Genomic DNA, 71,753 nt, shown 5'->3' with positions numbered 1-71,753 from the left:
CCAGGTAATGGGTGGAGCTTGCAGAGACAACAGAGCCAGAAGAGGTCCTGGTGAGAGCAGCGGGGCCGTCACAGAGTCTGTGTGTGTGTGTGTGTGTGTGTGTGTTGGCTGGTGTGCTTATCTCCAGGCACTTTAATTTAGATGGTAGATAAAGATGTTTTCCCCACAGAGTTTTTATCTCTGGTTTGACCAGCGTAGAGCGGCTTTTTGTCTTGTGATCCTTGGAAACCTGTGTGTGTGTGTGTGTGTGTGTGTGTGTGTGTGTGTGTGTGTGTGTGTGTGTGTGTGTGTGTGTGTGTGAGAGAGAGAGAGAAAGTGTGTGTGTGTGTGTGAGAGAGAGAGAGAGAGAGAGTGTGTGTGTGTGAGAGAGAGAGAGTGTGTGTGTGTGTGTGTGTGTGAGAGAAAGAGTGTGTGTGTGTGTGTGAGAGAGAGAGAGTGTGTGTGTGTGTGTGTGAGAGAGAGAGAAAGAGTGTGTGTGTGTGAGAGTGTGTGTGTGTGTGTGTGTGTGTGTGTGAGAGAGAGAGAGAAAGAGTGTGTGTGTGTGTGTCACAGTCATGAAGTCCAGCATTTACAGTTATCACTAACCGTTATCAGTAATCAGTAACAGCTATCAGTAACAGCTATCAGTAACAGTAATCAGTAACAGTAATCAGTAACAGTTACCGGTAACAGTTATCGGTAACAGTTATCGGTAACAGACAGAACTAAACGCATCTATACATTTGACTTGTGAATGGGTTTTTCTGGCCGTGGTGTCATTGCAGTTGTCTTGTATTCTACACAGAGGCAGGCCTAGCTCCAGTTGTGTTGATGGAAGCTGAGTTTCTCCGATGTCCTCCATGAAATACGTCCAGAACGACCGTTTGCGAGCCGGGCCCGATGGACATGTTTTGGCTGCATGTCTCTGGTTTTGTGGTGTTGGCGGTGGTGACCACATGTTTGTCATGAGTCACGCGGTCTGCGTGAACGTTAGCAGCTCCAGAATTAAACTGTGGAAGGCTGCCGTCAGCATCTCTGTGACCTCACCGTCCCGTGGACGAGGAAGTGAGACCAAACTTCTGTGTCTGCTCTCCACGGAGGCAGGAAATATGAGGACAGGAGGATAAATAGAAAGAAAAAAAATAGAAAAATGGGGGGGGGGGGGACAGGAGAGGGAACGGGAAAGTGAATGAAGAGAAGTATATGTTGATGTATTGATGAACGTCTAGTCTCTGCTCTGATACAGGAGAGCTATTTAAAGGGAATGTTTTCAGCCGTGCCTCTTGTCCGTCTGGAGCAGCACAGGAAAACAGCTGCCGTTGTTCATAAGCAGGTCAGGAATTGGCAGCAGCTTTGTGATGTAACCCCAGAGTACTCCTGATTCTGATTGGCTGGAGGGAGTACATTAATTTGTTACCATCACGTTGTGTAACCGGACACCGGCTGACATGACAGTTGGACCATGAATCTGAAATAACTGCAGCTGTAAAGAGTTTAACCATCGAGGATGAGAAAATATTAGTTTATGTCTTGGCAGTCATCCAGTGAAGAAGCGACAGCCAAATCAGCCTCCACATCTCCGAGACCGGCAGTCTGCAGCCCTGCTGCCAATCCTCGGTCTGCTGCTGTGTTTCTGGCGAGGTCTCTGAACGTCTACCTGCTGCAGGGGACCATGGTCAATGCTACTGTCTGATCATCCACTTAGCTCGGACCACCACATGTTGCAGGGGGTCTGGGATGGCAGAACTGACTGTCCTCTGTATCTACACCCCCCCCCCTTTTTTTTTTGCCCTTCCCTTTTATACATATCAGGAGACGCGGATTGGGTTAAAAACGAGTGCATACTTGTTCTTTAATGTGCAAAACACATTCTCTACACTGGATGGAACAAAAACACTGTAAAATATTCAAAGGACAGAAAAAAATTAGAATAATGTGTGTGTGAGTGTGTGTTTGAGTGCGCGTGCGTGTTTTTTGTTGCTTTTTGGAGACCTTTTCCGGTATAAACACTAACCTTGTTGGGACCAGCAGTCCTCATGGGGACCAAAGCCCGGTCCTAATGAGGCAAAACTTCATTTCTGACGTCCTGGTGAAGGTTTGGGTTAGGCTGTCCACAATGAATGGACGTCAATACAATGTCCTAATAAGGATAGCTACGCAAACGTGTCTGTGCGCGTGCGCGCGTGTGACAGCGAGAGAGAGAGACGCGTATACGTTGGTACTGTTGTAAAGAAAGTGGTTTGTCGTCTCCCTCTAGTGGCTCTAAAAGGACATACACTGCTGATCAGTTAAAATAGTAAAAGTGAATAAGTAGTAGTAGTAGTAGTTGTTGTTGTTGCAATTGTTGCTATTTTTCTACCATTTCTGTAATTCTCTGTGAGATGGTGCAGATGGGAAACCTCAGATTTGCTAGAACTTAGATAAACTACAAACAAGCTCTCCCATGAATATGTGACCTCGTTTGTCCACATGATGGCGATGTCACGAATGACAACTTTGCTTTGTAAAGTCATATTTTTCCCCCTGTGGTTTTGGTCCACATGTGCAACTGGTGGGGCATACTTTTGTACTTTGTATAGTACTTCATGTACTTTCATGTTCAAAGTCCAGTTGGATACGTCGCATGGCCGCTGGTCATCGTAATACTGACAATAGCATAACAACATGACCCGATCTATTCAGGGAAGTTGATGTGACCATAAATTGGGCATGCGCTAGTACGGAGATGGTCAAAACCCATCAAAAACTCGCACAGTTGTCACTAAATGTGGTCCTTGTGTTCATTAATGAGAAGACTAGGAATACGTGAGGGGCAAAAAGATGTACTGGCCACCAAATTTAATAAAAAGTTGTTTTATCTTCACAGTTAATCTCTCCTGCTCTTGTATTAAATAGGTAAAAGGTGACTTTGACTTACTTTGTGAAGCGTTTTGGGGCTTTCTGATAAAAGACTTCAAATAATCAGTGGCAGAAATTTGAGACATAGTAAGAATACACTTTCAGGCCAAAGTATGTGGACACCCAGCGGCACGGTGGCGCAGTGCACAGTCGCCTCACAGCAAGAAGGTCTTGGGTTCAAGCCCCGGGGTAGTCCAACCTTGGAGGTCGTCCCGGGGCGTCCTCTGTGTGGAGTTTGCATGTTCTCCCCGTTTCTGCGTGGGTTTCCTCCGGGTGCTCCAGTTTCCTCCCACAGCCCAAAGACATTCGGGTCAGGTAAATTGGCCGTACTAAATTGTCCCGAGGTGTGTGTGTGTGTGGGCCCTGTGTGATGGCCTGGCGGCCTGTCCAGGGTGTCTCCCCACCTGCCGCCCAATGACTGCTGGGATAGGCTCCAGCATCCCTGTGACCCTCAGAGCAGGATAAGCGGTTCAGGTGATGGATGGATGGATGTGGACACTCCATATAAAAAGTGGGTTCTGCTATTTCAGCCACATCCATTGCCAGGGGTGGACAGTAACGAAGAACATTTGCTTGAGTACTGTACTTAAGTACATTTTTCGAGTATCTGTACTTGAGGGTTTTTGGGTTTTTTTTTTTAAACATTACTTTTACTCCACTACATTTTAAAGACAAATATCGTACTTTTGACTCCACTACATTCCTATGAAGGTCCCCGTTACCCTGCGCTCGCACCGGAAGCGGCTTTATCACTGTATGTCACCAAGCCGCTGTGTGTCGCTGGCTGCAGCCAACAACCTCGGAGATCTGCCTCTATGCATCTTTTTTTTTAAAAATTATTATTATCATCCCTGTAAATGGACAGGGAAGCATTGTACAGGACAGGAAAGCTCCAGCTTCTCCTGGGGCCCAGGCCAGATTGGACATGTGGTCCCTCCAGTGAGTTCTGGGCCTACCCCGGTGTCTCCTACCAGTTGGACGTGCCAAGAAAACCTCCAAAGAAGGCCGAACCACCTCAGCTGGCTCCTTTCAACGCGAAGGAGCAGCAGCTCTACTCCGAGCTTCCTCCGGATGTCTGAGCTCCTCAGCCCCAGATAGCATCTGGATGTGGGCTACTTCAGGCTATGATGCGGCACTGATGGCCTTCTTCTGCCCCTGAAAAAATGGATGTGAGCCTGAAGTGGACCACATGTATAATAGCAAACATGGCCCAAATATGCCAAATCAAATGTGGGCCTTTTTTTGGTAAAGATGCTGTGCTCTCGGCAACATGTAATCTGTAGGTGACCCTGAAGTGGCCTCTGTGGTAAATGGTGACTATGGCTCGAATATATATATATATATATATATATATATATATATATATATATATATATATATATATATATATATATGGGCCACCTTTGTCAAATATGTGGCACATGCGGCATTGTTATGGCTTGGTTCTGGCCCAGATCTGGCAAACAGGAGCGGACCGCCCAAGTGCCATCATTCCACGCGGTATGTGGGCCGGATGAAAGTGTCTGTGTGGGACGGGTCCGGGCCACAGCAATTTTGCTGTCTGGGCCCTATCTCTAAGGCTGAGCCCAGACGCCCTACGGAGGAAACTCATTTCAGCCCCTTGTATCCGCGATCTCACCCTTTCAGTCACTACCCAAAGCTCATGAACATAGGTGAGGGTTGGAACGAGTATTGAATGGTAAATTGAGAGCTTTGCCTTCTGGCTCAGCCCCCTCTTCACCACAACGGTCCGGTACAACGTCTGCATTACTGCTGATGCTGCACCAATCCACCTGTCAAGCTCCCGCTCTCGCTCCAAGATATACTTGAACTCCTTCACTTGAGGCAACAAGTCATCCCCAACCCGGAGTGAGCAATCCACCATTTTGCGGTAGAGAACCATGGCCTCAGACTTGGAGGTGCTGACTCTCATCCCGGCCATTTCAAATTCAGCTGCAAACCTCCCCAGTGCGCGCTGGAGGTCGCGTTCTGATGAAGCCAACAAAACCACATCATCTGCGAAGAGCAGAGATGCAATTCTGAGGTTCCCAAAACGGACACACTCCTCACTTTGGCTGCACCTTGAGATCCTGTCCATGAATATCACAAACTGAATCAGAGACAAGGGACAACCTTGGCGGAGTCCGACACCCACCATAAACGTGTTTGAGATTGTGCCAAGAATATGGACACAGCTCTCACTTTGGTTATACGAGGACCGGATGGCTTGTATAATTTTGAATACCTAAGTATTTTTAAAACCAAGTTCTGCAGTACTGTAACTCAAATAAGAAATTGACTAAACAACGTTCCCTTGTATTGGAGTAATATTTGACCAGGAGTATACCTTGACTCAAGTAATCGAGTTGCGGACTTTGTCCACCTCTGTCCTTTACTGGTAGATACAAAATAACAAGCACACAGCCGTGCAGTCTCAATAGACAAACATTTGCAGTAGATTGGGTCATAGTACTGAAGAGCTCAGCGACTTTCAACCTGGCTCATAAGGTGCCACCTTTCCAACGAGTCAGTTGGTCAAATCAACAACTTCCTCATTCGCCCCTCCCTACCAACCAATCAGAGTCCGACCCCAGATCTTGCTCTTAAAGCGGTAACCCCTTATTTACCAACAACGGCCTGTGCAGGGACGTAACTGATTTTGCAGACATGTTCTCCTGATCTGGAATCATTTAACATCGAATGAAACCCCTTCTGTTCCGCCCGTGAGTTCGCAGCATCCATTCTGGTCGGTGTTTACAATTACCGCAAGCTACCGTGCAGGACGCGCAGCGGCTGCTCGCTGATCAGATACTGGATGGGGAGTGAAACAACCCGGACACCCTTGTTATTGTCCTCAGGGACTTTAATAAAGGGAACTTAAGTCATGAACTCCCAAAATAAAGGCAGTTTATTAACTGTCCGAACAGAGAGGAGAACACCGGATCGTTGCTACACCACCACCCATCACTCCCTTCCCCACGCTGCGCTGGGAACCTCCGACCACTTCGTGGGTCATCTGATCCCCGCGCACAGGCAGGAAGTTGAAGTGGCGCGGCAAAGCAGCAGATGATCTGCGTTTGTGTCTGGACAGCATGGGCTGGCAGATGTTTAATGCCTCATTTATTCTCAACGTTAAATACGAATACGGACAGAGCCTTTTGTCTGTACTCTGCTTTCATTTTGTCTACTTGTGCACGGTTTTCCGAAAGCTTACGGATAGGGACGAAACGGTGCAGTACCACCGGAAATCGTGGGGGGGCAGTGCAGCCAATAGTTCAAAGAGAGACCAGCGGGACACGACGAAGACATTTCAAAATGGTGGAACTGTTTGAGGAGAGGTTGTACGAGTTGGTGAGAAATTTTAAACATTTATATGGTGATAATGGCCTCACAGACCACCACCGTCTACAACGCTGCCTCCGTTTTTGGCTCTTCCTTAACAGGTATATTATAATGATTTCCTCCACTATTGCCATGTTTGTTGTTGTCGGAAACTTTTGACTCTGGACTGCCCTCTACTGGATGTATTGCTTAACTTCCACGCCAACGTAAAGGACGCATGGAAGTATGTGGGCAGTGAAGGTTTGAAGTAGACGTCTTTATTTTCCTACATAAAGGATGCATAAGTGAGACTTAAGACGGCTACCGACGGCTGTGACATCGTACATCGGCGTCTGTGAAGATAGCTGTATACCAATACACACCAGGGTGTATTATAACAATGATAAGCCCTGGTTAACGGCTAAATTCAGACGGCTTTGTTTGGAAAAGGATGAGGCATTTAGGAGCGGGGATACGGAAGGTTTTAAACATGTGTGGAAGTTTGTCTCCCCCTTTGGCAGTGAGAGTAATTACATCTCTTCTTTCAGCGCTCTCCAGCGAGGAAAAGCTCCACCAATGGTTATCCATGTTTGTCCTCGCCGTCGATCGCTTTCTTTTTTTGTCTTTAATCCTTCCTCTGAACACCGAGTTTTGTTTTTGTTTTTTTTTCTGGAACATCGGTAACCTTTCTTGGACGCTTCTTAGGTATTTCTGCCATAGCTTCCAAGCCCGGAAGCTTTCTAGCAGAAAGCCCTGAAGACAAGACAATCGGAGGCATGCAAACACTTGCGTCACACGGAACTTCAGCTCTGGCAAATCAGTCATTGCTGGAGGGGCGTCCGGGTGGCGTGGCGGTCTATTCTGTTGCCTACCAACACGAGGATCGTAGGTTCGAATCCCCGTGTTACCTCCGGCTTGAACGGGCGTCCCTACAGACACAATTGGCCGTGTCTGCCGGTGGGAAGCCTGATGTGGGTATGTGTCCTGGTCACTTCACTAGCGCCTCCTCTGGTCGGTCGGGCGCCTGTTCAGGGGGGAACTAGAACAGGGGGAAATAGCGTGATCCTCCCACACGCTGCGTCCCCCTGGCGAAACTCCTCACTGTCAGGTGAAAAGAAGCGGCTGGCAACTCCACATGTACCGGAGGAGGCATGTGGTAGTCTGCAGCCCACCCCGGATAGGCAGATGGGGTAGAGCAGCGACCAGGAAGAAAGGCTCGGAAGGGTGGAGTAATTGGCCAAGTACACCGCCTCACCTCCTCCTCACCTAGGTTGTCCGTGAGGGCGACCCATAGGGTTTCAGTTGTGTATGTTTGTTTAAAGCATGTGACACTACTCTACATGAAGTTCTATGGTTCTCCGCTAACTGGAGATTTTGTGCCTTTCCATTGTCAAGATACATTGATCCTCTGCGAAGCCAAGATATCTCCCGGTCCATAACTTCAGTTTATCGATGAATGCGCCTAGGTCTACTGCTACCCATAGGAATAGCAGGATTTATTATCGAGGTTTACTCCTTTAGATCCGCTGTGTTCTGCTCTGTTGTCTCCTGATAATGTTAACAGGATTACCACGAGGGGGGCGTGGCTCTTCACCACGGAACGGACCATCATTCATCATGGAGAGGCTGTATTTTGCTTTTTTTTATCAGGATAATTTCAGTAAACAGCCTTCTGTCTTTCTAAAAATATCTCCATGCTGGAAAGAGGAAGTAGCTCCATTTAAACTGTGTGTCTCTGCCTGCATCTCTGTCTGTCTGTCAGACAGGAACCCACGGTACCAAGAATGCCCTCAGCCTGGATCTACACCTTCACTGCTGTCTACGCCCTGATAGGTGAGTTGTGAGGTGAATTTAAGGTTTTTCTATGGTAAAAGTGAAAAGCAGCAGGCACAGAGGAAATATGTGATTCACTACTGTTGACACACAAGACGGTTTCATAACATGACCGACTGAGTGAGACAATATGTAAAATGACCCTCACACAGAGAGCAGACCAGATGTGACTATATGACAGCAGAATAAATCTACTACAATATGAGAATATACAGAATGACCGAAGACTTAAGCATGCTTTAATCATCAGCATATATTTTTTTCTGGCCAGTCATTTTGATTACAAAGTTGCCAATATTTATGAATTAATTCAATGACAGGTTCACTTTCTTTCCACTCAGAACTCATTAAAGTGATGTCTTCAGTGGATTTTAAGATAGTCCAATGGGGCCAATCTTTTAGAAAAGAAAAAATATTGAGATTTTCTTTCCTCCGGGTTGAAGCTCAGAGAGGTTTCAGCAAAGCGCTATATAAATGTAATGATTTGTTATACGTTTCTCATTAATAAGCGGCCAAACCAGGTTTTTGTCTGTGAGATTTCAAACAACACATGACAATGTTTTAATGATGTTTGGGTGCAAAATAAGTACACTTGTTCTATAAACCTATAAATAAGAGTCCATGTTAGGCTGGCGAGAGTCAATTCATTTTGCGCATACAGAATGACAGGTGTGGGTGTGTGTGTGGGTGGTTACGTTGTGTGTGTGAGTCAGAGAAGTTATGTATAAATTTCCATTACATCTAAATCTTGTTGTGTTGTGTAATCTGAGCTGTATGTTGAATTGAAGTGGGCGTTGCGTTATCCTCCAGGCTGCGTCTTGGCCCACATGGAGACGGTGGTGGGCGTGGCAGGCAGGACGGTGACGTTGCCCTGCCACTCCACGGCGATGAGCCAGGACGGCGTGGGGGTGTGCTGGGGCAGGGGCCAACCCACAGTGTTCACCTGCCAACGAGCCGTGATAGACACTTCTGGAACTACAGTTCTCTACAGGAAGTCATCCAGGTATGGATGGATACATACATAGATAGATAGATAGATAGACATGTAGGTTCATTGGGACCCCATAATCATGTAGTCTATATTTTTTTTTCTTTGTTTAGCCAACTGTACAGCTGATGAGTGCGTGACGCACCAAACAGCCTTGTACTACTATGTATTAAAGTTTTTCCTACATCTGTCTTAATAAACACACACATATATATATTTAAACTCGCTGGAGGCACTACATGTCCAACCTGGCCTGGGAACGCCTTGGGATCCCCCAAGAGGCGCTGGAGGGCATTGCTGGGGGAGAGGGACATCTGGAGTGCCCAACTTGGCTTGCTGCCACCGCGACCCTACCCCGGAGAAGTGGCTGAAGATAAATGAATGAATATATATATATACTACTAGAAGAACCCCGCTACAATGTAGCGGTTTGGTTTTCCACCCGTCTAAATCTCCCTCCTCTTCATCCTGTCAGCTAACCGCCTTCCCCCTGCCCCTAAACCCCCCCCACTCCAACTCCCTCCCCCCAAATGCCAAGAAAAGTGGTTTTTAGCCATTTTTAGAAAAATGCATATTTTAATTTTCTGCTATTTTTCTGGTCCTCTCTGGAACAATACCTACCACCTCCAAAAAAAATTAGGATCATAAGTGCATTTTTGCAAAAATGCATATATAACTGGGATCTTCTTTGTGCCATGGCCAATCTGGCCACATCATTAGCTTCAGCCAATTCTTTCTCAGTATAATTAGCCCACCTCTCTACCATGGCTACCCTATTAGCCTCATTTATTTGAGCCCTGGACCTCCTACCCCTCCCCCGAACTGGTGGGGCCCTTGGCATTCAACCCAAAGTTTATTAAACTTATCAAAAGTTAATGCACTCAATGACAATATTTGTAAAACAACTCTTTAAAGTACTATGTACTCACCACCCGGAACACAATATTCAAAAACTTTACAAACGCTATTAAACATGTGCTAACAAAATGTACATTGAACACTGAGCCCAAAACACCCTACACTGTGCAGTGTAAACATCACATGACGTTCACAGCAACCAATAGCAGGCCACATAACATATCACCTGACATGTCCAGAGCCAATCACAGCAGAGCATTTTAATTGCTTGCTACCTGTCACTAACTGTGCCCTAACTGCCCCTTTGAGGCCAATAGTTGTTCCAACCAAGCATATTTCACATACATGACATTGCATACACAACAACATTAAAGGGGGAGAGGGTCACATTTTCCAGGTTAAATTTTCTGGGATCTCTCTCCAGCGGCTGCAGACGCGCTGTTTTGGCCACTGAATTTCTCCGTGGTCACATTCCAACTCGGAACGTAGCCTATCAATAGGAATTTTCAGATTTTGATGTCAGTATCACTTTAATAGATGGCCAGAGAAGAAGAAGCATCACATGTCCTCTTCTGGTCTCTTTTCTTCTCCCCAGGTACACTTTATCCTCCAGGGTGTCGCAGGGTGATGTGTCTCTGTCCATCCATCAGACCAGACTGTCAGACTCTGGTTTCTACCACTGCAGGATCCAGTTGCCCGGCCTCTTCAATGACCAGACATCCTCCATTCACCTCATTATCGTAAACGGTAAGACAACACCTTTTCACTAGAGAAGCAATTAAATGTAAATAATTTTAACAATGTTAAAACTAGCAATAGTAATAATAGATTAAAAAAATAAAACAGCAAAATCTGTAGGTGTAGTGGTCTATTCTGTTGCCTACCAACACAGGGATCGGCGGTTCAAATCCCCGTGTTACCTCTGGCTTGGTCGGGCGTCCCTACAGACACAATTGGCCGTGTCTGCGGGTGGAAAGCCGGATGTGGGTATTTGCCCTGGTTGCTGCACCAGCGCCTTCTCTGGTCAGTAGGGCGCCCGTTCAGGGGGGAGGGGGAACTGGGGGGAATAGCGAGATCCTCCCACGCGCCACGTCCCCCTGGTGAAACTCCTCACTGTCAGGTGAAAAGAAGTGGCTGGCGACTCCACATGTGTCGGAGGAGGCATATAGTAGTCTGCAGCCCTCCCCGGATCGGCAGAGGGGGGTGGAGCAGTGACCAGGATGGCTCGGAAGAGTGGGGTAATTGGCCAAGTACAATTGGGGAGAAAAAGGGGGCAGGGGGAATCCAAAAAACCTTTTTTTTTAATGTTGTGTTTTTATGCTCGTGGTACATTAATGTTTTTAGCTGATAAACTCTGACCATCAATTAGATTCTAAGTTAGTTTGAAATTTTTTATTTTAAGATATTCTAGATGATTCTAAACTATGTAATTTCACATAACACTCTAAGAAAACCTTGTGCTCATACTTTCAATAAATACTATGCTAAAAAAAATTCAATAAAGATTAATCTGATATCTGAAAAACCTTTTAATAAGTTATCTAAAAAGACTTTACCCCCCAAAACGTAAAATGCTTAATATTAACATCGTAATCCATCTGTAAGAAAATAAGAACAATAATTATAATCTGGTTTCCTCTAGCAGGTGGCGTGACCGCTGACCCACAGCTCCCAGTTCCCAGTAAGCCCTTCATACAAACACCAGTGGTTACTCACATGGAGGCGGAGACCACCTCCTATACGACTCCCAGTGAGTACTGAACGATCTCGCACCATGCCACTGCACACACGCCTGGTACAACCAGTCTTCCATTGTGAGGTACTGGGAGCTGACCGTATTTATTCTCTATTTTACCATTGGCCAGTGGGCGGCTTCATTGGAGGGGTTGTGGATTATGTGCCTTGTTCACATGCCGTGTAATGGTGGTTAACGATAAAGGGCAAAGTTTGGTTACAACCCTACTTTTCTATCCTTCCATGTCCTGCCATCCAAAACGTTTTTATTCACTTTACATTGATAATAGCATGTATGATAAAGATGGGCTCAGGTGATATAGAGAATGAGAGAGAGATTGCGAGTGAGACAGAGATCGTGAGAGAGAATGGGTAGAAATTAGAAGAGGGATGTGGATAGGAGGAAGAATAAAGAGAGGGGTCCGGTTGTATTTCTCCTGAAGTGGGGATAGTCTGATCGTTAGTTTTCTTCCTGGTTGTTTCCATCATGAGGACTGCTACAGACACACCGGAGAACAGTTTGTAAATCTCAGTGAGGAATGATCTGAGTGTTCATGCTGTAAACGAATTAAATGTGGCCGTGATTTTATGTTCATTTATAAACAACACCCACTGGATTTGTTATTCATGTAAGTGTACAGTTTTATCACAGAGATAAATGTACAGGATGGCTCTGAGCTGGAGCTCTGGGAACCCTGCTTCAATCAGTCAATCAATCAACTGATCACAGAAAGCTGAATCAGTGCTTTTGGACATAATGTTTATTGAGAGACGAATAGATTCCATCCAGATGAACTGATTCAACTTTCTATGATTTCCTCACCTGGATTATGCATAAAGACAATCAACTGATTGATCACTTGATCGATCAATCAACCAGACTTCATTTGTATAGCACATGTCATGGAGCAACTGCTCCTCAAGTTGGAACTAAGTTGACTGAATTGAACCCATCCAGATGTGTGAAACTAGAAGATAATGAAGCAAGATCCTGTCCGGAAACCTTTCCTGGACGTACTAGTTATAAAATATCATTTATTAATGTTTAAAACCTTGCCAAAAAAGTATTCTTGTATGATTCATTAAGGTCTTCTTGTTTCAAATGCAATTTCTAAATACTTTGAGATCCCTGTTTCATAGGTTATACAGGAAGTGATGTCGCAGGGGAGGAGACTATGGTGCCCAAGGTGGCGCAGGTCAAGACCCCTAAGGTACCATTTATTCAACTTCTCTGCTTTGACATCTGAAGTTTAGCCAGCTATCTGTGTCCGCAACAGCAACCACATTCATATTCAGGACTATGATTTAAATCAGTTTGGGTAGATGTTAGTTAGTTTATTTACTGTGTCTTGATGTTCGAACATAATGAGTTTATTCAAAATATATTTTTTTATGATCACCGGTAACTCAGGCCACATAATGGGACCTGGTCCAGACTTTCTCCCTGTATCTCTAGCTGCACTCCAGCCAAATGAAAGAATAGAATAGGTGGAGGATTGGTGTCCCACATCCAACATGTAGAAACTTTGCTTTTTTAACAATCATTTTATTTTGTTTTAAATTTCTGCAAAAATGTATTGGTAGCATTGGTGGTGTTGATGTTGTTGTCTGTAACACTTACTTGTGCTCGACCAGGAGGAAGCCTCCCTTCATCTTCACAGACTGGAGGCTTTCTTAGGAAACACACTCAGACTGGCATTTGTCGTCTTCATCCCAGCCCTGCTACTGCTCACTGCCTACAGTCAGTCAAACCCCCGATCTACAATCACACACATACACACACACACACACACACAAAGAAGATAACAGATTGTGTGTATTTTCAGGGCTGTTGAGATCCAAACACAGAGACGAGACCTTCAGAAGACAGACTGCCTCTGATCTGGAGGGTATCTACCACCTGTAGCATCAACACTGTGTGTGTGTTTCCATTTACAGGTCATCAACATATTCATAAGACTATACAGGTGACTGGGTGGAGATGTTCTCCACACAGAACCAGAGCAGAATAAACTGTACGTCCAAGCTCAACATCAACACAGATGAGGTTACATAAGCCAATTCAAAAACAGCACACAGGATAACACGTTATGCTGCTGTGTATGTCAACATGTGTAATATGCTGTGAATTATAAACTACACTGTGATGTATTGTCTGTCTGTAAGAGACTGATTGATGAGTTTTCATTATTTTTTTTTCTTTCCAGCTAATGAAGTTTAATCAGCATTTAACTCACAGCCAATATGCTATGAGTTTTTAATCATAAAAACACTCATTTTAAAGTGAAATAGCACACAGTATAAGAAGTCCAATCAAACAAATAAATAAAAGAAAAGTGTCTCCGGAGGGGACCGCTCCAATTATCGGGGCATCACACTGCTCAGCCTCCCTGGGAAAGTCTACTCTAGGGTGCTGGAAAGGAGGCCCCCGACCGATTGTCGGAACGACACAGATTCTGCCCTGGCCGTGGAACAACGGACCAACTCTTACCCTTGCAGAAGTGCTGAGGGGGGCATGGGAGTTTGACCAGCCAGTCTACCTGTGTTTTGTGGACTTTGGGAAGGCTTAGGACCATGTATCTGGGGGCACTGCCAGAGTATGGAGTACCAGGGCAGTTGCTACAAGCCATCCGGTCCTTGTATAACCAAAGTGAGAGCTGTGTCCGCATTCTAGGCACAAAGTCGAACACATTTTCGGTGGGTGTCGGACTCTGTCAAGGTTGGCCCCTTTCTCCGATTCTGTTTGCGATATTCATGGACAGGATCTCAAGGCACAGCCAAGGTGAGGAGTGCGTCCATTTTGGGAACCTCAGAATTGCATCTCTGCTCTTCGAAGATAATGTGGTTTTTGCTGGCTTCATCAGAATGCGACCTCCAGCACGCACTTGGGTGGTTTACAGCTGAGTGTGAAATGGCCGGGATGAGAGTCAGCACCTCCAAGTCTGAGGCCATGGTTCTCTACCAGAAAATGGTGGATTGCTCCCTCCGAGTTGGGGATGAGTTTTTGCCTCAAGTGAAGGAGTTCAAGTATCTCGGGGTCTTGTTCACAAGTGAGGGTAGGATGGATCATGAGATGGACAGGCAGACTGGTGCAGCATCAGCAGTAATGTGGACATTGTACTGGACCATTGTGGTGAAGAGGGAGCTTAGCCGGAAGGCAAAGCTCTCAATTTACCAGTCAATCTTCGTTCCAACCCTCACTTATGGTCATGAGCTTTGAGTAGTGACCGAAAGGGTGAGATCGCGGATACAAGTGGCTGAAATGAGTTTCCTCCGTAGGGTGTCTGGGCTCAGCCTTAGAGATAGGGTGAGGAACTCGGACATACGGAGGGAGCTCGGAGTAGAGCCGCTGCTCCTTGTCGAAAGGAGCCAGTTGAGGTGGTTTGAGCATCTGATTAGGATGCTTCCTTTGGAGGTTTTCTGGGCACGTACCAACTGGGAGGACACCCTGGGGTAGACCCAGAACTCGCTAGAGGGACTATATGTCCAATCTGGCCTGGGAACGCCTTGGGATCCCCCAGGAGGAGCTGGAGGGCATTGCTGGGGAAAGGGACGTCTGGAGTGCCCTACTTAGCTTGCTACCACCGCAACCCGAACTCGGAGAAGCAGCTGATGATGAGATGAGATGTTTTCTGTCAATCTCAGACACCATTATGATGTTAAGATGTCTGTCATTTGGACTCGGCACCACCACCCAGAACAGAAAACATGAATACATTTGTATTTGTATATAAAGCGGTTTCCTATAATTGATGTTTAGGAAGAGATTTACAGCTAAACAGCAGAGGATAGGAGAACACTGTATGATATATAAAGAAGTGTGTATCGAGTAAGAACAGAATACAATCTTACTCTGGCCTCCTTAAAGCAACATTAAATATTCCCCTTTTCGCAGTAGGACAGGACACATCTAAATGCTATTCCATGCTGATAACGCACCAGGGACAGGCCTCAAATCTAAACAGGACCTGGGAGACCTTTGCTGATACGGAATGGAAAACATTTTTATCTAACTTGCGAAATCAGAACCAGGGCCCAGGTTTAAAAATACCGGAATTACCCTTTAAGTTGGATAAACTGTTTTCTCGATAAAGTAATCTCACTTCCAAATGAGACTGAAGTCAATATAAGCGAGCACAGGTTACCAGTGGTACTCGTATAAATAAGTTGGATACATTTAATTTTTCTTATAAATACTCTCAATCATACACATGAATGAGCTCAGTTAAATGAAGTGCAGGCTACAAACAGTGGTCAGTAATGGAAGTTGCATCAGTACTTTGTTCAGTGTGATTTTTAACAGACATGCGCCTCTTGTACTGTGGATACATATGAACATCATCTGTTAAGCAAAGGCGTAGCCACCAGGTGGAGGTGTTACTGATGTCTGATGACTTTAGTACGAGGTGGTTGATGTTCTTCTGCATTCAGTGCTGTCCCAACATCACCACCTCTCCCTTTTTTTCCCTTTTACATTTTTTAACCATCACTAAGTTATTATTAAACAATTTATTTTCAAACCTGTTATCTGGTCGTCTCGGGCATTTCGGGTATCTATAAAATGCATGTTGGAAGAGGGATCCGTCCTCTGATCTTCCTGAAGTGTCTCTTGAGTTTCTCTGTCATCTGAATGGAGGGAATAAGGAGAAAGGCTGTTCTTTAGTGCTTTTTTTTTTTTGGATTTTCCCTCTTTTTCTCACCAATTGTACTTGGCCAATTACCTCACTCTTCTGAGCCGTCCCGGTCGCTGCTCCACCCCCTCTGCTGATCCGGACAGGGCTGAGACTACCCCATGCCTTCTCCGATACATGTGGAGTCACCAGCCACTTCTTTTCACCTGACATGTAGGAGGATCATGCCATTCCCCCTGGTTCCCCCTCCCCCTCAAACAGGCGCCCCGACCGATCAGAGGAGCTCTACTACTCCACATCCAGCTTCCCACCTGCAGACACGGCCAGTTGTGTCTGTAGGGACGCCCGACTAAGCCGGAGGTAACATGGGGATTCGAACCGCCGATCCCCGTGTAGGCAGGCAACAGAATAGACCGCTACACCACCCGGACAGCTGTTCTTTACCTCATTCTGTCTGAGGAACTGTGAAGCCTACTGACAAAAACTCGGATTTTGGACAATAGTAATAAACTTGACTGTATTGTGTTTGAATACTACTGGATAGTTTATGTACGAGACAAAGGATATAATTTTAGAATTGCTTAACTTGTTCAAACTTTATTAATCTTGTTGCCCTGATAGGTTAAAAACAAAAATGTGCGTGAGCAAAAAGTACAACTGTAATGATATGAAAGTCGTTTACCACAGAGGTGCCACCATGAGGAAACAGCAATACCAATAACAACGAAACAACAAGAGGAAGAGAAAACTCTACCTATGGTGTTTTTGAAACCAAGTGATTGCTTTACAAAATAACAAAAATTAAATTACATGAAATAAAGATCTCAGAAAGGGGAAAATATCCACTGGACAGTAATACCACCTCTCACATCTGCCTCGGCCGTTGGCCAGAGGACCGATGGGGAAGGTTCTGTCATGCAGATCGATGAATGATGCCCGTTCCCTGTAAAGGAACTTGTTCGATTCTCTGTCTTTAGGAACTGAGGTGCTAAACCGCCACCTGGCAGGGGTTTGGGTTACTTTCATTAATGAAGCTGAGACTAACCGGCCTGTGATCAGAGATTACAACTGGATTTGATTTCAGGGTTTGTAATTTTAGATACAATAGAGTTAGTTGTTTATAAAAAAGTCACTTCTAGAGAAGCTTTTACAGGGTGATGAAGAACATGAGCAATCTGTCTTATGTGGGCTGTTTGATCTCCAACAATTGCCAAGACCACTCGTATGGTTTTATAACATCAGAAGAGCACCAGGGCTTGTGATTATCTCTAGTCTGCAAGCAGTCTAAATGTGGGTCGAGCGCTGTGTTAAAGTCTTCTCCTACCATACTATTGGAGTCTGCAAATGCCACGAGTTTTGAAAATATGGTGTGAAAAAGATTTGGGTCGTCCTCATTGGGGCCATAAACATTAACTATGGTTAATTTTGTGTTTCCTATACTTCCATTAGTAATGCTGTAGCACCTTATGTGTTGGAGGTGGCGTATTATTCTGATACGGGATGCTTTTGGTAACCAATATAGCGACGCCTCTTTAGAGCTGTGTGGTGTAGAGAAGACCTGATTATCCTATTTGTCTTGAAGCTTGAGGTGCTCAGATACGGTGAGGTGAGTTTCTGGTAGTAAACAGAAGCTGGGAAGCATCCTGGAGAGGTGACTAAGGATTTAGCTGGTGAACCTACGCCCCGCACGTTCCAGCTAAGAAACTTAGTAGATGCCATTGTGATTGGTTGAAGGGTGCTGGAAAACAGAAGGTGTGAGTTTAGTTTAAACGTTTATCTGGGAAGGGACAATGTACATTAACCAACATTCAGAACAAATGTATATGTACCCGAGTTAGCTAATAGGCTAGTTTCCATCGGCAGTTCTTTTGGCTGATGTTGTTAGGCATCCTAGGATAATAAAATTGTCCAAAAAAATAAATAAACATACAATATAGTTAATATACAAGAACAACAAGAGCAAACAAACAAGAAAATATATACAGAATATACAAGTGAGTGGTGTAGGGAGAGAGAGAAGAACGAAAGAGAGGGTAACTACAGACCCAGTTCATTGTAGTTCCTTAACAGCAAAGAGAGGCGTTCTTCTCCTTCACCTTTATTACTGCAGGAAGTTAGCAGCAGTCTTGACACATGGCTTTCACACTCCAGACGCCCGCCACCGACCCTGCAGAAAAGGAAGTGAGATGGCTGACTAACCTCACTTTCCGCTGACTGTCCATGGGAAAGAGGATTTGCGATTCATTTATAGCTCTGTTCTCCATCCTACATTTAATTTCAGTCCTTCTTCGAGACGTAAACTGGTTCTTTGTGGGTCAATCCCGCCCGTGTTATCCTGACGGTGTTATCAACCTGGTGCAGGCCCATAAAGACGCAGCATCCAGGGATAAAAACAACCTTTTAGCTTCGGCGTATGAATCTCCAGTCAAGAGTTTGCGTCACACTGGACGTACATTTTATATTTTCTCACCTTTATGGAACAATACCTAAACATTACATTTAAGCAACAGCAGTACAATTATGCTATGAAGATAAAAACACAAATCTCGACATTTAAGCTGTTTTTTTTCGTCTTTATAAAACCCCCATAATCCTCTTTCATCATTCAACGGAAAAAGCGGAGCAGCACTACGTGTTGGCCTCACCACGAGTCTGCGTTGCAACTTGGTATGATTCAATCTGTTTCAGTCACATCCTGGAAAAACGTAACTCTCCCTAAATGTAATAAACAATAACGCCTAGAGGATTTATTCAGCATGGAGGATAACGGAGAGTCATACTGGATATTTTCATATAGGATAATCCATGAAAAAATAGCAAAAACAAAACAAAAAACAAAGTAACTGTCTACAGGTCACAAATGTGGGGTAGACAACGTTTTTCCTTGCAGTTTGTTATAAATGAGGTCCCTGCTGTCGGTCCAGCAGGTCATTTGTCCTCCTAATATCATGATATGTGCTTACGTCAATGAGAAGCAGTTTGTCTGTTTTGAGTCTAAGTGTCGACATCTGAGTGATGCAACACTTTTTACAGCACACTGCAAGGCAAGCCTGTACAGAGGAGTGTGAATTTGGGGTTGGGGTGAAAAACCAAGGGTGGGTTCACGAGAGGCTTTTTGTATTTTATTTTCTACTTTCCCATAAATGTGCTTGGATTCAATGACCAGGAAAGCTTGATTACATTTGACTTTGACTGAGGACAGACACAACCCTTCTGCTCATCACCTCAGCCTCCTCCTTCTGCGAAAAACAAAACTAATGCTGGCTACTCTCTCTCTCTCTCTCTCTCTCTCGCTCTCTCATTCACTCACACACAATCAATACCACGCTCATCACACACCGATATCCATCTACCTCAGCGATTCACATACACACTCGACAGTAACACGAAGAACACACAGAAGTACACAAACACGTGTACACACGGTCCTGAAGTGGTGAAGTGAAACTCAAAGGCAGCGGATCCATCCGAGCGTCACATAGGAAGTATCAGACACCATGTCGCAAACAAAGTCATGTGCTATTAGATCATCGATGGATTTTTAACAACCTCTCGTGACCTGCTTGCACACAGTAAAAACAACACACGCTGTCAACCTGGTTATTTGTGCTCAAATTCAGTAGCAATCCACAACTCTTAAACCTTGGCCCTCTGAACCCCCTTCACTCATCAGGAGGGGGAAAAGAGAAAACTACCAACCTAGCTTAGCTTACTGTGTCTTCTCCTACACTACTGCAAAAGGTACCTATGACGAGTCCAGCTCTGAAACAAAAATTAAGACACTACTCCAGCCTGGGGTGGTCCTGAATATATTTTTTTTGGGGGGGGGGGGGCCTCTGGAGCTTCGGTAGTAATCAACAGCGAATATTCTGAGCTTCGGCGGCCCGCGGGGCATGACACGGTTACGACTCAGCCAGACGTTCCTCTGAGCTGAGATTGACAGCATAGCAGTGCAACACCTGTCTTTCAGTTTAATTAACGGCATTAACGTTAAGGATTCTGTTATTCTACAGGACTGTTTGTTATTTGTTAATAATAAAAAAAACATTTTCCAAAAGGTTTGGTGTGTTTTTTTAAGCTTATTTTGATTGGTTTTCTCATATACACAGTAGTTTACATTAGAAAATGTAAAGTTGAATTATCAAGAATACGAGGAAAAAAAAGGTCCAACATGATAAGGTAACAATATCCTAAGACCAGTCCCCCCCACCCCTTCCACCAGAAAAGGGCCATAATAGAAGCAATGGAGTCAGAAAGAAAAGAACTAAAAAAAACCCAATAATAATAATATACATATATAAACATATATATATATATACTTCTGTATTAATTGTTTGTTTGCCTGCTCAGGGACTGCAGATGCAAATAAGCTGCCGGCTAACTCTGGTGCAATTGTAAAATTGTGCATTGTCCCTGTCAAATAAACAATAAACTAAACTAAACATACATATATGCACATATAAGTAAGCGAATTAAATAGTAAGAAAGTAGGAAAAAAGTAGGAAAGTAAGAAAAAAGTAGGAAAAAAGCAATGAATAGTTACAACAATAATTGTAAAATGAATAAGGATGAAGATGAAGAAAGGGGTCCAATTGGAAAAATAACATTCAAAACATCATCAACCAGCGACAGACTGTGAGATACTTCCCATGTAATTCCTGTAACCGGCCCAGCAATTATCAATGAGATGTGGTTTTCTTTTGCGATTAAACATTTTTTTTTCTGAAGCCATGTACGGTGAAATTTCTTTATGCCACATAGAGATAGGAGGGGGGTCTGCACTCTTCCATAACAAAGCAATACATTTTGTAATCCTGAGGGATTTGGTTGAATGAGGTCTTAGCTATGCACTTCTTGTGACATAATAAAAGCCTGTGACATTTGTTTCTTATCATGGATAAATTATAGACCTACATAAAGGCTCATAATAATAATAGGCTCCGAATCCGGGACAACATGCACAGCATTTTCGTCCCAGCAACCGCAGAGGCAGCGAAATGATGATAGGGAGACAAAAGGGCATCTTTCATTTAAACCTTCACATTCCAACACAAACTGAACAGGCGGGTTAGAAGGGTTTATGATTTACTGATGATTTCTCTCTGTCCAAACTTATTGAATTATTCTAAGGTATTTTGACTTGAATTATTTTTATGGACATTTTTGCAGACGTTTTGCTAGGTTGTAGGACCCATTTCCTCGCCTCAGGGTGATGTTAGAGCATCTTCAGCATACAAGTGAAAGACTTTTTAGCAGCGTTCTTGTTTTATGATGTCCCTTCCCGTTTCACGATGTTTGCAGTTTCTTTTCCAAAATTTCCATTTAACACAGATAAGTTCTGAAATCAGCAATACTAATTTACAAGATACCAGACAATCTAAATCTCATAATTTATGCAATTGGTATCCATAAAAAGATGATTAAAAGGAAGATAGTCTAAGTGGATGTTGAAACAGGCTAAAATCATTTGCTAGGCTTGTCATTTTTTGCAGTGTGGAAACTGATCTCTAATGAGTCACCGTATTGTTGGTGGTGTCTGTCTAGCTGTGTGTGCGTGTATTTGTAAAAGTCGCATGTAACTAGAAAGTGTACCTGAAAGACGGTGTCATGACAACACATCATCATGAAGACGGTGACCAGCCTACGGTGGCTTCTTCTCCTCTGTCTGTTAACAGGTACTGTCTTCCACAAACTGTATAACTTTATCTATTTTGATTAAAAAATATATATTGTCAATACTAGAATACATAAGAAGTGTAATTGTAAACATGAGTTTTCAACATCATCTCATATTGGGGTTCACTTTCATGACAGCAGTACTTTCCTCAGACTAGTCGTTTCAATTTGCTCGTAGTGCAGGTCTCATTTGGAAGGGTATTTAAATGTGGAGCGATGAGGAAGCATAACTTGGACATTAAATTTGCTGTAGCAGCTGACTGAAATAAGCAGCAGCTTTTTTGAGGGCACATATCGAATTCAGAATGAAAATCTACTGTATCTACCAAGTAAATAGGGTTTCTCACATGAAGCACGTCGACATAACGTGAAATCTAGCTCTCTCTCTCTCTAAAGTAGTTGTAACATAACTATGAGTGGTAATTACTGAGTAAATAATGAGATATATGGGCTTTTCTATATATCTAATTTGCTTCCTTGTCAATATAATGTACTGTTGAATATAATCTACTATAATCTAATATAATAATTAGAAGTTAAACTTGAATATAAGGTGAATATTGAATGTGGTGCTATATTTACTATGGTTCTGTTACTCAGCAGAACATTAAATGTTCACCTTTTATCCCACTTTAACAGCTAATAAATATTTATCACAAAGGATTCAAAATACATGTGTTTGGTACACTTGATTTGGTATGAATTTATCCCATACAGTGTTTGATGTACATTATATTTAACATCACATTATAATGACAAGGAAGCAAGCTAGAGATATAGAAAAGACTCTAAATTGCTCATCTATTATTCAGTAATTACCACTCATCAAGATTCAATTACATCTATTTTACCTGTATATTACTTGGTTATCTCTGCATAAAGAATAGTCTGTAATTTAGAGCATTTCCCTTTGTTATATTTTTTAATACCATGTTATGTCACACTGTCTGTGGAGCATCCCCTTTTTTTAACTCTCTCTGCCTCTCATATCCCAGTCTGTGAGTGCAATGTCCAGGAGGTGACAGAATTGGAGGGTCAGAATGTCACTCTGCCGTGTAAATACAATATTAAGGAGCATGGACAATTGCCGGTATGCTGGGGGAAAGGACATCTGCCCAACTCCGGCTGCAGTGATCTACTCATCGCCACTGATGGAACCAAAGTCATAAAAGGTTCCAGAAAGTCTGACAGGTTCCAGCTGTTAGGAGACGTGAGATCAGGAGACGTGTCTCTGACCATCAAGAATGTAACAAATACAGACTCTGGACCGTATGGGTGCAGAGTGGAGATACCGGGGTGGTTCAACGATAAGAAGCATCACATCAAGTTGACAGTTGAGAAAGGTGAGAAACTGACGTAAAGAGAGAACTTAGCCAATCTGTGAACTTAACTTGCCTATTTTACGCAAAACAGTGGGTATCTTCCACAGTGGGAACCATCTGCCCTGCTTCATGTTATTAGTAGGAGTAGCAGTAGCGACCTCTTCAGTTTCAACTGACTGCAGGTATCGCCACCCTTATAAACAATACAGTGGCAGTTTATAAAGGTGGGGATACCTGTCGCTCTGGTGGCCGAGCGGAATAACCCGCCGTTCTTGCGATCCGCTCGCCATGTGGCTGGGAGGTTCTTATCCCAGACTGGCCATAACCGGTCATGGCCAGAGCGTCCACGGGGTAAGGCATTCATTAGGCCACCCTTACCCGAGGGATAGTGGGTGTAGTGTTCGGGGACTCGTCGTTCTCCAGCGACCCCTCTGGCCCACCCGGGCGCCCACAGCCAAGCAACTGAAAGCATTCTCCCTACGCCTCCTTCGCGGCTTGAAGGTGATGCAATCCATGCGAGGCTCCAGCGTGTAAAATAGCGAGAGCAGCCGACAGGAGTTTGAAGGAAGCTGGTGTTACGCCTATCTCCTTCCTGTGGAAACATGAGCCAGGGGAGTTATTTGACAAGAGCTCCGGCCATATGCCATTGGGTTAATCGGGTGGGATAAGGGGAAAAACTAGAAATAAATTTAAAAAAAAAAAAAAAGGTGGGGATACCTGCAGTCAGCTGAGACTGAAGAGGTCACTTAGATGAGTGATGAAATGCTTATCTTTCAATAAATGTTGTGTCAAGATGAACTGATACAACTTTCTGTGATTTTCTTACCTGCATTATTGAGCATGCATAAAGACGTTACTGCTTAATTTGTAATCTCTTCAGCTCCTGAGCCAATCACATCCACAGCATCAGACCATGTGACTTTTACAGAGCACACCCCCTCCAACCAAACACAAGGTACACAACTAAAAATTACTTTGTTTTATTTCCCTATTTCTTTGTGAAACCTAATAAGAATTAAAAGTATTTCATCAGTATATAACAAATCAAGAGCAGTCATTAACCTCATAGTCTGTGACGGTTATGGAGACAACCCATTTACAAGTTACAGTAAGAAATGTAGTACAAATAAGACTGGTCTCTCCAAACAACAAAAATACATGTAAGGGGGTAAAAAAAGAAAAAGAGACTTTAGCAGAGGTGGTCGTTTAGGCCCTGATTCGTTATGAGAGTCAGTGAATGGAGAGTGGAACTGCTCCTAGTCAAACACTCCCTTTCCCTTCCCCATCCTGCAGGTCATATGAACTCTACAGAGAGTGCGGACATACTCATCTCACACCCCAGCCAGACTGAGGAGGTAAGGACCACCAAGGCTAAGATAAGGCTAGATTTCTCGCTCTATCTTTGTATCTATCATCAATTGTTATCTTAGCCTGTAGTTGTTCCACCATGTATTCAGGTGCATTGAAACCTGTAAATATGTTAACAGCAGGTGTCATGCTTTTTTATCTGAGTTTAAATGATTATGGTCTTTTATACATATATGTATAATATATAACTATGTAAATAATTGTGTGTGTGTTTGACTGCAAATGTTTGTTTATCAGTGTCTCTTTAAGCTTGCCTCTGATAATGATTTGTGAAAATTTCCAGTTATTTGGAATTTGATTCTCCTATTAGTCCCATCACTATTGGTGATCTACATGTTACACGCTTATACTAATTGCACTTGACATTGACACGCACTTTTGGCTGCGATATGACTATTATTCAGTGCTATGCTTGTTGGCTGAAACACAAATATATCTACTAATTGCAGACATTCTTGTAAGTCACTTTGGATAAAAGTGACTTACATACATAACAATAATTTTCTTATCTTTATTTTAAAAATAGGGGGCGCTTAGGCCTGTTAGCCCATTTATACCAACCATCCCTGGTCCCCACTTTAATGTGTGTGTTGTCCATAGATAAAGACCAGCAGCTTTGGTCCTGGGGTGTTGGCGTTTATCGTCCTCAGTCTGGTTTTGGTCTCTGCCGCTGGAGTGATCTTTATTGGTAAGTGGAAAGCCGGAAAACTGTCTTAAGTGGCCTTCACATGAGCCGTGCAAAACATCGGCATCAATGCCAGGTTGGGAGCGACCCCTTCACATGGTCAGCAGCAGCGCAAGGAGCGGTGGCGGTCATTGAATTCAAACTGTTGCATTTTTAAAATGCCAGCGTTCAGGAGAGAACAGAGCGGAGTTCAGTTTCGGACCGCAGCCCTCATCAGCCAGTGGCAGTAGCTAAACACATCCCCAATTAGCACAGCCATAGACGTGACTATAGACTGGCTGCACACGATAATTATTCAAAAAGGTCAACCAGCCTGGTAGTCCCATCTATAAACTGACACCATTCCAAGCCACAGACTTTTTAGTCATCGTTGTATGATTTAAGCGTCATGTTATATAATTTGGGATAAGTTTCGCCTCCTTTATTTCATTTTATTTTTTTAAATTTCACGGTTATGATATCAAAGTGTGCTGTGATTGGTTGCGTGTCACAGAGGTCAGTGCTGCAAAGGTCAAAGTTGAATACAGTTGAACTTTGAGCACAGCGCCACATTGTCTTCTACTGTCTGCGCCCAGGACTAAGAACGCCGAGGGCGGCGGCAATGCTGGCCACATAGAAATGAATGGCAGCGCCAGCATGTGAAGGGCCCTTTAGCACTTAGCAGTCAATGTGTAACCCTAACCCTAACGCTTTCACGTCTTGGGTACGACGTTAAACTGTAACCGCCGGGTCGTTGGCGACTAAACCGGCACCCCCACTTCAACCCTTGGGTTGTTGTGAGGAGGGTGTGTGGACACCCAGCAGGACTAAAAACAAAACCTGTCAAAGGGCGGATGAGTTCCTCTGTGAACCAACGGCCATCCATACCTGGAAAGGAGACAGGGACCACCAGGTACTCCCCCTACTGAAACACAATGATGACTCAACCTGTTGAGGCATCAGCTGTGCTCCTACGACCTCCATAGGTTACGAAACTGATGATGATGAGTCAATGCGGGGGTAGCAGCTCATCATTTTTCTTTAAGTGGGTTCTTAGAGAAACGTGATGCGGTAAGAGTCTTGTTCCACCCAGAGAAGTCATAATGACCAGTTTCACAATGAAGACATTCCAGATAAGTTAGTTTTGCAGTTAAGGCTCTGCAATGAGGCAATCTTGGTAGGGTAATTAAAAAATTTCAAAAAGTAAAAATTGTATTCTTTTCTCTATGCTATTCTACTCTGCTCTTCACAGTTTATATCAGATTGCACTCTGTCCCACTTTATTTAATCTCCGGATGAATTCACTTGTAAAACATAGAAGTTTATTGTGCCAACAGAAGACTGTTAGCTATTATCATTATTATTACTATTATCATTATTATTAGTATTGCAGATTTACTGCAGGGTCTTTTCTTGCACTCCCAAACTAATTAGTTATAAACAAAAGCATATTTTTGATTTCTCCTCTATAATAACGACAATAATAATAATAATAATAAAGATATTGTTGATATGTTCCCTAAAGCAGTAACGCATCTTCCCATGCATCTCTGCAGGAAGGAGGGTGAAGAGACACAACAAAACACTTCATACGTAAGTATCTGATTCAGCCATACCTCTGTTTACTGTTAGGAAAGAGACATCACCTGTCCTCATAGCTTCATTTTATGGAAGAATTAGGAATTAAAAGTGCATTTGTACAGTGTATGTCATTCATACACAACTGGATCCATATTCTTAAAGTTCTCGTGTGCCTGGTTGTGTATTAGTGCAAAGACTCCACGTTTGTTTCATACTTATCATCCGTTCAGTACACTGACAGCCTGTGTAACTCCGACCCATCGCTCTCTCTCCCTCCCTCTCTCTCTCTCTCTCTCTCATCTGCCAAATTATGACTCACCAGTGTTGAGCGGCTAGGAGAGGTGTTTATTTCGGGGGGGGGGGGGGTTTCCAAATTGAATTGTCTTCACGCTCACACAGAGAGAGCAATTTATTTGAGTTACCTTTCTGGTTTGTCGCTCTCAGAACCAGCCGTGTGCGTCTTTCTGGTGGTATGGGGAGGGTTTTCTCTGCAGCAACACAAACTGACTTTCCAGCCAAACTGACACAAACTGACAAATGATGAAATTAGTGCAGGTGTCAAGAGAGAATCGCTGACCTCTGTCATATCAGTCAAACAAGCAAACATTTTTTAAACTTTTTATCTTTAAACGCAGTGCACTGTGGGAAAATTAAATAGTGCAAAAAAGGGTAAAAACTGAAAACTGAAAACAGTTTAGTCCGGTTGGCATGGCGGTCTATTTCGTTGCCTACCAAAACAGGGATCGCCGGATCAAATCCCTGTGCTACCTCCGGCTCGGTTGGGCATCCCTACAGACACAACTGACTGTGTCTGCAGGTGGGAAGCCGGATGTGGGTATGTGTCCTGGTCGCTGCACTAGTGCTTCCTCTGGTTGGTCAGGGCGCCTGTTCAGGGGGGAGGGGGAATTTGGGGGAATAGCGTGATCCTCCCACGCGCTACGTCCCCCTGGTCACACTCCTCACTGTCAGGTGAAAAGAAGCGGCTGGCTACTCCACATGTATCGGAGGCGGCAGGTTTTAGTCTGCAGCCCTCCCCGGATTGGCAGAGGGGGTGGAGCAGCAACCGGGACAGCCCGGAAGAGTGGGGTAATTGGCCAGGTACAATTGGGGAGAAAAAGGGGGAGAAAAATCCCCCCGCCAAAAAAAAAAAAAAAAAAGTTTACAGGTTAAAGTAAATGAAACATAAAGACTTTAAAGCCTTAAATTAAATTAAATTGAAAAAGAACAAGCAGGAGACTAACTAAGACCTGTTACTGAGTATAAGCAACGCTGAAAAAACAGATGGACCTGAGGACCAACTGGGGTAGATTGCCTGAGGTAGATGGACATGACAGCATGTACCAGTATACATACAATGTACAGTACAGTATATACTACATGGTTGGATTTATTTGACAATGTTAAGCATTCATTTGAATGACAGCCCACGGAAAGAAACTATTTTTATATCTGATTGTTTTGGGGTACAGTGCTTTTTAGCGCTTATCAGAGGGGAGGCCCAGGGCTGCATAGGGAACAGAGTGATAGGCATCCTTTAATATTGTATACCAATGATCCAGAGTGTTTTTGTCTCTGCCGTCTGTATTTTGGCAGTTTGTGGCTGAGGTGAGTCTGGATATTTGCACTCCACGTTTATAATTTGATCAGCCAGGTGTTTTAATGCCTCTTTAACATTGGCCTGGGGTGGACTATAGACACCGACCAGAATAAATTATGAAAATTCCCACGGTGAATAGAATGGTTTACAGAGAAAAAGAACTCTTAAGTGAGGTCTGCATGATTTCTTCAAAACTGAAATCCGTACGCCTACCTCCTTTTATGTAGAAGCATATGCTGCCACCCCGTTTTTTTTCCCCCCCGATAGCTCCGTATCCTGGTCCCCCAGGAGGAATTGGAACTGCCGCAGATGAAGTGTACTGTCCGGTATATGTTCACTAAGCCAGGTTTCAGTCAGACACGGGGTTGCAGATCTGGAAAAGTCCGAGTTTGTTCCATTTAGGAGTAGCAGTTCATCCATCTTGTTGGCCAGAGAGCAGACATTCGCCAGATGGATTGACGGAAGCGTGGTTCTAAATCCCCGCTATCACAGTTTAATGAGTGCTCCGGCTCACTTGCCCCTTCGGCATCTCCGTTGTAGTCTGCACGGGGCTGTACCGATCAAGACCTCAGAAAGACTTCTGTTAAAATGTTCAATTAAAGTCGGTAAAAAAGTCTGTTCAGTTTGTCCATTGGACAGTTGGAGGCTTAAAAGTTCTTGCCTGCTGTATGTGATCAGTTAGTGGGTGCTGGAAACTAAACAAATAAACAGACATCCAAAAAGATGAAGCAATCCGGTCCTTGTATAACCAAAGTGAGCTGTGTCCGTATTCTCAGCACAAAGTCAAACACGTTTTTGGTGGGTGTTGGACTCCGCCAAGGTGGTCCCTTGTCTCCGATTCTGTCTGTTATATTCATGGACAGGCTCTCAAGGTGCAGCCAAAGTGAGGAGTGTGTCCATTTTGGGAACCTCAGAATTGCACCTCTGCTCCTCGCAGATGATGTGGTTTTGTTGGCTTCATCAGAACCCGACCTCCAGCGTGCACTGGGGCGGTTCGCAGCTGAGTGTGAAATGGCTGGGATGAGAGTCAGCACCTCCAAGTCTGAGGCCATGGTTCTCTACCGGAATATGGTGGATTGCTCTCTCCGTTTGGGGATGAGTTGTTGCCTCAAGTGAAGTAGTTCAAGTATCTCGGGGTCTTGTTCACAAGTGAAGGTAGGATGGAGCGGGAGATTGACAGGCGGATTGGTGCAGCACCAGCAGCAGTGCGGACATTGTACCGTTGTGGTGAAGAGGGAGCTGAGCCGGAAGGCAAAGCTCTCAGTTTACCAGTCAATCTTCGTTCCAACCCTGATATGGTCATCAGCTTTGGGTAGTGACCCAAAGGGTGAGATCGCAGCTACAAGCAGCTGAAATTAGTTTCCTCCGTGGGGTGTCTGGGCTCAGCCTTAGAGAGAGGGTGGGAGCTCAGAGTAGAGCTGCTGCTCCTTCATGTCTAAAGGAGCCAGTTAAGGGGGTTCAGGGATCTGATTAGGATGCCTCCTGGGCGCCTTCCTTTGAATGTTTTCTCGGCACGTACCAACTGGGAGGAGACCCCAGGGTAGACCCAGAACTTGCTGGAGGGGACTACATGTCCAATCTGGCCTGGGAACGCCTTGGGATCCCCCAGGAGGAGCTGGAGGGCATTGCTGGGGAAAGGGACATCTGGAGTGCCCTACTTAGCTTGCTGTCACCGCGACCCGGTCCTGGAGAGGCAGCTGATGATGAGCTGAGAAACAGTACAAGAGAGTGCAGAACTGAGGCTACCATCTGCGGTGCCATCTTGATGACGTGGCCCCAGCTCACAAATGTTCTGCCACTTGCTTGTCTCTAGTATAGTCCTCTCATCTCATCATCAGCTGCTTCTCCGAGGTCGGGTCGTGGTGGCAACAAGCTAAGTAGTGCACCCCTCTCCCCAGCAACGCCCTCAGCTCCTCCTGGGGGATCCCAAGGCTTCCCTAGGCCAGATTGGACATGTAGTCCCTCCAGCGAGTTCTGGGTCTACCCCGGTGTCTCCTCGCAGTTGGACTCAGTTAGTATACAAGTAGTAATTTATTTACAATATACAATTAACCATAGGTAGTTAGTAGGCTAAAAGCGCAGCAATTGCAGATAGGGCCCATTTCTGTCCTTGTGTGATACCCAAATGTCAAACGTAAGTTTGCACAAAATTCCTAAAGGAATAGTTCCAGGTATCTTTCGTTGAAAAGCACAGTGGCATTCTGTTTGAGTCAGATCCTTTTGAAGAGTCTGTTACCAGAGGGGCTGAATTGGGATTTTCCAAATTTATAAAGTTGACACAATAACTCTGATTAAACAGTCAGTCAAACTCCAACCCTTTAGTCACAGTTAATTTAGCTTTGAACAAATCATTTCATATTTATTTGTGGAAGAACCATCATCACAGAGACATGGCCACCTAAATCATCCTGTAACTTCTGTGGCCTGCTAGCATATAACTTATCTATGCCATGCATTTTCTGTGGTAGAACCCCATGACAGCTTTGGCCCCCATGATAGTGCTTTGCCTTAAGATCCATTTTGCAATAAATGTACCATTTCTATGTTGTTGTTTTTTTTTGTTTTTTTACAAAAATTAAAGTTAAAACACACTCTTGAAATTGTGTTTATTTTTTAAGTTAAAATTAAAGAATAAATAAATAAAATTGTGTTCACGATATTTACATCTTCGGCCCTGTGATGGACCGGCGGCCTGTCCAGGGTGTCTCCCCACCTGCCGCACAATGACTGCTGGGAATAGGTTCCAGCACCCCCCAACCCTAACTGTGATAAGTGGCTTGGATAATGGATGGATATTTACATCTTCCCCTCTGGTGTTTGCCAACAACTTGTCAAAGGTCTGTCTCAGGAAAAAGACATGCCCGCATCTTTGGAGGGCACGGTGGATGTGGTGAAATCATTGGTGCAAAACTGATTTATTCAGTGGAAAAAGCTGCAGAAGTGTTTCCCGTTTCTTTATTGCATATTCAATTCTTATTCTAAGCAATTTTTGAACAAATTAAACTCAGTTGAATTCGTCTTTCATGTATAATGCTGTCAGAGGGACAGACAGACTGTCGTGTTGTGAACATTATTGGTACCATCTTTGGCGCCATCTTGATGACGAGTCATGTAGTTTTTCCCCCCATTCACAAACCCAGAAAGTTTTTGGAGACCTTAGTTGAAGGAACAGATACTCGTGGGGGAAGCAGGCCGGTGCACTGGTGAGGCTCAGACAATGGGGATTTTGATCTGCACTCCCAGTGATTCACCTGGTGAATCTCTGCTCCATGCCCAACAAAATTGACGAGCTGCTTCTCCTCAACGGGATGAACAAGAACTTTGTTCATTCTGCTGCCCTTTGTCTCACTGAAACATGGCTCAGCGAATCCACCCTCAACAGCGGATTACATCTGCCGGGCTTCCGTCTACACCAAGCAGATTGTGTTACGGCGCTATGGGGAAAATCTAAGGGTGGAGGAATTTGCTTCTACATAAACGAAGGTTTGTGTACAGATGTCACAGTGTTAAGTAAATACTGCAGCCCAAACTTGGAGTCATTGTTCATAAACTGTAAGCCATTTAGTTTTCATCCTTCATCCTGGTCGGTGTTTACATCCCACCCCAGGCCAGTGTGAATGGCGCACTGCAAACCCTGGCTAATCAGATTACCGACTTGGAACAAAAACATGCAGACTCACTGTTCATAATCCTTGGGGACTTTAACAGTACAAAAATTAAACCATCAACTACCAAAAGACAGACAGCGTATTAAATGTCCCACAAGGGAAAATAACACACTGGACCGCAGCTACACAATTCTTAAAGATGCATATTGCTCTGTCCCCCCGGGAGCTATCAGGCATTCTGATCAGTGCTTGGATCATCTTATTCCAACCTACAGGCAGAAACTAAAATTTGCAAAGCTTGTGGTTAAAACAGTGAAGAAATGGACCAGCGAAGCAAAGCAGGAACTGCAGAACTGTTTTGACTGCACTGACTGGAGTGTATTTGATGCTGCAACTGGAACTTGGACAAACTAACTGATACTGTGACATCTTACATCAGCTTTTATGCAGACGTGTGTGCCTACCAAGACCTTCTGCACATACAACAAAAACAAGCCATGGTTTACAGCCAAAGTAAGTCAACTTCAGCAGGCCAAGTCGGATGCCTACAGCAGTGGAGATGGAGTCCTGTACAAGCAGGCCAGAAATTTACTGACCAAGGACATCAAGTGGCTAAAAGAAGCTATACTCTGGTTCGAATCCCCGTGTTTCCTCCGGCTTGGTCTGGTGTCCCTACAGACACAATTGGCCGTGTCTGCATGTGGGAAGCCAGATGTAGGCATGTGTTCTGTTCGCTGCACTAGTGCCTCCTCTGGTCGGTCGGGGCGCCTGTTCGGGTGGGAGGGGGAACTGAGGGGAATAGCGTGATCCTCCCACGTGCTACGTCCACCTGGCGAAACTGCTCACTGTCAGGTGAAAAGCAGCGGCTAGCAATTCCACATGTATCGTGAGAGGCATCTGGTAGTCTGCAGCCCTCCCTGGATCGGCAGAGGGGATGGAGCAATGACCAGGACGGCTTGGAAGAGTGGAGTAATTGGCCGGGTACAATTGGGGGGAAAAAAAAGAAGCTGCACTGAAAAACTGAAAAACAGGTTTTCAGCTAACGACCTGGTGTTAGGGTGGAGGGGCCGGCAAGACATCACAAACTATAGAAGATCATCCCCCCTGCTGAGGCAAATTCCTCTTGTGTATAGGCACACTTGGCCAATAAAGCTGATTCTGTTTCTAAAAGATATTGAAAACATGATTTTATTTAATAGACGTTAAGAACAACAGCCTTCCTTGTTTTATTCAATGTGTTTTTATTATCGTTATTTTCAAATAATGTGATTTTTTTTATAATAGCATTTTGTCTTCAAAAGGTTTTTTTTTTTTAAATGAGCATTGAAAGGGGGTGGGTCTTATATTCGGGTCAATACGGTAATATAGACACACTGACACACTTAAACATTTCAGTGGCGCATATTTCTAATAAAATTTTAACTCAATGGCCTCTGTGCTGCCCATCATCCTCGCTAACTGTCTTGTTGATGGAGTTACTTTTTTTCAAGCCATATCTGCAAGATTGAAAATATTAGGATGCCCAAATGGGACGGAAACTTGTTTGAAAAATATAAAGTGCTTGGATAAAAAAAAAAAAAGCTCACTAGCTTAGCTGTTTGTTAGCATTTCCTTGTTATCGAGGTGCATTGTGCTGACTACCATACGGCACTACCCAGACAAAATACTGCCATTGCAATTACAAATGATGGTAATTCACTAAGCACATCACTTTTGAAACAGGTTCTGTTATTGCCAACAGTGGTCTGATGTTAGTCTGGGCAGCACACAAATCAAACAAGGCAGCCTGTGCAGGAAAACCCGGTGGTCGCTGTGGTCGGGGCTGAAATGAGATGATGTTTCACGGAAGTGGCAGGAAGCCCTTCAACACCGAATGGTGCAAAATGTCACACCAGTAAATGTCAGCGCTTGAAGTGGAGCAACTGTCAGTATATGTTATGGAGAGAGGCATTTTTACGTTTTATCATTCGGCGGATGCGTTTAACCGAAGTACCATGCAAAACTGTGTAATTTGCTGACGTATTTGTGAGTCAACCTACAGGCATTTTATGGCACCGGATAGTAATAACATCACACCCAAGAGTGCACACCATCTCAAATGTAAGTGTGCAACAGGCACATTACCGATAGTGATGCAAGTCAAAGGAGATTCAGACTCTAAATTAACTAGACAATGCCACAAATCAGTATTAGAGACCATCTATAGATGCATAAGGACCACAATGTTAGCCATATTAACAGTTAGGCAGGTTCCATCCTGTATTAGCAAAATAGACCCCCAAAGATCTCACCCAACTTTATCTATCTCTCTTTTACTTTCCCCCTGACCCTCACTTTATATCGCTCTCTTTGTCTGTTTCTCTGACCTAATCTGTCTCTAACTCTGTCTTTGACCCTTCTCTCTCTGTTTAAAAGGTGTGGTCACCTTAATACAAACAAACAGGGAAAATCATTCCATCACCCATTGACATCAAGAGAGATAGGCGAAGGGCAAGTTGGCTTCATCGCGATGTGATTTTTCTTGTTCAGCCTTTGAGAGGCGTTCCAATTTGAAGGAATTTCTCATGCAAATTTGTGCAGCCGGCCAATAGAAATACTTATTTGGCCACAGTGACCTTTCACCTCCTCCAGTGATCTCACCTTATCTACTACCGTGGCAATACCAGACTTCTCATTTGTCTAAACACAGAGGATTCAGCGACAAAATTCTTTGCAGTATTAGCGAGACCAACAAGACGCGATGAAGACATTTAAAAAATGGTGGAACTCATTGAGGAGGGGTTGAGCGAGTTTGTGAGAAATTTTAATCATGCGTTTAAAATATGTTGTATTTAATGACCTCACAGACCACGGCCGTCTACAACACTTCCTCCACTATTGCCTCTTTCTTAACGGTTACATTATTATAACGACCTCCACCCCTGTAGCCATGTTTGTTGTCAGAAACTTTTGACTCTGAGCTGCCCTCAGTGGATGTATTGCTTAACATCCATACCAAAGTAAAGGACGCTGGAAGTACGTGGGCAGTGACGGTTACATCGTTGAAAACTCCTACATGCATGCATGTAGAACATGCATGCCTTTTTTGACATGCATGTTAGGATTAATACTCCTGTCTGTGCCCTCGACTGAGGCATGGCGAGACGAACCGGAGTTGGTCCCAGGATGCTGCACGGCGACTGCCCACTGCTCCTAGCTACACAGCTAGGATGGGTTAAATGCAGAGTAATTTCCCTATGGGTTTCAATAAAGTATCTAAAAAAAATTACACTTTATCAATGCCTGCAGGCATGGCACACATAAAGCATAGTTAGCGAAGTTGGCGACCATCAGTACAGTACAGTGTCTCTTACAAGGCAGCTGTTTACACCTCTCATCCTTATCTCACATCTTGTAGCTCACATCCCACCAAGGCCGTTTCTCCAGTTGCCTTTGTGCAAGCTTGTGTACAAACTGGCTGCATTCAGAGAGTTTCCCACACGTTCCTCCACTTATCAACTAACAGTCGACAACAGGCCTCTTGGTTCACTTTGCTCTGCACTTTATAGCATCTACCTAGGCCATATAGACTGAAGTTAAACATGCTATAACATGTCATACATTGCTCAAGATTAAATGTAAGCAAATATCATATATGATGATATGGCAGACACATGATCATCTGAGCACACAGCTCATATAATCATGACATTTCCTTCGCGTCTATCAGTGAACATCTCTTCCCAAGTACACAGTAAATTGAAGAGAAAAAAAAATGAAGCTCCAGTGAGACAGGAGTGTATGATGGGACATTCACCCTTAGCTTAATGAACACATAGCATAGCATTGGAGTGGATTAATAATGATTTAGCAAAGCGGGACACTGCATCTTTTTATCACCTCGGCGAGCAAAGAGAAATCCTTGGACATGTGACCACAGCTTAACCCAGTGTGTGTCTCTCCTCCAGCATCCCGTTGTCTGCCGGCTCGGAGCAGTTCACATCGTCCGGGTCCAGTATGGGCCTGCACAACAGACAGCCGGCGTTGGAGAACATCTACCAGATAGACGAAAACAACGACTACGAGTTCTGTCTTTGACCTGGACCCCGGGGCCATCCACCGGGACAAACGGCACTGCCAACGGGACCAATGAGAAGACTGCACACAAGCAGAGCTCTACGACACCCTGACATGCCCTCCGTTCCCTTCCGGTCCTACCGCCAAGCTGCACATGTCTGCACTTCACAGACGGCCGCAGAATATACTATAATTCAAACCCCTGACTACTTTCTTCTGCAATACACAAGAAGCCGCAGTTTTGGGTTTGTTAGTGCTTTAGTTTGGTGTCATTAGTTACTGCACATTAAGACTTTATCACAGTCACAATGTTTACTAAGAAAAAATGCCAGTGTGCCGTTCTTTTGTTTGCTGTTTAAATAGAAAGTCCTGCTTTAACCGACAAAAAATGCTGCCGGTTATTAGACACTGGCTGCTTTCATTCATTAAGCTGTTGATTTTCTTGACACCAGAAGGCCTCTGTGTGTGTGTGTGTGTGTGTGTGTGTGTGTGTGTGTGTGTGTGTGTGTGTGTGTGTGTGTGTGTGTGTGTGTGTGTGTGTGTGTGTGTGTGTGGCGGGGGGGGGCAGCTGGGTTGTGCATATGTCACCATGTAATACACAAAACTCCATGTCAGGGATTCATGACTGCTAACGCAAAAAAGTGAAGGTTTCAAATCTGCCCTTTGACCTTTGCCACATGTATGCCCTTCCTCTGAACTATTTTTTTCCCTTTCATTTTTTCTACCACCCTTCCTTTACAACTACTCCCCCAGATCGTTGCTTTGAATTGTAATATTCTCGTCCTCATCCTGCCAACGGGGCTTCAGAGGGATCACGTCAGTGACGACATAATACTGAAGCTGTAAGATGACCTGTAAACTGTGTATAGACGCATTTTCATTTGAGGTTTTTCGGCAGGTGTCGGAGAAGCTCTCCGCGTCTCCAACTTACTGATCTCCAATTAGGTGATGCTCCCTCAAGCTGCACTGAAACATCATTTGTGTCAAAAATAATGTTAATTAACTAACATTATAGTAAGTTCATCATTAATGTTAATGTTGGCTGTGTTACCTCCGGCTTGGTCAGGCGTCCCTACAGACACAATTGGCCGTGTCTGTGGGTGGGAAGCCTGATGTGGGTATGTGTCCTGGTCGCTGCACTAGCGCCTCCTCCGGTTGGTCGGGGCACCTGTTCAGGGGTGAGGGGGAACTGGGGGGAATAGCGTGATCCTCCCACACGCTACATCCCCCTGGTGAAACTCCTCACTGTCAGGTCAAAGGAAGCAGCTGGCAACTCCACATGTATCGGAGGAGGCATGTGGTAGTCTGCAGCCCTCCCCGGATCAGCAGGGGGGTGGAGCAGCGACCAGGACGGCTCGGAAGAGTGGGGTAATTGGCCGGATACAATCGGGGAGAAAAAGGGGGGAAATAATGATAATAATAATGTTTAATATTGTTGATGTTTTTTTATTGACGTCAAACCATTTTGCTTTGCTACTTATCATAAGAACTATTCTGAGAATAAATATTTAATATTTCACATTAAAGAAGCATTGAATAAACATTCAGAAACCTCTAAGACCTGAGCCACTCAGAATTTAATTGTGAGGGTTTATGACTGTTCTGCAGACACACTGGTCTGAAGGGACGGGAGCACTGGGAGCACTGGTTTTGGGGTGTAAGAGGAAGAGATGTGCACTGTGTTAGGGCCACCCAGACAAACCTTCCCTTGTTTGTTCATACGGACACTGAAGCTTTGTCTCTGTTAGGAATCACACACACACGCACACACACACACACACACACTTCTTTCTCTTTGAAAGAAACAGAATCTGTCAGATGTTCTCTCTCTTCATATTGCTCAACCCACATACACTTATTCTGTCTCTCTCTCTCTCTCGCTCTCTCTCTGTCTTTCTCGCCCCTCCCTCAGTGCCACCCTGCCGAGTGACACAGTCACAGTGGCTTGTGCCGCCCCAACACCCACCCACTTTGAATGGATAATACACACACACAGACACAGACACACAAACACACACAAACACACACACACACACACACACACACACACACACACACACACACACACACACACACACACAGTTAGAATGGCTGAACTCTCGGCTTGCTGCTACCTACCACGCTGGACCTCCTTCATCCTGCTTCTATCAGGCAAGACAAACTATTAACACACATTAGCAGAGGTTAAGACTCACTCAGTTCACCCAGTCGACTAACTCTTGACAAATCATTTTTGTGAGTGTGAGACGTGAGGGTAGATTTCAGCCTTGCTGAGTGGGTTTCTTGGTATACAGCATTGTTCAGATGTTTACTTAAGCTACCTCAGTTTTTAAACAAGAGGCTTCTCATATTCGATGAGCTGTCCTGTCCTAGAAAAACGATGGCTTTGCTGATCACCACCGATCGGGTCAAACCTGACGAAGATCTGCATAGCATCACGTTATCTGTCTAGTAGAGCTAACTGAAAGCAAGTTACTCGGCCCAGCACTTCGCCTTGATGTGTGAATGACTTGTATTTCCGCTCTTCATAGCCGGGGACGTGTGTGTGTGTGTGTGTGTTTAATGAAGGTTTGCTAACTAGAACTGTAATTGTATCTGGTTAGGAATACGTGACCGCTGTGGTGCATCGGCAAGAATGCAGGGATGTTATCTACAAAGATGTTTATTGATAACAACTGGTGTGTGCGTGTGTGTGTGTGTGGTTCTACAAAGAGAGAAACAATAAAATGGTTACTTCTACATTACTAACACATTTCTTAAAGTTAAATATACTCCACTGCTACAAATTCCCTCCGTAATGTACGGCCATTATCAGAGTCAAGGAAACGCGATATGCACCGCATCATTAACTGGACAACAGCACCACGTTGTGGCGTATTGAGGCACAGCAGATTACACGCTTAAGTACAGCTAGCCTCCCGCGACGCAGTAGCAGTTAGCACATATCAATACGATAGTTTCGGCTCGGCCTCACGCATGTTACAGTTTAACTGTCTGTCATTAGGGTTCGCATGTGTGACGTTTCGTCCGCTCTTCCCTACTAAATGACGCCAGCTAATTAGTGAGTTGGCATGGTGATACCGTAAATATCGGCGTGGCTAACAGCATAGCATCAACGTGGGCGACTATATCTTAAAACAGTACGTGGCATGGTGTACTTACGATTGGCTGCACACACACACACTTTAGGATGGGCAGCGCTCCACAACCGGCTTGAAAGGACATTTGTAAAGTCTTTTCTCGAATTTTCCAACTCCTGACGGCAACCTGATAGACAGCCCCTCGTATCGCACCCTCGCGAGATTTCTTCGTCGTCTGACCTAATAACAAGGGCGCCGATTGGCTGATCCCCACCTCCTCGTCAAGTGACTAACCAACTATAATGCGCGATGAGCAAGCGCGTCATCACAGCGCGTATGCGCCTCGGACCACAGAGCTACATCCGGTTTACATCCGTTCTTTCCACCACGTTCCCATTTTCGTCCCAGCAGCTTGTGTTGTGGGTATATACTGAGCTTTGGGTGAAATATTCACTCCCTTTCTTCCTTTCCAAAGCTTTTAACACGGCAGAAAAAGAGGGAAAGCACAGATTGGCTTTCTCCTTGTTTTCTTTTTTTTCTTTTCTGGGTCTCCAAAAGCGTCCAGCAGGATCACATGGTATTACTGTAGAGCAGTGGTTCTCAACCTTTTTGGGGTCCTGGACCCCCTGCGTATTTTTGATCTACCCTGAGGGCCCCTCCACCTGATCTTGGGGGAGGGGGGTTGCAATTTGATAGAAACAGTAGAAACTGCATTTTAAATTGCATTATAGCATTTATTCACTCTTTGGGGCAAAAATAAGAGCTTTCAGTTGTAATTTAGATATAGTTAACAAAACAGAATTCTTATGCAGTAACTTTCAGATAGATGTAACAAAACAGAATATGTATTCAGTAACTTTCAGATATAGGTAACAAAACAGAATATGTATTCAGTAACTTTCAGATATATGTAACAACAGGATTTTTATGCAGTAACTTTTAACAATGCAAACGGGAGCGAGATCTCTTATTAAAATACAATAAATTACACTTGTGAAACAGATGTAATTAGAGAAAAAAAGTCATGTTACCCTTTATAGTTTAGGTAGATAAAGGTCTCAGTCACATTTGAGTAAAATAATCCTATTTCTAAAAATGTCATAGGATCTTTTTTTAAAGATATTTTATTTTCACAGACCCCTTGCAATTACACCACGGACCACTAGGGGTCCGCCGACCCCCGGTTGAGAAACACTGTAAAGGATCTAATAGTGGCCCAGGTGTTTATTTGCAAAAATCCAAATTTTAGAGAGACAGGTTGGATCTGAAGACATTTTGGCAAAACAAACAAGGTGTCACAGCTAGATTGTGGTGGTTGAATGTTCTCCCCATGATGGCAAACAGTTTTGTGTTGCTGCCGTTGGATTCAACGTGTGTGAAATTCCTGTTCATGGCTGCCCAACACAGGTTTCAGGGGTTTTAAGAGCACTCTTTATTGCATTGCTTTTCTTTCTGTTGATGTTTTCCGCCGTTTTCTCCCCCAATTGTACCCAATTACCCTGCTCTCCGAGCCACCCCGGTGACTGATCCACCCCCTCTGCCGATCCGGGAGGGCTACAGACTACTCCACATGCCTCCTCCAACACATGTGGAGTCGCCAGCCGCTGCTTTTCACCTGACAGTGAGGAGTTTCTCCAGGGGGACGTAGCGCGTGGGAGGATCACGCTATTCCCCCCCAGTCCCCCTCCCCCCCGAACAGGCGCCCGACAAACCAGAGGAGGCGCTCGTGCAGCGACCAAGACACACCCACATCAGGCTTCCCACCGGCAGACACGGCCAATTGTGTCTGTAGGGACGCCCGACCGAGCCGGAGGTAACGCGGGGATTCGAACCGGCGATCCCCGTGTTGATAGGCAACGGAATAGACCACCACGCCACCCCTTGCATTTGGTATTATAACCCAACCTTAACTTTATGAAGACCTTTAAGGCTAGTAAAACGGTATTGTAACATAGGTTATATTTGGCCGACGACTGTTTACACCTTCACTTGGGTGAACTTATGAAACTTTCATAATTCCCGTTGAAGTCTCCATGAGCGATACACAAAAACCCACCTTGATCTGGATGGCAGTTTCGTCTGAAGACCTAAAACATAAATCTATAAAAATAGGAATATTAATTCTAACAATTACTTTACTGCAACGAATGATTATTTTCATTATTGATTAATCTATTTATTTATTTCTTAATTGGTTTAATCACTTAATCTATTAGAAGTCAAAGATAAATGACAAATGCCCATTGTAACTTCCCACGGGGAGGTCTTAAAACTTCAAGTTCAACTTTATTATCATATGTATTTAGAATACAATGAACTATTGTGCTCTGTCTCTCTGCCTTAACACAAAGGACACAAGGACAAACAACAAAAAGGACACACCATCCCAAAACAAAAAAACACCACAGACCTACATACACGATGTATGAATTCATACATTATAGAATACTCTCTTTTAGGTATTTTATACATACATACACATGAAATGTACTCTCTGCACTTTACCCATCCTAGTTGTGTAGCTTGGAGCCGTGGGCAGCTGCCGTGCAGTACCCGGGGACCAACTCCAGATATTTTTTCCTATTGGCTTGGTCAGGGGCACAGACAGGAGTATTAACCCTAATAGCATGTCTTTTTTGATGGTGGGAGGAAACCGGAGCACCCGGAGGAAACCCACGCAGACACAGGGAGAACATGCAAACTCCACACAGAAAGGAACTGGGACGGCCTGGGGTTCAAACCCAGGACCTTATTGCTGTGCGGCAACAGCGCTAACCACTGGGCCACCATGCCGCTATATACACAATACAGAAAAGTACATGGTAACACAACAATGTAAGGTGCATATGGGTGTATCAGCTCTTCAGCAACCTGACTGCCTGTGGAAAGAAACTACTACTGAGACGGGTGGTGTGTGATTCGATGCTTCAGTAATGTTTTTTAGATGGAAGCGGTGAGAACAGAACATGAGTGGGGTGGCTGGTGTGCTTAATGATGTTTTGGGCTTTCCTTTTGCAGCGAGTGGTGTAAATATTATGAAGTTGTGGTAGTTCCATGCCAGTGATTTTTGCTGCAGTCTTTACAGTCCTTTGCAGCAATCTGGAGTCCTGAGCAGTCAGACTGCCAAACCACACTGTGATACAACCTGTCAACACACTATCCATGGTGCTGCCACAAAAGTTCACAAGAGTTTTGGTATGAGTACCAAAACTCTCGAGATGCCTCAGAAAATACAGTCTCTGCTGTGCCTTCTTCAGGATGCAATTGGTGTTGAGAGACCATCTGAGGACGTCTGTGATGTGTAAACCGAGAAATCTAAAACTGTCCACAATTTCAACATATGAGCCATTGATGGAAATAGGAAAGCAGTTTTCTCTGATCTTTTTAAAGTCAACAATGATTTTTTTTTGTCTACTGACATTTAGAGAAAGGTTGTTATCTTGGCACCATATGGTTAAATTTTCTACTTCCCTCATCACTGTCGCTTATTAGTACAATCACTGAGGTGTCGTCTGCGAATTTAATGATGCTTTTATTTTCATATTTGGCAACACAGTCGTGTGTACACAGACTGTACAATAGGGGTCTGAGACAGCAGCCCTGAGGTACACCGGTCCTAAGAACTAATGGAGATGGGTATGTTTTATCTATTCTCACAGTCTGGGGCCTGCCTGACAGGAAATCAAATAGCCAATTACAGATAAAGTTGCCCAGACCAAGACCTCTGAGTTTCAACACCAGTTTGGATGGTACAGCTGTATTAAAAGCAGAGTTGTAATCTATAAACAACATTCTGACATAGGTATCTTACTTTTCAAGGTGTACTAAAGCAGTATGCAGAGCAAGTGAGATAGCGTCCTCTACAGATCTTTTGGAACAGTAGGCAACTGTAATGAGTCAAGGGTAACAGGAATGTTACATTTTATATATGATGCAACCAATCTTTCCAGGCACTTCATAATAACAAAGGTCAGTAATCATTAAGGCAAGAGACAGGCGTTTTCTTAGGTACAGGCACAATGGTGGTTTTCTTAAAACACAGTGGAACCCCACACAATGACAGGGACAGGGTCAAAATGTCAGCAAAAACCTGAGATAGCTGAGTGTTTTACTTAGTCTGACCAGTAGCCAAAATAAATATAAAGTTTTCATTTTAACTTGCTTAAGGCAAGTAAATCTTAGCATGTGTGAAGCTGTAACCTGTAATTTTTTTGTCTTTTAACTTAATAAAAAAACTCAATTGATTGACTATTGAAATTACAATCGATTAGTTTTTTGTCGATTGACCAGTTAATAAATCAACTCAATGTTTTAGTGATATATAAGTAAGTAAACTGTCTGAGTCAAAAGTACAAAGATGCTGTACAAAATTGAATAATACTAATAATTTTCCATTCTTTTCTAAAGTACTAGAGAGAGTTGTGTATCAACAACTTTCGACCCATACAGAAGAAAACCATCTATATGAACTTTTTCAATCGGCTTTCAAGGTCTGTCACTCTACTGAAACTGTTCTGACCAGAGTGGTGAACGATCTTTTACTAGCTATGGACTCTGATTCCACTTCTGTGCTTCTACTACTGGATCTCAGTGCGGCCTTTGACACCATTGATCACTGTATACTGTTAGACAGAATAAATTGTAATTTTGGTGTCTCTGGCTTAGCTCTCGGCTTAAGTCCTACTCATGTGGAAGAACATATTGTGTCTGCTATAGTAATATTACATCAAAATTTTCTGATATTAAATATGCTGTACCTCAAAGCTCAGTTCTTGGCCCTCTACTTTTCTTATATTTCACATCTTGGATAAATTATACACAGTTATGGAATAAATTTCCATTGCTATGCTGATGCTGCTCAGCTGTATGTGCCTATAAGGGCTGATGATCATACTTAATCGAGTAATTTTGAGGCCTGCTTGGCTGCTGTGAAAAATTGGATGTCACTACACTTTCTGCTTTTGAATTCAGATGAAACTGAGATGCTGGTCATTGACCGTGCTACACAGGCACTAAGTAACAATAACAATCGACAACGCTGTAATTTCACAAAGTGTGGCAGCCAAAAATCTTGACGTCACGTTTGATCCCAGCCTTTCCTTTGATAAGCACATTAAAGAAATCACGACGACTGCCTTTTTTCACTTATGTAACATAGCTAAAATTCGGTCTTTCCTGTCCATGGCTGTCGCAGAGACTCTAATACATGCATTTGTGCATTTGTTTCCTCCAGACCTGATTACTGTAATGTTCTGTTTTCAGGTCTTCCACATGCTAGTACTAAAAGTCTTCAGATGGTTCAGAAGGCTGCAGCTAGAATCCTAACTAAAACTATGAAATTTGACCATATTACACCAATTCTTGCCTCCCTTCATTGGCTTCCTATCCATGTTAGATCAGACTTCAAGGTGCTTCTGCCGAATTATAACATCCTAAATGGGCTTGCCCCATCTCACCTGTCTGATCTTCTTAAACCGTACATTCCATCTCGAGCTCTTCGCTCTCAACATACAGGGCTCTTGTGTGTACCCAAAGTTAAAAAGAAGTTGGCTGGTGGCAGGGCCTTTTTCCTATTGGGCCCCATTCTTGTGCAATAACCTGCGTGCTGCTGTCAGACAATCAGAGTCTGTTGAGTCCTTTAAATCCAAATTAAAACTCATCTTTTTGCCTTAACCTACAATTATTTGCCTTTGAGTGCTTCACAACCTGGACTGCATGGCGGGTCAGTTTCTGTCTCAATGAATTTAATAAGCACTGTTCTGCCGACGAGATTATAGCGTATATAGATTACTGACTATTGCAAACTATTCTCTTCTCTCACGTGTTTTCTCTCTCTCTCTGAATGATGTCTTTTCCTTTCTCTTTTTCTGCATGTGAATGGTGTGATGTGAGTCTCCCCTGTGTGCACGTACAGTCTGTCCTCTTCCCAGGTCTCCATGGTGATCGTGGGTTGCCACCTGGACACTGCTCGGCATCCCCATCAGCCACTTTTTTTTTAATATATCTTATAAATCTATATAATGTTGTTATCCTGTTTTAATGTTATATCCTTCTCTCACTAAGTTGTGTGACTCATTTTTTTTTTAACATGGTGATGCTGGTCGCGTGGCTCAGGTCCTGGGCTGTTCTGTTGGTGTCTGGACACTGCTTGGACACTGCTCCTCCTCATCATATTCTTCATATATTTTACAATTTACAATTCCATTATAATTCTGTTATCCTCTTTCAATGTTGTATTGTGTAAATTGTGTAAACACAACATCCATTGCATGTTGTCTGTCTTGGGAGAGAGATCCCTCCTCTGTTGCTCTCCCTGCGGTTTCTCCCTATTTTTTTCTCCCTGTTAAAGGTTTGGGGTTTTTTTTTTTAGGGAGTTGTTCCTTATCCAATGCAAGCGTCTAAGGACAGGATGCTGTGTTGCTGTAAAGCCCCTTGAGGCAAATTTGTAATATTGGGCTATACAAATAAAATTGACTTGACTTGACTAATACAAATACAACAGGGAAGCGGAATGTATGAATAAAATATATGACAGATATGATACTACAAAGTAAAATAAATGCTAAAAGGTTTAAAAGATTGTTTTAACCTTGAAGTAAACATAGTAGATTTAATATTAGAAGGGAAGCTTTTCCAGCAGTTACCACTACAAACACACTTTCAAATTTCCTGACCTATGTACTGGTAATAATAGAGTCTGTAACAGTGATATCTGAGCATGTGCAATGGGCAGTCATGTGCATGCAGATCTTCATTCCAACCCAACACGACACCAGCTGGCTTTTCATTAACTAGTCCTGGTTGAAGGTATGTTAAGCCTTGAAATTAGCTGATGTAGTGTTGAGTTGGAAAGAAAACCTTCATAAACTTGACGCCATAGCACATGCTTGAATGTCGTGGATCTAAAGGATTGGTGTTTGAATCTTGTCTCTCTCCTTGTTTGCAGCCTGCTGGTTGGTTTCTCCCTTCAAAGTGACAGAGGGGAGTACGGCCTCATTGTCCTGTCAGTACTCTGTCAAACGCTTCGGCCTGAGCCGGGTGTGTTGGGGCCGCGGCTGTGGAACCTTCTGGTGCAGTGACATCCTGGTGCAGACGGACGAGCATGGCGTCATCTCCAAAGTGAGATAACCAAATTCGAGATTATTTTACCGGCTGTATCATACAGGGCAGCAGGCTTTCATCTTTTCCCATTTACTTTTAGGGTTAGCATTTATATCAACGCGTTTGCCTTTTGCCAAAGTGCTGATATATGACGTGCAAGGTACTCTTCTGCATCTGTACGAGCTATGCCAGTTTAACCACTGCCTAACCGTAACCCTAAACTTGACCACTACCAAACCTGCATGTTATTAACATTCAGGCCTGAAGTTTAACATCTGAGTCTATCGAACACCTGCTGAATCTCATACAAATGCTGGAGGGTACTAGGCTTGGGTGATTGGATGAATATATCGGAAATTGGTGATTGGCTGATTTCTTGTTTTTTATTGGGGGGGGGGGGGTTGTGTAATTTTTGTCCTTTTATTTTGCTATTTTAATGGTCTGCCTCCTCGAGAATTCAACTCGGTAAATAGTTAATCCGTAAACCACAATTCAAAGCATGCACGAATAGGAACTGGCAGTTGTAGTTGGTCATATGCACGTTCTTGTTGCACTGATTTACGACGAATCTTTCACAAAAGAGGGCAGTGGACTGCCCTAATTAAATTACAATTAATGCTGGGATTAGACTACACGATTTCAGCCCTATTTTGATGTTACTGACAAATTTCCAGCATCAGGCTTGATTATGAATGTCAGGAACGACGAATGGGCATCTTTACCCCATGTAGTGTGACATAACTGAAGAACAGAGATGTGGCATCTGGGACGCCCCACGACACCTTGACGAAAAGTCTAGCATGTGCGAATTTTTTGTACCTTCCTGCCCATCTCCTACAACATGTCCCTTGACATTGACCAGTAGGATGACAGAGTATTCTCTGGTGAACTTATGTAAACATGGCAAAGAGAAAGCGATGCTGCTGTTGCTGCTGTAAGACGGAACGAGGAAATCGAGGAAAGGTTCGTTGAGGAGTGACAACAAGACCGCTGCCTTTTTGACGCTTCCTCAAGGGAGGACCATGACAGAGTTAAAAAAGAAAGGTTAAATGTTGGCGAGAAACATCGGAGGCACTTCAGCAACCTGGTGAGTAGGTGATAAGCTATGCTAGGTTATCATTCCCCAGTAGCACTAACCACAACAGCCTCCACAATTGTTTTTCTTTCTTTTCTTTTTTGTCTCAGAACAAAAGACCGCCAGCATCACATAGCGTTTCTGTAGCCATGATTGACAACTTGACCCTCCTCCCCGATGATCTATGAACTCGCGCAGGCTCGTGAAAGGCAGCATACAATGATTGGTCAGGGTCATACTTATGTAACCGAGCATATTTCTGCCCGCTGCGGGATTCGATCCGGATCATACTGCACCACGAGGTGACATCGCTAGCCGCTCGACTAAAGGGGGCCGACGCCCTGGCAATTGGCCAGTGGGTCTTTTTGTAGGTTACACATGTAGTGTTGCCAGTCTCCCGGCCAAGATGCAGCAAGAATTCATGGCTGTACGATTGCCTAATCTGCCATGGTGACCATCGTGAAAGACGAAAATATCGTGTAGTCTGGTCCCAGCATTAGCTGTCTTTAGTGGTTGCTGTCCAATCGGTTGGTGCTGAAAAGCATCGCCAGTTCATAACATTTGAGAACTAGACCAAAAACTGTAGGTGCAGTTGTGCATCCTGATCATTTAATAGCCTAGTTATGTTATCCCCACCTATTTGTTCGTTTGGAGGCTGCAAGCAAAGGCCCTCTGACGTCATCAGACTTTGTTGTTTTTTTCCCCAAATTGTGTCGGACAGCTGTTCAGCCAGTCTTTTACAGCTTTTTGCTTATCAAAGATCTCAAGGTGGTTTATTTTGTTTAATTGAAGAATAGTAGCCCATAGATTATGTTTCAGTAAAATTAGATTTTCACATTAATGCTCGTGCAAATTGGTAGTGTTAGAATCTTTTGCCAGCCCTACTCGCTGACAGTGGCTGGTAGGAAAATGTTGACATTATCACCCAACTCTAAAGGGTACCTTGCACATTGAATCTCGACGCCCAGGCAAAGCGTCAACATACTGTATGCTGAGAGTCTGCTGGAATTAACCAGAAATAGATTCAAAATCAGTTTTATTAGCAAACTCTTCGGTTTGCTTTCATTAGAAAAACATTGGTTATAACATGAAATGTTAAGGTAGAATATCCTACAGGCAAGAGAAGCAAGTTTGACGGTACGGTGTTTGTGTGTGGATTGAGACAAGGAGTATCACGTGAAATGTTATTACAACAAAATAGCAATACTCTAGCTAACTAGAGTAACTCTAGCTAACTACAGTAATACTGCAAATAGCTGTGCATTATACTGTACCTCACCCACAATTTTTCTTTATTGCTTTCACAAGTACATCAAAAATCGTAAAAATTCGATTAGTTTCAAATTATTTTTTCTGTAATACTCATATCTGTCATCTGTCCACTGTGGAAGATGAAACGCCTATTACAGAAAAAACTATAACCTTTTTTTTTAGATTTTACATGTCCTTGTTAAAAACTTGGGCAAGAAAAATTGTTAACGCTAGGCTAACTTGTATTAAGTATTGATGATTAGCTTCAGAGGAATTTCCCTTCATCGGAGTGGAGCCGCTAATAACCCCGGTAGACATCCAGCAATTAAGCAATTAAGCTAAGCTAGGCTAAACTCCCCATTCAACATACCATCAAGCTACATGCACCCACATAAAAGTGTTTCCACAGGTTTGTCTGACTCTGTGTAGGAAGGACCTATATTAAAAACCCCAGGAATTGAACTATCTCTTTAATAATCTATATCAAAATAATTTTTAAGAAGTGACTTAAAATATGACATAGATTTGGAGGGTGATTTTGTTTTTTTGCTAGTTTCTTTTTCTAAGCTTTGTCAAATAAGTGACTGCATTATTTAAACCATCGTTCACATGCAGATAGGTGAATTTGAGACAATAACATTAAGATGTGAAAATGCCCTTGTGTGTGTCCTGTAATGAACTGCAGCCCCTGAATATGATTTGGAATATTTAAAAAAACAATTATATGAATGGATGAAATGATAATCAGTGAAAATGATATTTGGACTTTACCTCCCTTGCTTTGAGGTTGCGGACCGGTACAGGTTAACCGGAGATGTTTTGGACGGACAGATGGACCTGGCCATCCACAATGTGAGGCGGACAGACAGCGGGCCGTACTGCTGCAGGGTGGACATCGACGGGATCTTCAATGACAAGAAGGTGATAATGAACCTCCGGGTGGTCAAAGGTAGGCAGCTGTTTCTCAGCACATGGAAGGAGTCCCTTCAACACTGACCGTTTCATACACCGCTTTTCTGAAAGTGATGTTGCACAGCAAAATATAAGGAGATAATTGGGGGACAATTTTGCTGAACATCATTCCTCACTGAAAACGTTATCACATTTATATTTAGCCAAGCTTGATCACAAAGCAGGCTTATGGCAGGGTTTCAACATCAACCAATCAGACACAAGAAAGTTAGTCAGGTGTCACATTCTAAACCCGAAATTGTTTGGAAATAATGGAAGGTGGTGCAATACAAGGTGGTCAGAAAGAATACTCTACTACTACTACTATTTTCGGCTGTTCCCGTTAGAGGTCACCGCAGCAGATCATCCATTTCCATCTATTCTTGTTATCTGCATCTTCCTCTGTCACATCAGCCACCTGCATGTCCTCCCTCACCACATCCATAAACCTCCTCTTCGGCCTTCCTCTTTTCCTCTTCCCTGGCAGCTCCATATTCAGCATCCTTCTTCCAGTATACCCAGCATCTCTCCTCCACACATGTCCAAACCATCTCAATCTTGCTTCTCTTGCTTTGTCTCCAGACCATATAACATAGCTGGTCTCATAACCATTTTGTAAACCTTCCCTTTAACTCTTCCTGGTACCCTTCTGTCGCAAATCACTCCTGATACTCTTCTTCACCCACTCCACCCTGCCTGCACTCTCTTCTTCACCTCTCCTGCGCTCCCTGCTACTTTGGACAGTTGACCCCAAGTATTTAAACACATACACCTTTGTCACCTCTACTCCTTGCATCCTCACCATTCCACTGTCCTCCCTCTCATTCACGCATATGTACTCCGTCTTGCTCCTACTGACTTTCATTCCTCTTCTCTCCAGTGCATACCTCCACCTCTCCAGCTCTCCTCCACCTGCAACCTACTCTCGCTAGAGATCCCAATATCATCTGCAAATATCAGTCCACAGAGACTCCTGCCTGATCTCGTCCATCAACCTGTCCATCACCATTTCAAACAAGAAAGGGCTCAGAGCCGATCCTTGATGTAATCCCACCTCCACCTTGAACCCATCTGTCATTCCAACTGCACACCTCACCATTGTCACACTTCCCTCATAGATATCCTGCACCACTCCTACATACTTCTCCACAACTTCTGACTTCCTTATACAATACCACACCTCCTCTCTCGGCACCCTGTCATATGCTTTCTCTAAATCCACAAAGACACAATGTAACTTCTTCTGTCCTTCTCTATACTTCACAATCAACATTCTCACAGCAAACATCACATCTGTGGTGCTCTTTCATGGCATGAAACCATACTGCTGCTCTCTGATCGTCACCTCTCTTCTTAACCTAGCTTCTATTACTCGTTCACATGTCTTCATACTGTGGCTGATCAACTTTATACCTCTGCAGTTGCTACAGCTCTGCCCATCATCCTTATTCTTGAAAATCACTACCAGTGTACTTCTTCTCCACTCCTCAGGCATCCTCTCACTTTCTAAGATTGTGTTAAACAATCTAATTAAAAACTCCACTGCCATCTCTCCTAAACATCTCCATGCCTCCACAGTTATGTCATCAGCACCAACTGCCTTTCCACTCTTCATCCTCTTCATAGCTGCCCTCGCTTCCTCCTTGCTAATCCACCACACTTCCTGATTCACTAGCCCCACATCATCCAACATTCTCTCTCTCTCATTTTCTTCATTTATCAGCCCCTCAAAGTACTCCATCCACCTTCTCGACACTCTCTCCTCACTTGTCAGCACATTTTCATCTCTATCCTTGATCACCCTAACCTGTTGCACATCCTTCCCAGCTTGGTCCATCTCACACCCAACTTGCAGGACATATGCGCTGATAACATTCATCAATACACCTTCGATTTCCAGCTTCATACTCATCAGTCTGTCCAACGCTCTCTTCATCTCCAACACACTCTTGACATACTCTTCCTTCAGAATTACCCCTACCCTATTTTTCTCCCATTCGCACCATGGTAGAAGAATTTGAACCCACCTCCGACGCTCCTGGCCTTACTCCCCTTCCACTTGGTCTCTTGCACACAGAATACCTACCGTTTTTCTTTCCATCATATCAGCTAGCTCTCTCCCTCTACTAGTCATAGTGCCAACATTCAAGGTTCCGACTCTCACTTCCACACCCACACCCTTCCTCCTCTCCCGCTGCCTCTGGACATGCCTTCCCCCTCTCCTTCTCCTTCGTCCAACAGTAGCATAGTTTCCACCGGCACACTGCCAGCCAACAGTACTGGTGCCGGTTGTTGGTAACCCGGGCCTCAACCGATCCGGTATGGAAAACTGACTTATGATCCGCATATTTGATTTAGCAAAGATTTTACCCCGGTTGCCCTTCCTGATGCAACCCACCCCATTAACCAGACTTGTGACCGGCACTAAGAATGCACTGGCTTGTGCACCCTCAGTGGCTGGGTCGGTCTGGATGAGTAAAAACTCAAATTGAAATAGTAAAATCAACTAGCAAATGTTAGTTGGGGTCTTTGTTATATAACACTAAATCTAGTAATATAGCTGTTGCACTTCAGTACAAAAACATAACACATATGAGCTTGCTGTTCACATGGCTAAATTAGTGACCCCTAAAAAGAATCCAAACTTGTAATGAACATCCGTGAGAGCATACACAATCACAAACATACAACTAAAGCTGTATTTAACATTTTTTAGCACCTGTTAAGTGCTCAATACATTTACAGCTTCATTCCCATGTACCTAGCGCCTAACATTGCTAGCTAGCATTTAGCCATTTGTAAATTTGTGCCTCCTGACACATTGTGTGGCACTTTCTGAAATGGAACGTGACTCTGGTATTTTATCGAGGGGAGTACCCACAAGGCAGGAGGTCAGCCAATTTATATATAATTTAATTTTCAACAAGGTTAATGAAACATTAACCATAAATAAAAAGAAAACAGGTCATTTGATATTCACTAAGAGCTCTCTTTTTTAGCACCAGTGACCACTCCTCCTCCAACGACTACTACGTCCGAGTCAGTCACAGAGCAGCTAGCATCCACAAGTAAGTTTACAGTGTTTAACGTCACAGGCTTGTCTTAACTACTGGCCCGACAGCTATTTGATCGAGCAGGTGATTGACTAAACATGAGCACAGTAAATGTTAGCTTTTACTCTCATGCTCGAGTTTCCATGCTGGGCCAAGCAGTATGTCTGTTACACACCCCATCTCAGAACCACAAAAATGAAAGGTTGAATGCAAGTGTTCACCCTAGTCAGTGTCCTTTAGCAGAACCATATAGCAGTGGTTTTCAAACCAGTCCTCTGGGACCAAAAACACTGATGGTTGTCAATTCTGCTAAGTAATTATTGACTGAACCGTTTGGGGCATTTCTCCATAATTGCACTTATATCTGTATGTGCATCCTTGTGAACTCATGAAATGTCATCTGTCCTGACCCAAGTACTATCCTAAAATGCAAGTTTGCATTTAGCCAAAAATGGTTCAAATGCCCGGATGTGTTCTTGATTTGCTAACTAAATCGAGATTGGATTGGTTGGCGACTTGGATGACCCGAGATACACAAAGATTCAAGTATTTGTTTCGATGTTAAAGGAGCATACATGTTTTACAGGTTACAGCCCATTTATTACAAATTGTGTATACTTAATATTACCCCCAACCATTTTCCAAACCATAGGGTAGTGTTTTAGATTTTCTTAATGCATTTTCCTTCCCTCCAGGCAGTCACTGGTTTCCATTATTTCAGCATGGCATGAAAATAATTTTACAGACTTGAAACTTGCCTGAGATAGATAAACAATCACAGTGACCATGTGGTTGTCTGGGTTTTTTTTTTTTATCAAAGTTATGTTATCATTGTGGGATAACACGACGAAAAGTGCAGATTGATTTGAGATGTTTAATGGGGGTAACTAAATCTAATCTAATCTGCTTTACTCCAGTCCAGTTCACTGATCTAGTCTACTCAGGTCTGGGTCAGTCTAGACTAGTCCACTTTTTTTGTGTGTCTTAGATGAGACAAGGTAATCCAAAACAAATAACAAATGAATGTGTTAAATGGGTTTTTTTTTCTCCTTCTAGACCAATGGAAAAACATCCTCTCCTCCCACCTAGACCCTCTCAGAAGGAATTCCACCATCTTGCATTCTGGAACAGTCATTGTGAGTTTCTATGGATGAATGGGAGAATGAACCATTGACTTTTATCTCTGATAGAAGCTTAATGAGACTAAAATTTACCAAGATGGTACATTGTACACTTATATACAGTTTATTCTCCTCCCAGGGCATCATACAGTGACGCCGATGACAAAGTGTTGATATATTACACGGAAGGTACACCTCGGCGTCTGTCCGAGTGTTTTCCCATATAGTTCTTTTAACAGGAACCAAACTCAGTTATTTTTTAAGTGAATCAAAAAATGAACCTGCAGCAAAGAACTCAGCCCTGTAGGGCTGTGCGATATGACGATAGATACCATGTGACGATAGAAAAACATCTGTTTCATATTATGCTCTATCATTTATTTCATTGTGTCACCATTCACACTCTTTATCTCAATATTTTTCATCATCTGTAGGCTGTCCAACTTTTGCTCGGGTTACATTTATAAAGTACTCTTATTGAGGCATCTCGGTACCACCACGGGAATCTCCGGTTCGAATCCCCGTCTTACCTCTGGCTTGGTCAGGCATCCCTAAAGACACAACTGGCCGTGTTCGCGGGTGGGAAACCAGATGTATTGTGTGTTCTGGGTGCTGCACTAGCACTTCCTCTGGTCGGTCGGGGCGCCTGTTCGGGGGGGGGGGGGCGTAGTGTGATCCTCCCACGCGCTTACGTCCCTCTGGCGAAACTCCCCACTGTCAGGTGAAAAGAAGCGGCTGGCGACTCCACATGTATCGGAGGAGGCATGTGGTAGTCTGCAGCCCTTCTGGATCAGCAGAGGGGGTGGAGCAGCAACCGGGATGACTCGGAAGAGTGGGGTAATTGGCCAAGTACAACTTGGGAGAAAAAGGGGGGGGGCAAAAAGAAAGTAAATTACTCTTGTTGTCTTTTTACTCATGAAGCTTTTCTTGCACGTACAGTAAGGTAACTAGTGTAGATGTCATCAAACCTCCACCACCCTGCTGAGCCCCGCCCGTGGAGAAACAGAGAGCAGAGGAGAGGAGACGAGAAACTAACACGACCATAAATGACAGCAAAACGCAGTCCACACTATTTTTAGTTTTTTGGATTTTTTTCCCCCTTTTTCTCTCCAATTGTACCTGGCTAATTACCCCACTCTTCCGAGCCGTCCTGGTCGCTGCTCCACCCCCTCTGCCAATCCGGGGAGGGCTGCAGACTACCACATGCCTCCTCCGATACATGTGGAGTCGCCAGCCGCTTCTTTTCACCTGACAGTGAGGAGTTTCACCAGGGGGACGTAGCGCATGTGAGGATCACGCTACTCCCCCCAGTTGCCCCTGCCTCCTGAGCAGGCGCCCCCAACCGACCAGAGGAGGCGCTAGTGCAGCGACCAGGACACATACCCGCATCCTGCTACCCTTTCATTTTTTATGCCAGTCACGGCTGTAAGGTAACGTTCAGTACCTATCCAAACTGACTTGGCATGAATACAATAATAAAAAATAAATGATTCACCCGAGGGCCCGTTGTGTAATAATCCATGTAGGACGAGCCTCGAGGGCTAAAACGGCACAGTCAAAATGCGATGCAGAAACCAGTCAGACTTTGAAAGGAGCCTTAAACCAACCAAACTCAGACCATCTCCTGACGTGGTCTGACTTCAGTGGGTGTTTTCACATATGCCCTAAAAGCTGCCGAGTCGAGGTCGGGGGACACTTAAAAGGCTCAAACCAACCAAGTGGGAACTCAGCCTACTAGACGCAGCAGATTAACCACCAACTGACCCTAACCACCGCCTATCCTGTGTGTAATTAATATTCCAACATCAGGGTGGAAGTTTCACATGTGAGTCTACGGAACAGCCAGTGTCTCTCTACACAGACGATGACGGGTACCTGGCAATGTACCTAGTCAGTTGTGTCAATCGTGTGGATTTTTGATGCCATGGGATGAGAATGTGTTAATGCACTGTGAAAATAACAAGCTTGGGTTGGACTTTGACTCTGCATAGTTCTGTTTTGATTCACATGTACACATTTTCCAGCGTAAAGGCTGTGTTGAGTTTGACCGTGTAAACAGCTTAATAAAGTTGCAATCCTGAAGGTCGCCATTTTTAATCTATTGAGCCCTATGTAGATGCTGGCAAGGTGGCTGTTGTTTGAACACTCTGGATTCCAGCGAAGCATTCAAAATGAACCAGAGTCACCAGGTGTAATAAGAAACTGGTTCATAATGAATCGTTGCCCGCAAGTTTTTTTTTTTCTTTGAGGAAAGACGGACTAAAATACATGTTGAAAGTAGCTGGAACAATAAAAAGTCTGGAAATGCGGGCATCTGGGTAGCATGGTGGTCTATTCCGGCTGTGGGTATGTGTCCTGGTCGCTGCACTAGCACCTCCTCTGGTCAGTCGGGGCGCCTGTTCGGGGGGGGGGCAGACTGGGGGGAATAGCGTGATCGTCCCACACACTACGTCCCTGCCCTGGACAAAACTCCCCACTGTCAGGTAAAAAGAAGCAGCTGGTGACTCCTCATGTATTGGAAGAGGCATGTGGTAGTCTGCAGCCCTCCCCAGATTGGCGGAGGGGGTGGAGCAGTGACCAGGACGGCTCGGAAGAGTGGGGTAATTGGCCGGATACAATTGGAGAGAAAAAGGGGGGGGGGGTTAAAAAGAAACTGGAAATGCAAAGAATTAAGACTTTTTACAGTGTATGGTAAGTACTGAAGAAAACACATTCTCTACTTTATCTTGTTCTTCTGCTTTGTTTCCTCATCCCTTGTTCTGTCTGCATGTCTCATCCTTCCTGTGTTTGTCTTTTCCTTTTATGCTCTCTCTCTCTCTCTCTCTCTCTCTCTCTCTCTCAGGTAGAGGACTCTCGCCCCACTCTATCGCTTCAGATCAACGTACCAGTTCTCTCTCTCTCCCTCAGTGTGTTGATGCTGCTGGCCGGTGTTCTTCTCCTTTTGGCTTTCAAACGTACACATTTCCTTTATTCAATTAAAGAGAAAACGAAAGCTTGGTTACCAGTAGATTTCTTTTTTTATCAACTGTTCAGTTTAATCTAGGATGGTGGTATTATCTTACAAATATCAGGCCAAGTTGTTATCTTATAAATAACAACTTGGCCTGTGCTGTTTCAAAGCATGGCATTACTATGCTGTTCCTGGCAGTTCACTCCATCACCTCCATCAGTGTCACTGATCTTACTTATTCATGGGAGCAAAACAGGCAAAGAAAAAAAAAGAAAAAAATCCTGCCACGGGATCCAACTCCCCAAAGCCAACCGGCACACCTGCCATGTACAGACCAGAAAGAGGAGACAACTGACCCAAATTTGAAGTTTCTAAAATCACTGTTCTGGATTGTTCCACTGTTTTTCCATTGTTCCACACACTAGGACTGTCAAAATTGGCCAAAAATGACGTTAGATTATTCCTTCTAAACTGATCAGTACTTAAGGTTTGACTCTCATCATCCACTGGAGCACAAACTACAAGTCATCTGGGCACTGTACCACCGAGCTGACAACATCCCCACTGACACAGCGGCCGGGCAAGGGGAGAAATCCCACATTAAACAGGCCCTGGTTAAGTGTGGTTATCCTAACTGGGTGTCTGTCAAGGCCAGGAAGACGCCCAAACAGTGCACCAGCCGATCGAAGAGAGGAGAAGGACAACAGCTGTCTAAGTGTAAACCAGTGGTGATTCTGTATGTGGCGGGAGTGTCGGAACAGTTGAGACGCGTATTTTCCAAACACCGCATCTCAGTTGCTTTCAAACTCCAAAACACGCTGTGCCAGAAGTTGGTCCACCCCAAGGATCGGGTCCCCTGGCACAAACAGAGCAATATAGTGTACGTTGCTAAGTGCCAGGCGGATTGCCGTGACTTGTACATCGGGGAAACCAAACAGACGCTGGCCAAGAGGATGGCACAACACAGAAGAGCTAACACGTCAGGCTAGGACTCCACAGTCTACACCATCTACAGGCCAGCGGCCACTCTTTCAAGGATGAGGATGTGCACATCCTTCATAGGGAGGAACGCTGGTTTGAACAGGGAGTCAAAGAGGCCATCTATGTGAAGAGGGAACTACCATCCCTGAACTGGGGGGGGGGGGGGCTAAGAGTACATCTGTCACCATTTTACAATGCTGTGATTGCAAACATTCCCCAATCCTCTGTGAATAGTACACATGACCAGTGAAACTCTAGTTAATGGTCACACCCATATTTGCATATGAAACCAATCATTGGATTCGGTCATTACGCCACTGTATTGTTTATAAGGGTGGGGATACCGGCAGTCACTTGAGACTGAAGAGGTCCCTTAGATGAGTGATGCAACATTTCTCTCAATAAATGGGGTGTCCAGATGAACTGATTCAACCTTCTTTGATTTTCTTAACTGGATTATTGAGCATGCATGAAAACATTGGTTAAAGGTGTATACTATTGTGTGGACTTACCCTGGCCAAATTTAACTTTCTACAGAATTAAAGTGATCCTCTTAAAAAGATTTTTAAAAAAATCTATTTCTTCCTCAGGTGGACTCCATCGACGAGCTTTAAAGACGGGTTGGTGAGTATAAGTATAACGTAGACCTGTTGCATTAGCATGAAAATGGTGCAAAATAGAATATTTTAAATGCGAATTGTACCTGCGGCTGTATTGAACCACAGGAAGGAAGAAAACATTTTAAATCAAAAATCTAAAACCATTTGCTCATAGATTACATTAGAACTGTTTTTTCCCCTTTTTGTCCAAAACTAAAATATTACTGTAATATTATCATTCTTCTGTTTTATTCTTATATTAATGTATTAAGACTTTTTACTTGGCAGGGATGGTTGATTAATGCTAAAGTATTACCAAGCTATCACCCATCAGACTATTAACTACAAACTATTCAATGTTTTCTTTTTCAGTTTCTCATCCAAAGAGCCGGCACATATCATCTATGAGATCCGAATGAAAAGACCTGTTGAGGAGAACATCTACACTCTGGACCAGAGTATTTAAACCCGGTCCTTCTCAAAAACTCAGCTTTGCTCTATAATATTCTTTATTGAAATAGGCTGAAAATTGCCTCTTCTAGAACAGACGTTCCCCAAAATTGCTCATGTCGGCAACCCCAAAACTGAGCCACATCAGGCCACAAAACCCAGTGAGATCAGATTTTGAACTTAGATCCATATATTTCATGTTATTTCAGCTGTTTGATATGAATTAATCCATCCAGATTTTATGACACAGTAGAACAGCACAAAATCTGGGGTCGGTTTAGAAATTATTTTGCATACTGTTTAAGCTAAAGGTAATGAATTTACTATAAGTACCCTTTTCACACTAACTTGTACTATACTTATAACACTTCCTCTCTATGGGGCTATTTTATTTTTTTTGGTAAATGTAGTGGATTAACTCCTAATATTGAACATAGTCTCTTTGGACTAACATTTATTTAAAGTTTGCAGGGAACCCCAAAAACCCCAAAGACGGCCCCGATGGAGCCCCAGGCCTCACTTTGGAATTAATGCAGTAGAACACCAGAACATAGAAACATGTTGATTTCATCAAAGAACACCATCTTGGGTTAATTTACATGATTCTAAACGAGGTATTTACATCTAAACATGGGGTCTTTCCATCAATTACCCAAACCGCTTATCCTGCTCGGGATCGCGGGGCTGCTGGAGCCTATCCCAGCAGTCATGAGGTGTTTTTTTTTAAATTTATTTATTAATGAAACTAGTTCTGCATTAAACCACAACCACAAACCTCCTCAGATGGGTCTTCTCGGGATAGGGCATAATAAATGTGGGTTCCTGGCCTCACGCCCATCCATTTAGGTGGTTATTGACATACAGGCCAAAAGAAAAAAAAAAATCACAAACCTCTGTTCAACCCATTTTCTGCTATTGTCGATTGTACGACCAACCAGCTAAAGCAGTATTACCCAGTTGGTTATGCTTATCATCATTACAGGTAAAAAAAAAAAAAATGACATGTAAAAATTACTTATCCATTTTCCTTGGATACATACAGTAGCTATTGTTAATATGTTAAACAATGTACACAGTAGAGCCATTGACATTACTAGGTGTAAAAGAAGTAAAACTGTCAATTTTCTGCTTATGTATAATCTCTAAAGCCAACCAATGTTCAAAAGGCTTGACTGCTAGTGTAAATATTGAAGAATTTGTGTTGTTTTTTTATCTGTCATAACTTGATCTAATGTGATATTTGATTTTGAAAACAAAAAAATCCTGACCTGTTCTGTTGAATAAAAAAATGATTAGCCCAACCTTGTTTGTGTGACCAACATTGTTTGGCCATGTCTATACATCCATTAACTCACCTCCTCTTTCCCTCCCTTCTGCTGTCTCCCTCTTTTACAATTACAATTTATAATTACATTTAGCAGACGCTTTTATCCAAAGCGACATACATCTCAGGGCTGATACAACACAAGCAAGGATCTAGGCAGGAGAGAACAACGTGATTAAGTGCCATAAAGCTAAGTTTGAGTCTGATAGGACATAGGTGCCAACAGGTAGTGCAGAGGTAATGCAAAGAGTGCATAAAAGCAGATTTTTTTTCTTTTCTTTTTTTCCCCTTCAGTCCATCAAGTGCAGAGGTGTTCGTGAAAGAGCTGGGTCTTTAGTCTTTTCTTAAAGACTGAGGGGGACTCTGTCGATTGAACAGAGTATGGTAACTCGTATGGTAAATCTAGCTAGCGACTTAGGGCTCTGTTGTGGTGGAAGTATAAGGCGCCTTTTATTGGCAGAGCATAGAGAGCAGGAGAAAGTGTAGACCTGAATGAGGGGGCTCAGGAAGGCAGTTGCTGTTTTGTAAGCGAGTATCAGGGTATTGGATTCGATGCGGGCAGTGACTGGGAGCCAGTGGAGGAATATGAACAGCGGGGTGACATGTGCTCTTTTGGGCTGGTTGAAGACTAGACGTGCTGCTGTGTTCTGGATCATCTGCAGAGGTTTGAATGTGCCTACGGGGAGGCCTGCCAGTAAGGAGTTGCAGTAGTCAATGCATGATATTACAAGAGCCTGTACTAGGAGTTGTGCTGCATGTTCAGACAGGTATGGTCTGATCTTCCAGATGCTGTATAGGGCAAATCGACATGACCAAGCATTGAAGTCACGTGAACATTTAAGTTTAGTTGGTCATCAATCATGACACCCGAGTTTCGTGCAGACTTTGTGGGCATGAGTTGGGTTGATTCAAGCTGAATACTGATATTTTGTTATAAAGAGGGACTGGCTAGGACGACACAGAGCTCAGTCTTAGAGAGGTTACGTTGAAGGTGGCGTTCTTTCATCCATGCCAATATTTCGACAAGGCATGACAAGATCTGAGCCAAGGCTGTGCGGTCTTCTGGCGGGAACGACAGGAAAAGCTGGGTGTCATCAGCATAGCAATGGTATGAGAAACCACGGGAGCGGATGATTGCACCAAGTGAGGTGGCGTATGTTGAGAAGAGAAGGGAACCGAGCCCTTGAGGAATCCCTGTGGATAAGCCATGTAGTTTGGACACTTCTCCCGTCCAAGATACTCTAAAAATTATCCCTGAGAGGTAGGACATGAACCAATGGAGGGCAGTTCCTGAGATACAAAGCTCAGTGGGTGTGGAAAGGAGGATTCAGTGGTTAACCATGTCAAAGACAGCTGACAGATCTAGCAGCAATAGAGATGCGGACTGACCAACAGCTCTAGCTGAACGCAGTGATTCCATTGCTGACAGGAGTGCAGTCTCAGGAGTACCCCCAGCTTAAAACCAGACTGATTCGGGTCGTACAGGTTATTCTCAGAAAGAAATTCAGAGATTTGGTAAAGACTGCGCTCACATATTTTTGATAGGAAGGGCTGGAGTGAAACCGGTCTGTAGTTTTCAACTTGGACTGGGTTGAGTGTAGGTTTTTTTGAGGAGTGGGGTGACCCAAGCTTGCTTAAATGCAGTGGGGAACACACCCATTGTAAGTGAAGAGCTGATGATGCATGTAACTGTGGGGTTAAGTGTGGGGGAAATGGTCTGTAAAAGGTTGGATGGTATCAGGTCCAGTGGACAGGTAGTGGGTTGAGAGCCCAGCAGAAGTTTGGATACTTCCTCTTCGGTCAGAGGGAAAGATGAAGAATGCAGCCTTGTTAGCTGGCAGCTGCAGACTGGAGATGGTCAGGCTCAGAGAACTGGTTACTGATGGCAGAAAACGTATCATTTAAAACAGGCGAACATGTCTGCAGTGAGCAGAGTGGAGGGCAGAGCAGGAGGCGGATTGAGGGGTGAGTTAAAAGCAGAGACATTTTTCCAAGCGTCAGTGGCACAACAGATCTTGTTCCGATAGTAAGTGGTCTTAGCAGTTTTTAAACAGGAGGAGAATGATACAAGGAGACTGATAGCCACTGAGATCAGTAGGCTGTCTGGATTTACGCCATTTTCTCTCTGCAGCTCTCAGTTCCGCCCTTTGCTCTCTGACAACTTCAGTGAGCCATGAACTGGGGGGTTGCAAGCAGGTTTTTCTAACTTCTATTTTCCTTTGGGCTTAACTGCCAGGTAACTTTTTTCATTGTGCTAACATCATGTGAAGCTCTTGCTGGAATCTGCCTAAGGGCTCTGCAGTGGGTCCCAGGTGCTGACTCTGGGAACTATTTAACTAATTTATGCCTCACTTATTTGTGATGACTAGTGGGTTTGCCTAGTGGCGAAACAGTAAAATGGGGGTCCCATTTCCAAGTACTACAACAGAGGGATTATAGCTAGCGTGGACACCGGCACCGCTAAAATTCTATTAACCAGGAATTTGAATTTGAGTCTTCATATTAGGAGGCTGCACATACTGTATTCTGTCACAAAAAATATCTTTGTTGTTTGCTCTTTGCTAGTTAAAAGTGTTTTCCCTCTCCTGCTTTCCATCTCAAACGCAAGGTGTTGAGCAACTGTCATTACCCTTCAGCCCTTCAAATTTCCAAACTTGCATAGTAGTAGTTTGGAGCAGTTGACATTGAAAAATTTGGTAACACTTAACAACACTGGTGTACAAATAAGCATTTATTACCAATTCAATGCCAAATTAAAGCACACTAATATCTAACAAACCAAGAATTCATGAAGCACCTATAATTATTACAGATAATAATCAGACGTTTGTTATAATGTAGCACTAATGGTGTTAATCAATGCATGAAATAATGTATTAGCCTAATTACCATTTAAGGGCATGGGCTTGAGTAGCCTACTGCTTTCCCATTAAGTCATTTTAAATACAATGAGCTCTTGTATCAATTACTGTTTTAAATGCATGAGTTTAAGTGGCTAGCACTATGCAACTGGGCACAAGGAGCTGGTATCCAGTTAGTCCCGGTATGATGGCTCGTACTAGGGTTAACTGGGTAACTCCCAGTGGATTCATCCAACACAGTGGCAGATGCCCGATCCTCTATTTACTGTACTTTGAAATTGCTGGTGGATGGCGTCCCGGTAGTATAGCGGTCTATTCCGTTGCCTTCCAACACAGGGATCGCCGGTTCGAATCCCCGTGTTACCTCTGGCTTGGTCGGGCGCCCCTACAGACACAATTGGCCATGTCTGCGGGTGGGAAGCTGCGGTATGTGTCCTGGTCGCTGCACTAGCGCCTCCTCTGGTCGGTCGGGGTGCCTGTTCATGGGGGAGGGGGAATTGGGGGGAATAGCGTGATCCTCCCACGTGCTAAGCCCCCCTGGCGAAACTCCTCACTGTCAGGTGAAAAGAAGCGGCAGGCGACTCCACATGTATCGGAGGAGGCATGTGGTAGTCTGCAACCTTCCCCGGATCGGCAGAGGGGGTGGAGCAGAGATCGGGATGGCTAGGAAGAGTGGGGTAACTGGCCAAGTACAATTGGGGAAAAAAGGGGGGGAGAAAACTTGCAGGTGGGTGTTGGATAGCATGTCATACCAGGGCTAACTGCATACCAGCTCCTGGTGCCCAGTTGCAGAGGGCTAGCAATTCAAACTCGGGCCCTCAAAATGGTAATCAATACATGAAGAGATGGATTGATTAACACCATTAATCACTACATTATAACAAGAGTCATACATATATAATTCAGTTGGTTGCTCAGCTAGGCGAGTCATTAATTCCTGATATGTTAAATGTTAGTATATAGGCTTTAATTCATTGTTAGTTAAATTATCAGTACACATTTATTTGTGCACTACTAGTCTAAAGTGTTTCCAAAGATTCCTCTAAACAGCAATTTCTTTACTTCCCTTTTCTTTTACTGATACATTTTACCTCGTGTCATTTTACATAACAGGTGCTTCATTGAGCCAAAAAAGTTAAACATCCGGTTCCTGGTGTTTGCTTTATCCAATAAGATAATAATTCAGATTTTAATATTCAAATTGCTTTTTCTATGTAGTCTTCTCTTCACCAATGTCTGTACATACATGCTTTTGTGGTATGTTACTTTTCTTCCCTTGTCAGCCCAACTTCCATCTACTGATTTTAAAACAAAAAAGATGAAAAAAAAAGCAATGAAAGTGTACTTTCACTGCTTGTTTAAGAAAATCCTGTAGCCTTCAGTGTGTGTCCGGCTTAACGTCGCGTCAAACGGCTCTGCTGCAGTAACAGCCTGTGGGCCGACTGGAGGACAAACGGGCAGAATCTCTCAAACCCCCCTCGTCTCTTTCACCTTTGACTTTCCGTCTCCATAATTAACAATATCAGCCTCTTACGTTTACAAACTGGTGTAGACAAGTCCTTAGAAAGTGAGAGGAAATCCAGAGTGGAATAGGGACTTGAAAACAGACAGAAATCCATCCATCCATCCAGCCACTATCCAAACGGCTTATCCTGCTCTCAGGGTCGCGGGGATGCTGGAGCCTATCCCAGCAGTCATTGGGGGGCAGGCGGGGAGACACCCTGGACAGGACACCTGGGGCCTCATGTATCAATTATTACTATGTGCAAATTTGTGCATACATACCCATGGGATTTTTTAGCCCTGAATTTTGTCTCAGAGACCAGTTTAGAACCTTGGTAGCCCCTGAATTTAGACACCGGTTGGCTAACACTGATGTCTTTGCAGGCCTGGGTGTTAGGAGGAAGGAATTATAAATAACCATCATGCTTTGCTTCTGACTGTCAGACAAGCTTGAGGGCTAAAAAATTCCATGGGTGGGTACGCACAAATTTGCCCATAGTAGCGATTGATACATGAGGCCCCAGGCCATCACAGGGCCTATGTAGAGTATGCAGGGACTTCTTATTCCAATTCCACGTGATAAATATGTTTTTGAAGACAATATAACAGTATATACATACATCTGAGTACATATGTAGTTACAACCAGGTAAAAAGTATACATTCAATGAAAGGGAAAACCTTCAACAAAATACATGGAAGGACTCCAGGTCAAATCGAAGTTTCTGCTGGTCTTACATATTTTATATCGACGCTTTTCTAAAGGTAGAAAGGACAGCACCTCCCTGGAACGACCAGGATTTCACTCCTGCCTAAAACGACCATGGGCGGTCAAAATGACGGCCGGTTTTTAAACTCTATATTCTGTCAAGATAAATACCCAATTGAGATATTAATACATTGCATATGTTAGTATGTCTGTTAGGAAATGATTGACACAGAAATTAACATTTTAACAACTTTGATACTATTTTTAAACAATTGAAACTTCAGAGACATGGTCGAACTTGAATAGCAACATTGTGAAAATATTACCTGAAAAACAACACGGAAAACACATATTGCTACTCTAACAAACGTAACACTGCCTATAAAAGGTGAAATGTAAGAATTTTTTTTTAAAAAAGCTGAAAATAACCACTGAAACAGTCCCAAACGACGACTGTAAAAACCACTAGAATGCCGCGGTTTTTAAACTCTATATTCTGTCAAGATAAATACCCAGTTGAGATATTAATGCATTACATGTGTTAGTATGTCTGTTATGAAACTACGATAATTAACATTTTAACACCTTTTAACACTACTTTTCAAACAATTTAATATGGCCACTGTCCAAGGCCTGTAAATACTGCTACACCTCGGTGGCAGTCATGGTGCGTCTGTAACGGCGTCTGTAACCAGACATGTTGGACATAATCAAAAATCAAGTTTAGACTACTACTTTGCACTGGAGAATGCTAGCATTTTCTTTTTTTTCTAAGACAGAGCAATGAACTTCACGAAGGACATGATGTGACCCACACACGTCATAAATAGTGACATGACGCGCACGTTTCACGTGCAAATTACGTGTGGCCATTTTGACCGCTCATGGTCATTTTAGGTAGATCTTATAACTTTTTTGTGCAATTGATCTAAAACTCATTTTAATGCAAATATATGCAATTTTAGGATCCAGGGAGCGGCAGGTCTGTATCTTTTTTCTTCTTCTCAAAGTTATCAAACTTTGAAAACCCAAAACGTTCAAAATGGCGGCCTTGGTCATTCTAGTGTTAACCGCTGCAAAAATGACCGTCAAACAGTTTTTGTTTTGTTTTGTTTTTTAGTTGTCAGTGAACTGCATTAGCGTTGCTTTCAATCTTGTGCCTTTAATCTCAGCAAGAATTCATCTCATATTAACATCTCCACGCCTACTCCCGTATAGCTAGGCCATTACAGAAAATAAGGACATGCTGTGACTCATGACTCGGCTGGTCTAATCAAATATTGTTTCTACCAATTTGCCTTGTGTATGCTTACTGACAAACAGTGTCATGTACTCCTAGTCAAATATCCCCAGTTAAGTTAAACATGCTGCACAGGAAAACTGTATAAAAGCAGATGAGATGAAGGTAGAGAGTCATAACAGTCTACTCAGCTTTCTCTTCCCAGCCCAAACTTGCTTCGGTTGCAAACTACAGGCCCAGCGTCCAGCCTACCAGCCAACACCTACTCACTCGCTAGGATGATGTCACTCAAGTTCACCCTGGTTGCCAGTGAGTATACATTTCTTTCTTTTTTACGGGATGGGTCAAGTCACTGAAATAAATCTAGCCAGAGTCTTTAGTGAGGAACACTGGACAAAGTAGAGAACATAGAATACAGAGGAAGTAGGAAATGTCTGTTATTACCTTCTAGAATCAAATGGTGTCATTTACCAGGCAATAAAACCTGCCTGTGTGAATGAATGGGGAGGGATTCGATGTCTACTGATGCAGACGAACGACTTGGTAACAGCTCACTGGAATCTGCAAAATTTAGTCAGAGGATTAAGCCACACATCAGCCAATTAAAGGAAAATTCCGCCGATGGTTTTGTGCATGTGCCAGTACTGATGGGAAATGCAGTCAACTGAAGTAATAAAGTCTTCACTGTGCACTATATTGATTGAGAAATTGAGTCTTTCAGACAGACCTCACTGCCTTCCCACAGATGCAGAAACAATCAGGAACTGCAGGTGTTTTTCATGCGCTACTGCTGCTCCAGATAGAAAGAGAAGAGGTTGAAAACCAGTGAAATAACCAAACCAAGGAAGCTCGCAAGCAAAATTTTTATATAGCACTTTTAAAAACATAGTTACAAAGTGCTTTACACTCAATACACAAGACAGGAATGAATACATAAAATAAATTGAATGGGGGCATCCGGGTAGTGTAGCGGTCTATTCTGTTGCCTACCAACACAGGGATCTCCGGTTCGAATCCCCATGTTACCTCCGGCTTGGTCTGGCATCCCTATAGACAGAATTGGCCATATCTGTGGGTGGGAAGCCGGATGTGGGTATGTGTCCTGGTCGCTGCACTAGCGCCTCCTCTGGTTAGTCGGGGCACCTGTTCAGGGGTGGGGGGGATAGCGTGATCCTCCCACGCACTACCTCCCCCGGGCAAAACTCCTCACTGTCAGGTGAAAAGAAGCGGCTGGTGACTCCACATGTATTGGAGGAGGCATGTGGTAGTCTGCGGCTCTCCCCGGATCGGCAGAGGGGGTGGAGAGGCGACTGGGACGGCTCGAAAGAGTGGCGTAATTGGCCAAGTACAATTGGGGAGAAAAGGGGGGGGGTCTATAAATAGAATAGAATAGAATGAATATAAAAACATGGCATAGGGAGTAACAGACCAGGCTAACAGAAGTCAGGGGTGGGAATCTATAAAAAAAAGCTTGCCTGAAAAGATGGGTTTTTAGAGGCCACTTAAAACAGTCCAAAGATTCAGCAAATCTAATGGATTGAGGAAGATTATTCCAGAGGCTTGGGGCTAAAACTGCAAAGGCGCGGTCACATTTTGCTTTGCCGTTGGAGTGAGGGATGGATAAAAGACCGAGGTTCGGGGATCGGCGTGGTCAGGAAGTGAGATGAGGAGATCAGAAATATACCTGGGGGCAAGCTCATGCAGTCCTTTAAATGTAATCAATAAGATCTTAACGATTACTCTGAATTTTACGTGAAGCCAATGGAGGGCTGAAAGAATAGGGGTTATATGGGACGTACAGCTAGTTCTGGTTAGCAGTCTAGCAGCTGCGTTCTGAACCAGCTGTAGACGATTTAAAGTCGCTTGGTTGAGGCCAGAGTAGAGGGAGTTACAGTAATCTAGATGGGAGAAAATGAAAGTGTGAATTAATTTTTCGACACCTTTAAAAGACAAAATATTTCTGATTTTTGCGATATTTCGTAGCTGAAGAACACAGGATTGGACAAGCTTAGTTACATGGTGATCTGGAGTCAGGTTGAAATAATCAACAACCAGTATGACTGACTGACTGTCTGTCTGTCTGTCTGTCTGTCTTTCTGTCTGTCTGTCTTTCTGTCTTTCAGTACTGGCAGTTGGATTGGTCCTGTCTTGTGTAACTGGTGAGGGTTCATACCATTACTTACCATTGCCTTACTGTGCATGATGTTTTCATTCTCTCTACCTGATAATAACATGATTATTATTATTATTATTATGTGAATAGGAGCGGAGAGCTCAGACAATGAAGCAAAAATTGAAAAAATTAGGTAAGAACACCTCCCCCGCCCTTCTCTTTTTTCCTGCGATTCTGTTTTTCTACATTTTCCTTTTTTTTTCTTTTTTTTTTTGGGGGGGGGGGTTTCTCCCCTTTTCTCCCCAATTGTATCTGGCCAATTACCCCACTCTTCCGAGCCGTCCCGGTCGCTGCTCCACCCCCTCTGCCGATCCGGGGAGGGCTGCAGACTACCACATGCCTCCTCCGATACATGTGGAGTCGCCAGCTGCTTCTTTTCACCTGACAGTGAGGAGTTTCACCAGAGGGACGTAAGCGCGTGGGAGGATCACGCTACCCCCCCCCCCACACACACACACACACAGTTCCTCCTCCCCCCCAAACAGGCGCCCCGACTGAACAGAGGAGGCGCTAGTGCAGTGACCAGGACACATACCCACATCCGGCTTCCCACCCGCAGACACGGCCAATTCTGTCTGTAGGGGCGCCCGACCAAGCCGGAAGTAACACGGGGATTCGAACCGTTGATCCGTGTGTTGGTAGGCAACGGAACAGACCGCCATGCCACCCGGACGCCCATCTCTACACCTTTCTTTCCAGATCCATCTCTGTGTATTCTCACTGCCTTTAATCTGCCCCTAAAACCTTTTTGTTTACTTGACCCTCTTCCCTTCATCCATCCTTCCATCTGCTCTTAATGGTACGCATTTTCCTCTCTCTATCCCTCCCTTTCTGTATCTCACACACACACACACACACACACACACACACACACACACACACACACAAACCTAAGAGTACAACCAATGCAGTAGTACTATTTTAAATCTCTCTCTCTCTCAAAAACTTTCTAGGGAAAGGCTCAACAACGCACCTGAAATGGCCGCCGTTAAAGCCAAGCTAGAAGAAAAAGCAAAAGACCTACCTCCCGCTGCCATAGAAAAGTTAGCTCGCTTCAAAGCCAGACAAGCCGAGTGACCTGCTGCTCGGGGCAAAGGCACACCTCACTGGTACGCTACGTATATCTTATAAACTGTCATTTAGATAACAGATCATATATAAACACAACAAATGGCCCTTTGACACACTTGACTTACAGTGTGTGTGTGTGTGTGTGTGTGTGTGTGTGTGTGTCTCTTCCAGGATCCAGTGATGGCGGAGATTAAACACCTCTATCTGAGTTCTCTGCAATTCTTTCATCTCATCTTTTTCAATCCATCCGTCATTTTTAAAGGGAATATTAGAAATGTATAAATATATTGCGCATATATTACATTACAAAGATGATAAAACAGTTGTTGCTACAGCGCCATCTCTCTGACATGCATGCTGCGCTTCTCTTGCTGCCCTTTATCACTTTCATTGCCGTTTGCTATCTTATGAAGAACTCAAGCTCGCTTCAAAATAAATGAATAGAAATGTAACAACCTTTTTGCCTTTGTCTTTTTTGTAAAGAGTAACTAAACCCTAGACTAGTATGGTAAGATTGCTGACACCTACAGGTTAAAAACCATGTAAAGGTTAAAAACATGGCAGGCTGGGCATCTGGGTGGCGTGGCGGTCTATTCCATTGCCTACCAACACGGGGATCCCAGTTCGAATCCCCGTGTTACCTCCGGCTTGGTCAGGCGCCCCTACAGACACAATTGGCCGTGTCTGCGGGTGGGAAGCCGGATGTGGGTATGTGTCCTGGTCGCTGCACTAGTGCCTCCTCTGGTCGGTCGGGGCGCCTGTTCGGGGAGGGGAGGGGGAACTGCGGGGAAGAGCGTGATCCTCCCACGTGCTAATTCACTCTGGTGAAACTCCTCACTATCAAGTGAAAAGAAGCAGCTCCTCCAAATGTATCGGAGGAGGCATGCGGTAGTCTGCAGCCCTCCTCGGATCGGCAGAGGGGGTGGAGCAGAGCTCGGGACGGCTCGGAAGAGTGGGGTAATTGGCCAAGTACAATTGGGCTGAAAAAGGGAGAAAAAAAAAACAAAAAAACAAAAACGTGGGATTAGATTTCTTCCACTGCCACCAAGGTTAATATCTACTGTGTATAGATCCATCCATCCATCCATTATCCAAGCCGCTTATCCTGCCCTCAGGGTCGCGGGGATGCTGGAGCCTATCCCAGCAGTCATTGGGCGGTAGGCGGGGAGACACCCTGGACAGGTAGATTACTTTTCAAATTTTGAGAATGCCAAACTCACAGAGACAACAAGCAGGCATGTTGTGACAGCCCTCGAACAAATCTTTGCAAGACATGGGATGCCGGAGAGAGTTGTGTCAGACAATGGTCTGCAAGTCACAAGTGCAGAATTCAGACCATTCGCAGAGAGTTGGGAGTGTACATACCAGTCCTGGGTTTCCACAGTCAAACGGACAAAGTGAACTGACAAACCAGACAGTAAAGAACTCACTAAAGAATTCACACGAAAGCCGAGTGCTCCACACATTGCTCCATTGGAAAACAGAAACTCACCTCTGGATGGCACGAAACCATCTCTTGCACAGTTGCTCATTCGAAGATTGAAAACAAAACTGCCAACGTCAGCGCACCTGTTGAAACTGCAACTGTACAATGATGTGCAGAAGACCATCGAGGACAGGCAGCTGAAATAGATATGATGCTTTATTGTGGAGCAATACAGTTACCACCTCTGTCGAACGGGGAGAAAGTGAGAGTCAAAAACAACTGGCAACCAGCATTCGTGTTGAGAAGTCATGAAAAACTCAAATCCTTTGTAACCCAAACGCCTGATGAAAACACCTTCGGGAGAAATCGGCAACACTAGCTGAAGACCAGAGAAATTACTTTTCCACAACCACGCTCTCTAGACCTGGAGGAGTTTCCTTCAGTCAACAGTACACCTGCAGAGTGACACTCCAGTGCAATCTCCTGCACCACCACCAGTGAAAGGAACAGTGACACCAACTGTGGACAGGGAAGAACTGGTCGAGACGTCACAGTGTGGTAGACTGATTAGACCACCAAAACTTTATTCTCCATGAAAAACAACATTTTGTTTATATGTTGTGAAAAAAAACAGTTTGTGTATCTGTTGCTTATAAACATTCATTTATGAGGAAAAATGCACTATTTCATGAATCTTAATTATTTTTTAAATACGGCTAAA

General features: G+C 43.9%; 3 protein-coding genes across 5 annotated transcripts; all 3 read left to right on the top strand.

Annotated features, from left to right (window-relative positions):
* Positions 1–7,967: 7,967 nt before the first annotated feature.
* On the top strand, positions 7,968–13,808 carry havcr2 (hepatitis A virus cellular receptor 2). Of its 2 annotated transcripts, none has more exons than XM_056285499.1 (7): positions 7,968–8,031; positions 8,842–9,034; positions 10,473–10,624; positions 11,523–11,627; positions 12,752–12,822; positions 13,247–13,352; positions 13,438–13,808. In XM_056285499.1, exons 1-7 carry the CDS (start codon positions 7,983–7,985, stop codon positions 13,515–13,517), a joined length of 756 nt encoding a protein of 251 aa, XP_056141474.1. In that variant the 5' UTR covers positions 7,968–7,982; the 3' UTR covers positions 13,518–13,808. The 2 variants fall into 2 exon arrangements, with proteins under 2 accessions (XP_056141474.1, XP_056141473.1); XM_056285498.1 differs by having other exon boundaries at positions 11,520–11,627; positions 13,438–13,806.
* An 8,052-nt stretch (positions 13,809–21,860) lies between these two features.
* havcr1 (hepatitis A virus cellular receptor 1) lies at positions 21,861–36,340 on the top strand. The gene is made up of 7 exons (XM_056285507.1): positions 21,861–21,917; positions 22,914–23,261; positions 24,121–24,195; positions 24,534–24,595; positions 25,209–25,296; positions 26,829–26,865; positions 36,006–36,340. The coding sequence occupies exons 1-7, from the start codon at positions 21,866–21,868 to the stop codon at positions 36,133–36,135; spliced, it is 792 nt and encodes a 263-aa protein (XP_056141482.1). The 5' UTR covers positions 21,861–21,865; the 3' UTR covers positions 36,136–36,340.
* Positions 36,341–38,180: 1,840 nt separating this feature from the next.
* On the top strand, positions 38,181–60,019 carry timd4 (T cell immunoglobulin and mucin domain containing 4). 2 transcript variants are annotated; one of them, XM_056285313.1, is made up of 8 exons: positions 38,181–38,265; positions 46,141–46,313; positions 49,408–49,570; positions 52,572–52,640; positions 53,682–53,761; positions 56,589–56,700; positions 58,268–58,301; positions 58,649–60,019. In XM_056285313.1, the coding sequence occupies exons 1-8, from the start codon at positions 38,202–38,204 to the stop codon at positions 58,740–58,742; spliced, it is 789 nt and encodes a 262-aa protein (XP_056141288.1). In that variant the 5' UTR covers positions 38,181–38,201; the 3' UTR covers positions 58,743–60,019. The 2 variants fall into 2 exon arrangements, with proteins under 2 accessions (XP_056141288.1, XP_056141289.1); XM_056285314.1 differs by lacking the exon at positions 56,589–56,700 and having other exon boundaries at positions 58,649–58,781.
* The last annotated feature ends 11,734 nt before the right edge of the window (positions 60,020–71,753 follow it).

Source organism: Lampris incognitus, chromosome 8, assembly GCF_029633865.1.
Source record: "Lampris incognitus isolate fLamInc1 chromosome 8, fLamInc1.hap2, whole genome shotgun sequence".
In the NCBI taxonomy this organism is placed as follows: Eukaryota; Metazoa; Chordata; class Actinopteri; order Lampriformes; family Lampridae; genus Lampris; species Lampris incognitus.
Note: the sequence above shows the minus strand (reverse complement) of the source record. Positions and strands in the feature narration are given on the sequence as shown.

Bases quoted from the DNA above. Each gene is read 5' to 3' on its own strand.
- havcr2 (XM_056285498.1), top strand. From the start codon at position 7,983: ATGCCCTCAGCCTGGATCTACACCTTCACTGCTGTCTACGCCCTGATA. The intron at 9,035-10,472 runs GTATGGATGGAT...TCTTCTCCCCAG, and splicing joins CTCTACAGGAAGTCATCCAG to GTACACTTTATCCTCCAGGG. The intron at 11,628-12,751 runs GTGAGTACTGAA...CCTGTTTCATAG, and splicing joins CACCTCCTATACGACTCCCA to GTTATACAGGAAGTGATGTC.
- timd4 (XM_056285313.1), top strand. From the start codon at position 38,202: ATGGCTGAACTCTCGGCTTGCTGCTACCTACCACGCTGGACCTCCTTC. The intron at 52,641-53,681 runs GTAAGTTTACAG...TTCTCCTTCTAG, and splicing joins AGAGCAGCTAGCATCCACAA to ACCAATGGAAAAACATCCTC. The intron at 56,701-58,267 runs GTACACATTTCC...TTTCTTCCTCAG, and splicing joins TCTCCTTTTGGCTTTCAAAC to GTGGACTCCATCGACGAGCT.
- havcr1 (XM_056285507.1), top strand. From the start codon at position 21,866: ATGAAGACGGTGACCAGCCTACGGTGGCTTCTTCTCCTCTGTCTGTTA. The intron at 21,918-22,913 runs GTACTGTCTTCC...CTCATATCCCAG, and splicing joins TCTCCTCTGTCTGTTAACAG to TCTGTGAGTGCAATGTCCAG. The intron at 24,196-24,533 runs GTACACAACTAA...CCCATCCTGCAG, and splicing joins CCCCTCCAACCAAACACAAG to GTCATATGAACTCTACAGAG.